The 71280-nt window shown below is 44.6% G+C and overlaps 2 protein-coding genes and 1 pseudogene across 5 annotated transcripts; 2 read left to right on the top strand and 1 right to left on the bottom strand.

Annotated features, from left to right (window-relative positions):
* Positions 1 to 20992: 20992 nt before the first annotated feature.
* On the bottom strand, positions 20993 to 45190 carry DNAJC8 (DnaJ heat shock protein family (Hsp40) member C8). Of its 2 annotated transcripts, XM_080800670.1 has the most exons (10): positions 45084 to 45189; positions 42523 to 42624; positions 34514 to 34642; positions 33516 to 33572; positions 29558 to 29624; positions 28949 to 29043; positions 27343 to 27414; positions 24309 to 24400; positions 22875 to 22950; positions 20993 to 21813 (listed from the first exon to the last, which is right to left on the bottom strand). In XM_080800670.1, the coding sequence occupies exons 3-10, from the start codon at positions 34583 to 34585 to the stop codon at positions 21691 to 21693; spliced, it is 654 nt and encodes a 217-aa protein (XP_080656796.1). In that variant the 5' UTR covers positions 34586 to 34642; positions 42523 to 42624; positions 45084 to 45189; the 3' UTR covers positions 20993 to 21690. The 2 variants fall into 2 exon arrangements, with proteins under 2 accessions (XP_080656796.1, XP_080656795.1); XM_080800669.1 differs by lacking the exon at positions 34514 to 34642 and having other exon boundaries at positions 45084 to 45190.
* LOC308342172 (translation machinery-associated protein 7-like) lies at positions 39431 to 39625 on the top strand (annotated as a pseudogene). The gene has a single exon. The product of its transcript is annotated as a translation machinery-associated protein 7-like (transcript).
* A 51-nt stretch (positions 45191 to 45241) lies between the features above and the next one.
* Positions 45242 to 49872, top strand: ATP5IF1 (ATP synthase inhibitory factor subunit 1). Of its 2 annotated transcripts, none has more exons than XM_080800978.1 (5): positions 45242 to 45311; positions 45873 to 46045; positions 47421 to 47734; positions 47826 to 47908; positions 49606 to 49872. In XM_080800978.1, the coding sequence occupies exons 3-5, from the start codon at positions 47648 to 47650 to the stop codon at positions 49748 to 49750; spliced, it is 315 nt and encodes a 104-aa protein (XP_080657104.1). In that variant the 5' UTR covers positions 45242 to 45311; positions 45873 to 46045; positions 47421 to 47647; the 3' UTR covers positions 49751 to 49872. The 2 variants fall into 2 exon arrangements, with proteins under 2 accessions (XP_080657104.1, XP_080657105.1); XM_080800979.1 differs by having other exon boundaries at positions 45244 to 45311; positions 47481 to 47734.
* The last annotated feature ends 21408 nt before the right edge of the window (positions 49873 to 71280 follow it).

Genomic DNA, 71280 nt, shown 5'->3' with positions numbered 1-71280 from the left:
TCTTTCCTTGTGGCTCCCAAATACCCAGATGGTATCTGTGAGTCCCCTCCCCCTCCCTCCTCCTTGCTTCTGGGAAGTAGGCCAAGGCAGGAAGGAGGGAGTGGACAGGTACTTCCTCCTCTGGGCTTCCTAGTACTGGGCTTAGCCCTCCGTTACATCAGGAATCACACCAAAGGACTACGCCTTCCAGCCCGGGAAACTCCTGCATCCTGCTGCTACCCTCGTGGGTAGCCGGGGCCCGCCCCAAGAGAAAACAGGGTACAAGGCCTAGGCCTTGGGGGTCCCCCAGACCAGGATCTACATGGGGCTCTGTTCTTCCCTCGCTGCTCTTCTCTTCAGCTCTCAGCATCTCCCTCTCCTCATTTGCAAAACGGCATCAGAAAACCTTCCTCACCAGGTAGTCGTAAGAGCAGAATGAAGGAGTTAATGCAAGTAATCATTGCTCAGTAACTGTGGGCTCCTCCCCTCCCCTCAGAAAATGTTTGTTGAATGAATGAATGAGTGAACCAAACAGCTGTGCACCAAACCAGCCACAGCCAGAGGGAGCTGAAGAGAAACCACAGGACTTGGGATGGGAGGATCTGTTCTCTGGTCTCCGCCACGGCCCCCACCACCTTGAGCGAGTGAGTCTCTTCCCAGCTCTGAGCCTTGTGATCTGTATCTGACAAATCCAAGGGGCGGGCAGGAGGGGGGCGTGGGGATGGGGGACAGAATTGCTGCAGAGGGAGTGGGGAGGGCAACTCCAAGCATTCAAGCCTTGTTGTAAAAAGAAAATAAGATGGGTAGGAGTGATAAAGGGTTTGCCAACAGTAAAGCCCTTGGTAAATGGAAACGGACTTTACGAACTATAAAGGGGCCTGCACAGGTGTTTGACATGCTGCCATCCGCCCTCAGGGTTCCCCTCCTACAGAACTAAGGGGGGGGGGCTGCTGAGCAGTGGTCCTCCCCCGCCCCACCTATTCTCTCTCCCTCTCTCTCTCTCTCTCTCTCTCACACACACACACACACACACACACACACAGACTCTGCCTTTGGATCCTCCTTGGCTGAAGACATGAGGGCAGAAAGGTATACCCACCTCGCAGCTGGTTTGGTTGTTGATTCTGCTTCTGGGAACTGCTGGGCTGTACCAGACCCTCTTGCACGTTGGTCATGTTCCAGGCCCATGTGACTACGGCCGGGGCCAACGCCTCAGAACCGCCCACACGGCCACGGACACACACGCACACGCTCACGCAGACACAGCGGCGGCCTCTCTCCCCACCCACACTGCTGCCAAGGAACCCAGTGGGGGCTGGCCAGGGAGGTGGCCGTGCTGGGGCCCCAGCATTGGCCCTTCCGGGGGGCACAACCCAGACACACTCCCTCAGGACCAGTCAGAGTGAGCTCCCACACTGCAGCTCAGCTGGTGCCCCCCTCCCGGGCCAAACTCATACGGGTGGGGGAAGGAGCACTGCCGCTGACAAAGAGAAGCATCCCCTTTCCTCCACGAGGCCTTGTTCACAGGCCTAGGACAGGGAGGAGGGGTCCCTCTATAAAGGTCTCCCTGTAAAAGAACAACAAGACAGGACCCCAGCCTCTCATCACAGCCCCCAGCCTCCGATCCCAATCAGATGAAGGGAACTAAGTCCTGGAGGCTGATTTTGTCCTTAGCGCCATGGACCATAATCCCTTGCCCAAACCTTCCTTGAGCAGAGGGAGAAACTGAGGCCCAAAGAAGAGAAGAGATTTGCCCATGGTGACAACAAGATTGGGGGCAGAACTGGGACCAGATGCTGGGCCTCTGGCTTGCTGTCCATTCTCTTTTAAGTACAGCATAATCCTTTATCATCTGTCTGTTCAATTCATAGTCTGAGATTAGACTGCTCACCAAACACTGTGCTAAGGGTAAGGATAAAAGAACGAACGACACAAATTCCTCGTCCCTAAGGCACCTACAGTGAGGGTTACGGTGTCGACCTCAGTACTAACACATTGGTTCACTTCGTGCAACATCTCACGACTGACAAAGCATTTTCCCACCCGGCCTCTTACTTCATCATCCCCATACACACCCAAAGGTCAGTACTTTGAACCCTCAGCTACCAAAGAGGAAAGAGAGGTTCCTGAGGTCCCAGCCCTACACAAGAGCTAAAATCAAAATCCGGCCAATCCCAAGGAGCCCACGTCAGGCCCAGGGCCATTTCCTCACATCCAGAGCAGACTTCTTTCTTTGGCTGCATTGTCAGTACCTAAAGGTGGAACGTTTTTTTCTTTTGTTTCCCCAGCACCTACACACACACACACGCTCCAAGTACCTGGGACACAGCTGCCTGCTCAGAACTAAATTAGAGCTGCCTGGATGCTTATGGAGAGACTGCTGGCTGCCTCACTCTCCACAGGGGAGCAAGTGTCTGGACAGCGACTGTGGTTCACCTGGCCCACACCTGAACCTCCTGACAGCCAGGGACAAGGAGAGACCACCCTGTGCCCTGTCCCTCCCCTGCTGGGACATGTTGGAGGATACCTGCTGCAGACCAGGCCCTGGGTACCAATAACCTTGTTATTTTCAACACCCCTCAGGAACACCTGGCATCGCATGAGCTCCTCAGGACCCCGCCCTGTACCAGACCCTGAACTTCTTATCCCCATCGACAATGCTGGAGACTGAGCCACGAAGGAGCATGACTGGGCTAGTCAAGCAGATGGCGTTCAGCTCCTGAGTCCTAGATAGCCCCAACCCCACCCATCACCATCTTCAGCACCCCGTGAGGTCTCTGGGGTCACTTTCAGCACGGCCCTGGCCTCAGACAACCAAAATGGGGAGCTGCGTCTCCTGGCATGTTTGGTCACAAGGAATCCTTTCTAAACACGAGACCCAGGACCTGAGGAAGATACCAAAACAGTCCCTTCAGAACAGAGCCATCCCTTTGTCAGGCGCAGGTGAGGGGCGCAAACTTGGTCTCCTGAGGACATTGTCACATGTCTTCTCCTCGCTTAGCCAGCGCTGGGACACCCCCCCCCCCGCCCTTACCTGAGTCAGGGAAGGCTGAGTGGCCGCAGCAGCAGGATCTCGGTGTCCGTCTGTCTGCAGACCCAGCCTCGGCGCTATCTGGAAATTGCAGAAGTGAGGAAACAGAGCATACCACTGCCAAGTCACCCCCTGGGAGGAAATGCCGTGACCCTGGGGCTCCTCCAACGGGTGGCACCAAGAACCTCCAAGCTGGGTGGCCGGGCCCTGACCACTGGTCAGAGGGTTCCCCCAGAGCCAGGGGCCGGCTGGGCAGTGGGCGGGCCAGGCAGCTGGGATGCAAGAGAGAAAGCAGAAATTCAGAGCAGACAGTCTCGAGAGAGAGAGAGAGAGAGAGAGAGCGAGCACGAGAGCAAGGAAAAGAGAAAAGAGATGAGAAATCAAGAGAGGGAGAGAGGGGGACAGCCAGGAAGGCAGTGAGAGATGGGGGAGAAAGGCGCATGGAGAAAGACAGATGTAAACACAGACAGAGAGCACGAGAGGAATGAGGAGACCGGAGGCCAGAAACCAAGGAAATTAAAAGCGAATGCAATGAGGACATGAGTGTGTGCCTGGTGTGTGTGTCTGTGTATGGGCATGAGAGAAAAAAAATGAAAGAAAAGGAGAGAGGACGGGGAGGGAGAAACAGCGAGAAAGCAAAAAGGATGAGAAGAGGGGGCGCCTGGGTGGCTCAGTCAGTTAAGTGTCCGCCTTCAGCTCAGGTCATGGTCCCAAGGTCCTGGGATCGAGCCCCACATCAGGCTCCCTGCTCAGTGAGGAGCCTGCTTCTCCCTCTGCCTCTCCCAACTTGTGCTCTCTCTCTTTCTCTCAAATAAATAAATAAAATTTAAAAAAAAAAAGAAGAAGAAGAAGAAGAGGAAGAAGGAAAAAAAAAAAAAGAAAAGGATGAGAAAGGAGGAGCTCAGAAGAGCTGCCGTGGTCTGCGGGTGACTGGGCTGGACGTCTCTGGTCACCCAGAAGCAAGGAGCCCGGGGAGCCCGAGGGAACAGTAAGTCGTGGACACTGTGGAGGACACCAGGCATCAGAAGACCCCAGACAGGAGCGTGGCATCCTGTGAGGCCCCAGGAGTGAGTGAGGGTGAATAAGAGGGGCGGGCAACGGAGTGGGTGAAGGCAGGTGAGTTTGTGAATGTGAGGGAGCGCGAGTGGGAGAAAGTTGTCGGGAGGCTTGGTGTATGTGCCTCAGTGCTGGAGGGGCCAGAGCCCCCTGCCTCAGTTTCCAGTCCATTGACTGACTGACTCATTCAGCGAGTAAACATTGATTAAGCATCACCAGGCACCAAGCACTGTAGGAAACACTGCCTCCGAAAGCGAGGTGTTCACGTGTCAGCCAGTCCCACTCCTTTCTACGCAGAGAGGGAAGGGGTCTAGCAGGTCCCAGTGTGAGGCAGGTACAAAGCTGAGTCAGGGGTAGAGAGTCCTGACACCCCCCCCACCCCCCGTTCAGGGGCCGGCCTCGGCTCTGCCCTGCATGTCTGGGCTAGCCCCCTCCTGCTGAATGGAGTCCCACTACTGACAAAAATGCATCTCAAAGGGCAAATCACTTTTTTTTTTTTTAAGTTTTAAGACCCCAGTATGGGGCTTGAACTCACAACGCTGAGATCAAGACCTGAGCTGAGAGCAAGAGTTAGGTGTCCACCTGACTAACCGACCCACCCAGGTGCCCCCAAATCACTTTTAACAGGTACCCGAGCCCTGAAGGACTAGAGCCAATATTCTGCCCCCGCCCCAGCTCCACACCCATCACACACACAGGCAGAAAAGCTAAAACCTTTTACACGTCTAACGCTTGCACAGTCACATACACTCAATGCACACTATCGTGCAAACACACCCATTCACAATCACATCTCTCCACCCACACATACACTCACACACTCAAGTGCCCAAAGCTATCACCCCTTACTCACACCCGCCGGTCCCCTCCTTCCTCCTGCCCGTTCACTCACACTTTTCTACGCTCACCCGCCTCGCACACTCTCCTCACATCCCAGCGTGTGGCCCAGGCCTCCTGTGAGGAACTGCGAAGAGGCCCATTTTGGTCATCCCTCCCCAGCTCCCTTAGAGGCATCTTGTCTTGAGTGCCCTGTGCCACGAGAGAACATGGTCATTGCATTCAACCCTCGAACTGAAAAGCCAAGGGCCTAGTTCTGTTCCCCAGCTCGGATCCTTTTTCCCCAAATTGGCTTCACCTTTTCAGGTACCCTCCAGCCACCACACTCCGTGAGAGACGTCAGCCTGGGGGGGGGGGCCTCCACCTTCCACCAGTCCCCATTTGACCACAGACGCCAAGGACACTTGTCTCAAATCCAGGACTACTGGGTTCAGCCTGTTTTCCAATCGGCCTTTACGCATGTTCTTGTAGTAGGGATGTTTCAGTACCTCTTTTGAGATGATCAACAAACAGGGAAGGTAGGCAGAGATTATCAACATTTTACTCCTCCTTTCTGTCGCACCCACATCCACTCTGTTAGCAAATTCGGTCAGTTCTACTCAAAATATACCTAAATCCGAGCCTAATCAAGCCTGGAGGGAAACTAGGTAAGGGTACTTGGGACCTCTGTGTACTTTTTTTTCTTTTAAGTAGTCTCTACATCCAACATGGGGCTCGAACTCACAACCCCAAGATCAAGGAAGATCAGGAACTCCCTCAGTGTAGTTCATAGATTGGTGAGAAGTCTGCAACTTCTCACGAATCTATGACTATTTCAGAATGAAGGACTAAAAAACAACAAAAATTTCACACCCGCACAAGAACACAGTGGAAAGGGACTCAAGAGGAATGCATTTAAGGAATAAGAAAAGTGCTAACCACAATAATCACGAAGCTATTTAACACGTGGAGGGCATTTATTGTGTTTCTGGCCGTTGTACCCTATGTAATTGCTTTACAATTCCTGTTAAGTCGGTGCATTTATTATTATCTCCAATTTAGAGACAAGGAAATTGAGGCATAGAGAAACTGAGTAGCTTGTCCAATGCCACACAGCATATACGTGGCAAACTAGGATTTGAACCTAGATAATCTGGCTTCATAGCCCCACTCTAGTTCTTAACCACTGTGCTGAAGTGGGAATAAATGGGAACAAGAAAAAAGGAGAAAAAAAAAGACGTATGTATCATTTAGGGCCTTGAAAAGAGATGCACGTTCAAATGGGTGATCTGAGGACAAAGGGAGTCCTTAACAGAGGTGAAGGCGGGGCTGGAGAACCACAAGGAATAGTGTAGTACTCCAAGGCTGCCAAGAGTGGGCGCTCTTATCATCTGAAAGGCTCAAGAGAGGGGGCAGTTACCAGAAGGAAGAGTAGCTATTTGGAGAGGGCTGCCTGGCAGGAGGTGTGACCTTGGTTAGGAAGTTGCAGCAATCCCCATTGAGCTGGCAGAGAGGGAACTGGGAGATAAATACCCAGATCTCTCTCTCCTTCCACCCTCTGATGTCTTACTGGCGTGTGCCTTTGGCTGAGTTCAACCAGAAGTAAAGGACATGGGTATATAGTCCATACAGACCAGCCTCCAGGAGCACAGAGTAGGTTGGAGAAGGGTGGTTAGGGGACCTAGAGGGGAAAACAGACGATATCCAGGACAGACATAGTTGAGAAAATCAGGGAGAATTTAATATGGACAGAATTTTAGATGATTCTAAGGAATTATTGTTAATTGTATGAAGTGATAAGAGTGGTGGGCTTATATAAGCAACTATCCATATATATGGAAATATCTAGAGATGACGTTTACAAGGAATTGCTTTAAACTATTACGGCAAAATAAGGAGAAAGAGAAAGAAAAGGGAATGGAAAGGGTGGGGATGGGGGAAAGAGAAAGGAGAAGGAAGGATGGAAAAAAGGAAGGAAGGACAGGAGGGAAATCATGGAGCAAAATAATAAATCTAGGTGTTGGGTGTTGTAGCAGGCTGAATAATGGCTCTCAAAGGTATTGGGTCCCAGTCCTTGGAGCCTGTAGATGTTACTTTATATGGCAAATGTTTTATGGGTGTGATTAAATCAATGCTCCTGAAATGGGGAGATTATCCTAGATAATACAAGTAAGCCTTAATGTGATCACAAGTATGGGAATAAGAAGCCAAGAGGTGCCTGGGTGACTCAGTCAGTTAAGTGTCAGACTCTTGATTTCAGCTGGGGTCATGATCTCGGGGTCGTGGGATTGAGCCCCGCGTCCAGCTGCTACTCAGCAAGGAAACTGCTTGAGGATTCTCTCCATCTTCCCCTCCCCCTGCCCAGGAGCGCCCACTCTCTCTCTCTGTCTTTCTCTCTCTCTCGCTCTCTCTCTCGGATAAATAAATAAATCTTTAAAAAAAGAGAGAGGGAGAAGCCAAGGAAAATTTGATTACAGACAGAAGAGGAGAAGGCAGTGTGGCCCCAGAGGCAGAATGACATGGCCACAAGCCAGGAGTTCCAGCAGCCATCAGACACTGAAAAAGGGAGGAGCAGATTCGGTCCTGGAGCCTCTGCAGGGAGCTGCCTCCTTCCCCACTGATACCAATTTTGGACTTCTGGCCTCCAGAACTGTAAGAAAATATATGTGCATTGTCTCAAGCCACTAAGCTTGTGGTCATTTGTGACAGCAGCTGTTGGAAATGAATACAGGCATATAGGGATTTATTATACTTTTCTGCCTCTTTTTTTGTCTGTTTAAAAACCTTTCTAGGGGTGCCTGGGTGTCTCAGTGGGTTAAGCCTCTGCCTTCAGCATGGTCTCAGGGTCCTGGGATCGAGCCCCAAATCAGGCTCTCTGCTCAGCAGGAAGCCTGCTTCTGCCTCCTCTCTCTGCCTGCCTCTCTGCCTACTTGTGATCTCTCTGTCAAATAAATAAACAAAATCTTTAAAAAAAAAAAAAAAAACCTTTCTAGGGGGCACCTGAGTGGCTTAGTCGGTTAAGTGACTGCCTTCAGCTCAGGTCATGATCCCAGGGTCCTGAGATCGAGTCCCACATCGGGGCTCCCTACTCGGTGGGAAGCCTGCTTCTCCCTCTCCTCTTCCCCTCCGCCCTGCTTGTGGTTCCCCTCTCCTTCTCTCTCTCTCAAATAAATAAATAAAATCTTTAAAAAAAAAGAAAACCTTTCTAATAAAGTTGGTGTTTGAACACACCCAAATCACACCATGACCTTGAAACAGTATTGCCAAGGGAGTAGAATGAGCAAGTTCAACCCCAGTTTACAGGAAATACAGCAGAAGAGTAGATCATAGGGATACACTCGGCAGACTCAACGAAGAGAAAGTGCACAAGACAAACAATCTGGTTTGTTCAACAAATAAATTTTAAGGGAGAAGAAGGATGATGGAAGAACCTATGGATTAAATGAGAATTAAGAAATATAGCAACAAGTTGCTATGTGTGAGCCTTTTTTGGATCTTGATTCAAACAAACCGTAAAAGAGAGAGAGAGAGGTATAGAGAGAGAGAGAGACAAAGCAAGAAAGAGAAGAAGGAAGGAAGGAAGAGAGAGAGAGAGAGAGCAAGCAAGCTTATGAGACAATCAGAAATTTTAACATTTATCAGGTACTCAATTACATTAAGCAATTAGTGTTCCTTGCTCACAGTTATCTTAAAAAGAATTCTCACTTTTTAGAGACACAAAATATTTACAGATAAACTTACATACTTGGGATTTGCTTCAGAATAATACAGGACATACCTCAGTGGAAAAATGGATTGACAATTGTTGAGGCTGGCTGGTGGTCCGTGGGATCCATTATACCAGTAAGTGTTTTCAATCTTTTATAAGGGGAGCTGTTGTCGTCTGTCTTTTAGAGCGGTCCAGCCGTTGTTTAGATTTTAGAGATCAGAACAACAGTGGGGGGCGGGGGGAACTGTCCCAATGTTACATAACGGATAGTGGCATCCTGGGATGTAATTTTTCCACTACAGCATCTTATTAGGGTGTCAGGCGCTGAGTCTCATACAATGTACATGAAAGTGAAAATGATGTAACCTGGAAAACGCTATTGAGTGACAGAGAAGAATAAGAACGATAAAGATGCTGGCATCAACAAGGTACATAAAGAATTGGAATAAATTTGTTTCATGAGATTTGGGAGCATAAAAAAGCAAAATGTACAAAATAATAAATTGCTGCCCCAAATATTTAAGTATGTAACTAAATGGATAAATATTTAAGTATGTAACTAAAGGGATAAATTAAATACTGCAAGTAGGGGCACCTGGGTGACTCAGTGGGTTAAAGCCTCTGCCTTCGGCTCAGGTCATAATCCCAGGGTCCTGGGATTGAGCCCCGCATCGGGCTCTCTGCTTGGCGGGGAGCCTGCTTCCCCCTCTCTCTCTGCCTGCCTCTCTGCCTACTTGTGATCTCTGTCTGTCAAATAAATAAAAAAACCTTTTTAAAAAATAAATAAATAAATAAATAAATAAGTACTGCAAGTAGGCGTTTGACCTTATCAGTGGTTCTATCTTAATGGGGGCTACTTAGTCCTCCAGCTATGAGATATGCCCATATCTGAACACATTTTTGGTTGTCCCCACTGGCAGGGGAGGGAGGGACACTGTCCTGTAGGCATCTAGGGCGTAGAGGCCAGCAATGCAGCTAAACATCCTACAATGCACAGACAATCCCTACAACAAAAATTTATTCAAAATGTTGCATGCTGAGATTGTGAAACTCCGGACTATTTCATCTACATTCCTGAGAGTATAAATATTCAAGTTGGCATAAAAAAAATCCTTTGGGGGTCTTATCGAGAAGATTAGGGGTTTGTTTATTTAAGGAGTTGCCTTATGTTTGGGTTCATAGAATATTTTAATTTTTTAAAATATAATCTCTACGCCCCATGTGGGGCTTGAACTCATGATTCAAAGATCGAAAGTTGCATGCAGGTTTACAGAATATTTTAAAGTTTCCTTCATCAAATAAACTTATTTTTTATTGTAATTAAATAAATAAATTTGTTTTAAATTTTATTTTTTTAAAGAAACTTTTTTTTTAAGATTTTATTTATTTATTTGACAGACAGAGATCACAGAGAAGCAGGCAGAGAGAGAAGGGGAAGCAGGCTCCCTGCTGAGCAAAGAACCCTATATGGGGCTCGATCCCAGGACCCTGGGATCATGACCTGAGCCGAAGGCAGAGGCTTTAACCCACCGAGCCACCCAGGCACCCCTGTTTTAAATTTTAAATGACAGATAAATGGATCTATCTGTGCTCATGGAGCACAGTGTGGGGCTTGAACTCACAACCCTGCGATCAAGACCTGAGCTGAGATCAAGAGTCAGACACGCAACCAACTGAGCCACCCAAATGCCCCCATAAAATCTCATTTTTAAGAAAACACAATTTGTAATAGCAAGAAACCTATCTTGGCAATTTTTTTTTTTTTTTGGCCAAAGGTGTGCAAAATCTTGATGGAGAAAATTATAAAATCATTGAAAACTAAATAAATGAGAAGTAGTTGAATAGATAGATAGAACATATTCATTCATGGCACTGTTAATACCATAAAGATATAAGTTCTCAACTTATTTTTTTAAAGATTTTATTTATTTATTTGACAGAGAGAGACACAGCGAGAGAAGGAACACAAGCCGGGGGAGTGGGAGAGGTAGAAGCAGGCTTCCCGCGGAGCAGGAAGTCCTATGCAGGGCTCGATCCCAGGACTCTGGGATCATGACCTGAGCCGAAGGCAGATGCTTAACTGACTGAGCCACCCAGGCTCCCCAGGTTCTCAATTTAATCTATAAATTCAGTGCTAGTTGAATGAAAATCTCAGTAGGTGTTAATTGACTAGGTAGTGGGGATCCTTTCACAATGTATCCATATATAAAATCACCATGATTTATGCTTTATTTTTTAAAAGATTTTATTTATTTATTCGAGAGAGAGAGAGGTGGGAGGAGCAGAGGGAGAGGAGCAAGCAGACTCCACGGTGAGTGCCGAGTCCAACGTGGGGCTTGATCTCAGTATCCTGAGATCATGACCTCAGCTGAAACCAAGAGTCAGATGCTTAACGGACTGAGCCACCCAGGTGCCCCTCCATGATGTACACTTTAAATATCTTTTTTTATAAATATTTTATTTATTTATTTGACAGACAGAGATCATAAGTAGGCAGAGAGGCAGGCAGAGGGAGAGGAAGGGAAGCAGACTCCCTGCTGAGCAGAAAGCCTGATGTGGGGCTCGATCTCAGGACCCTGGGATCATGACCTGAGCCGAAGGCAGAGGCTTTAACCCACTGAGCCACCCAGGCGCCCCTGTACACTTTAAATATCTTATAATTGTATTTGTCAGTTATGTCTCACTAGAGCTGCAGGAAGAAGAAAAGAAATCGCATATGTAAAGCACTCGGAAAAAAAAAAATCCCAATAGAGTTCTTTCTATTGATTCTAAAATTCCGAATGGAAAAGTAAAGACTCAAGACTAACTACAAAATGTTTGCAGAATAAGAACATATGAGCAGGGGCGCCTGGGTGGCTCAGTGGGTTAAAGCCTCTGCCTTCGGCTCAGGTCATGATCCTAGGGTCCTGGGATCAAGCCCCGCCTTGGGCTCTCTGCTCAGCAAGGAGCCTGCTTCCTCCTCTCTTGCTCTGTCTGCCTCTCTGCCTACTTGTGATCTCTGTCTGTCAAATAAATAAATAAAACCTTAAAAAAAAAAAAAGAACATATGAGCAATAAGGACAAATGATAGGACTTTCCCTATCATGTCAAGTCTTATTATAAAGTTATAGTAGTATGACAGGCTGGTATTAACAGAGGGATAAGCAATAGTCAGAAGAAACAGAATAGAGGTCCCAGAAATAGAGAGGACCATAGGGAGACTTGAGACATACGACAGAGTTACCATTACGGATCAATAAAAGAAAAGTAGATATTGGTGCAAATCATTGGCTATTCACTAGGGGAAAAATAATAATGAAATTAGATCGCCACCTCACACTAACAGGCATAAAGACCTAACTATGAAAAGCAAAATACAAAGAGTTTTGGAAGAAAATAGAGGACAATATCTTTATAAGGGTAGGGGGAATTTTCTAAAATTAAGACACAAAAATTATAAATAATGAAGAAAAGTTGGATAAATCTGACCACATATGGTTTAAAACCCTGTACATGAAAAGATGTGATAAAAAGAGGAAGAGAGAAGTCACAGACCAGGAAAAAAATATTTGTAACACATATACCAAGGAATTTGCAAACATAATATGTTTTTTTAAGATTTTACTTACTTATTTGAGAGAGAAAGTGAGAGAGAGAGAGAGCATAAAGGGGGAAGGTCAGAGGGAGAAGCAGACTCCCCGCTGAATAGGGAGTCCAATGTGGGGCTCGATTCCAGGACCCTGGGACCATGACCTGAGCCAAAGGCATACGCTTAACAACTGAGCCACCCAGGCGCCCCTTCAAGCATAATATAATATAAATTCCTTCAAGCCAATCACTTAGAGACAAGACCAATTCTTCTTCACAGAGGAAAAAGCCTGAATGGCTAAGAAACATAAAAATCTGATCAACATTTTGGAAAATCAGTTTAAATTAAAACAACCAAATACCAGATCAGAAAAAATTAAAGTCTGGCAATTCCAAGTCCTTGGGAGGATGTAAAACAATGGAAATTGTTATCACACTACTAAAAAAGATAATACAAATGGCACCACCACTTTGGAAATTAATTTCATAAGAAAATTGAAAGTGTGCACATCCTTCCTAGGTACACACTGGAAATATTAATATTTATTAATTGTTAATTATAATTATATCCATATAATAGATATTTTATTTATTGTATTATATATATGCTTATAATATTAATTATTAATAGTAATACAAGGAAACATACATTTGTATATTTCTGCAAAGTAATCCTACACATATGTTAAAATGGACAGAGCCACATGTAATAACATGAACTATAAACATAATGCTAAATGAAGAAAGCAAGCTGAAGAGGGATAAACACAGCATGATGTTATTTCTTAAAACCTGATCACTGCTGGTAAACGCAATACATATGCATTGATATATATAAGCAAATCCAGGATATGATTGGCTCTGGGGAGAAGGGAGAGGGCAGGACTGGTGAGGGACACAGGAGGCTTCCATTACACCAGTACGTCCTGTTTAATCGGTGGTGGGTACACAGACATTTGTCATATTTATATATGTAAGTCAAGAGACATGCCACATTGTATATGGAGTTTTACTGGAAAGTTCCAGTAACTAAGAGAGTATAAGCACGAGGACAGACATATATCGCAAAGGGACAGACTAAAGAAAGTGTCAGGCATCAGGGAAGGAGGTTATCACAAAACCAGAGGCCCCTGAGAGCCAAAAACTAACTTGAGCAGGAGGTTCCTTGAGACCCCTCTCTGGGATGCCAGCCCCAACACCTGGCAGCCCAGAACCCTCTCTTCCTCTTCACCACAACCTCAGTTTCCCTCTCTGACTCTCTCTGGCTCATGTGCGCGCGCTCTCTTCTTATTCATCCTCCCTCAAACTTTGGGAGTTTGAATCCCCACTCTGCCACTCAACAGCCAGGCTTCCTGAGCCTGAGACCTGTAAAGCGAGGCCCACAACCTCCCAAGGGTATTAGGTCTGTAGAGGACAGTGCCTCGAAGCTAGTCCCCATTCTCCTCCCTCTTCTCCTGCACCTTCTCCCTCCCCTGATCAGGCTGAGTCCCCACCTGCTCCCTCTCCAGCCTGGGCCCACCTGCCACAGCACACCTGCTCCCCTCCCCCAGCTTGTAAGAGGGTCACCTCATTGGGACCAGAAGGAAGCCTCAGGGATATGACCAGGGCTATGGAACTCTTTACTTGCTTACTTGCTACCTCTTTAAACAATAAAAAGTTAATTAAAAATTAATTAAAGAGGGGGCAGCTGAGTGGCTCAGTGGGTTAAGCTTGATTTCCGCTCTAGTCATGATCTCACGGTCATGAGATTGAGCCCTGCATCAGGCTCTGCACGAAGCATGCTTAGGATTCTCTACCTCTCCCTCTGCCCCTCTCCCTCCCGCTCTAAAAAAACAATAATAAATTAAAGAGAGGTGGACTCTGGGGTCAGATGTACCTATATCTAAATTCCATTGCTGTCTCCTGGCCATGGCGTACTGGGCAAGTTTCTTACTCTCTCTAAGCCTCTATCAAAACATAGCTATAAAATGAGGATAACAGCATCTACTTGTTAAAGGTAATGAGTGCATCATTAAATAAGATAATGCTTGTCCAAGCATGGAGTGGGATCTCTGGCCCACAGTGGTCATGGGAGGAATGCTAGCCAGCTTTTCTCATTCCCAGGCTGAGCTGAGTCCTGGGACCATTAGGAAGCAGCAGTCAGCCTGATGGGACAGTGGCATCTCTCATCATGCTCCACGCTGTGGCCAGGACCCCTAGCACTTCTCCTGGCTCTCTCCCCCCCACCAACAAATCCCCCATCCCCGACACACAAGTAGGACCTGAGGTGGGAAGTGAGAATTGGGGACGGTGTTGTTGACTGGGCCCCAGCCCCTGTCCCTGCTGAGCAGCAGCACCCAAGGTCTTGGGGACCAGTTTAGGGGTGAGGAGAGTTTCTGTGATACGTACCTGTGGTTGCCTCTGTGTGTGTGTGTGTGTGCACGCGCGCGTGTAGGGCGGGTGTTTGTGTGTCTGTGTGGAGTAGGTTTGTTTGCAGAAAGTGAGCCGAGGGTCTTTCCTGTCTGGCTTGCTGTGTCCTCCGAAGGTTTATGTCGTGTCTGCCAGCACCATTGTAAGTGTCGTCTGTCTGTAAAGATTATGTTTCATCCCGTGGGTGACAATACACATCACATGAGGGGACAGCATGTCATCAAGACAGTTTGTATATTGTGTGTAGTGAAAGGTCATGGGTCCTCTCAGTAGATGTCAAGGGTCTGTTGTGTGTTAGGTATTTGTGAAGGGCCATGAACTATGTCCGTGGGTGCTGAGGGGGTGTTCCGTGTGCCGTGTGTGAATGCTGTGTCTGGTGGTGGTTGCATGTTAAGTGTCTGTGAGGAGTAAAAGGATATGTGCTGAGTCTGTGGTGATGAAGGACGGTTGTGTGTCTGTGGGGGTGTGCTGGTGGGAGGAAAGTCAGACATAACCCAGGTCTGTGGACCCCTCCAGGGCCTGACCAGTCTTAAGGATTCTATGGGGCAGCTAGACAAAGCAGCCAACCTGACCCTCGCACCCAGGCCATCAGAATCTTACCTGAGAAACAGCACAAACAGTGGTCTAAGGGATGGCAGCAGGCTGAGGGAGAGATGGGGGCCACTGAGAGCATGTTTCCTGGTCAGCTTCTCGGAAGACTCAGGAACTGGGGTAGAGAATAGGAAAGAAGCAGAAGGCAGGCCCAGACCCAGGGGTGTGACTCACTTTACGCTCCAATCCCCAGTCAACAGCTGAATGAAGAATTAGGGGAGGCCTGCCTGCGGGCTCTCCTGGGCAGGACATAAGGCAAGGAAGCCAGGTCCGTGGGTGGAGGCCCCACCCCGAGTCACTGGGAATACCCATACCTCACCAGAGAGTCTCCCTGCACGTCAGCTCAGCCGGCACCCCTGGGCTGGTCCCTCTGATACGGAGCCTCTCTGGGAGTAAGTGCTGATCTTAGGCTGGCAGAGGAACTGAGGCCCTTGTCTGAGGGGGAGATGGGCACTGACCTAGACAAGGTTCCAACCCTGCCCAGGAGCCCCCCGCCTAAGGTGGGGAGTGGACAGGGCCCTGTCCTTGGGAGCTGTGTTTCAGTGGTTTTTCAACCATGTTTCAGTGGTTTCAGGAGTTTCAGTGGTCACAGCCCCAACTCCAGTGAGCCTCAAGCTGACAGAAAAGACCAAAAGCTGCTCTCAGAAGATACCCGTATCTGAGGGGACACATAGCCAGCCGTGCCCACAGGGAGCCACAGTACAATGGGTGTGACAGAGCCTGCCCACCGATACCCCCAACCAAGGAGGAGACAGCCTTGCCCTAAGGGATGCCCAGTCTGTTAGAAAAGAGGAAATTCTGCCTTACGAATCCACCCCTCTGAGGGGAAGACACAGCCATCACTGCCCTTGTGAGCAGCCAGTCTGAAGGAGAAGACAGATCCTTGTTCTGAGGAGTCCCTCATCTGACCAAGGCCAAAGACCGAAGTTCTGTCAAAAGCCTAGAAGTGCCCCAACCCTGTGGGCCTCTGTGCTGAAAGTCACTCCTTGTCTCCGCCTCATCCACCAAAATATCTGATTGGGCTTAGCAGGAAGCAAAAGTATCCGGGCACAGACAAAAAGCAAACTAGGCCATTGCACTGGGGGACATTCTCAAATACCAACTCTAAGAATCCACTAGCCTGGGGTTTGACCGATGCCTCTGGTCTTCAACTCAAGCCTCTAGTGAGTGTCTCCGAGCCTGTCTGCTGGGTGATGGCCACACGTACTCCCTACTTTATACCTAACATGATGCCTGGCCTGCAACAAGAACTCAGTAAATGAAAATCACTTCATTTACCCAAGTTTCTACCTGTGTCCCAGAACTGGGGGTCAAATCCTCTCTCCACATCAGACTCAGTTGAAGAATGTATTAAAAATGAAGGTTTAAACAAAAACAGCTTCTCAGATGCCACGTTAAGAGATTCTGATCCAGGAGTGCCTGGGTGGCTCAGTGGGTTAAAGCCTCTGTCTTCGGCTCGGGTCATGATCTCAGGGCCCTGGGATTGAGCCTGCTTCCTCTTCTCACTCTCTCTCTGCCTACTTGTGATCTGTCTGTCAAGTAAATAAAAAAACAAAATCTTTAAAAAAAAGAGAGAGAGAGAGAGATTCTGATCCAGCGGTGCTGGTGATGGGGCCCAGGAAACGAATTTTTAACAAGCACCCAATGATTCCAAGGTGGACAGCCCATTCTGCAGAGCAGGCTTGGAGGAACTTCGGAAGAAGCCAGGGACTTCCTTCTGGCACCCAAAGGCACTTTCCAGCTACGCTCACCTACTCCCCACCAAGGCACAGGGAGAGCACCGGGCCATTGGCATCCCTGGCAGAACCCACATTTCCACCCTCCACTCATCCACTTCCTCACGTGGATGGACCATTTTTGGTTTTTGGTTTTTGGTTTTGTTTTTTTACTTCTGTATTTATTTTTTCTTCCAAGTTTTTATTTAAATTCCGGTTAGTCAACAGTGTATGTGAGTTTCAGGTGTAGTGATTCATCACTTACAACATCCAGTGCTCATCACGAGTGACCTCCTGAAAACCCCTCACCCATCCAGCCCACCCACACCCGCCCACCTCCCCCCTCCAGCACCCCCTCAGCGTGTTCTCTATCGTTAAGGGTCTGTATTACGGTTCGTCTCTTTTCTTCCCTGCTGTGTTCCTATGTTGTTTCTTAAATTCCACATGTGCGTGAAATCGTAGGGTATGTGTCTTTCTCCGGACTGGTTGGCCTTGCCTGATGTGCGAGCGCGGGCACAGGGAACCGGGAGCTCCCAGAGATCCAGCTGTCAGTCTCCCCAGCACTGATTTCCTCAGTGGGAATCTTCAGGGAGCCCAGAGACTGTCTTTTCACCAAGTTTCCCAGGTGTGCTCCATTCTCTGCTCTCGCTTGGGATTCCTGGGGCAGCCGTCCTGGAGGAGGGGCAGGGAGGACTGCCCTCTGGGCACAACGCATCCGGTTGCCCTGACCATCTTAACTCTCAGGGCAAGGGGGCTGAAGAGAAGAGGATGCGGAGGTCCCTAGAAGTTTCTAGGCTACAGTCCCTCCAGCGCCAAACGCAGGCCTGTTGCCTCCATTTACAAGCTTTGTTCTTCTTATAATACACAGAAACTCACCAGACTTCGTAGTAGTAGAACGGGAATGGAGAAAGTATTTTTACCCTCACTTTATCAAAGAGGAGGAAGCTAAAGCCCAGAGAGGGGAAATGATGTGTGAGGATTTGCAAAGCTACTGAGTGGAAGAGCAGATACTGACTGAGGTGACTCCAAGCCCTTTTCAGAGCTCCTGCCTCATCACTCAGGGTCAGACAGCCCCCTGCTCCCCGAGTTCACGGGAAGAAGCAGGGACGACCTCCAGCAAGGGGTGCCAGGATGGGTGGGTGCGGCGTGGGGAGGGAGAGGGAGGAAATGGAGAGGGGTGGATCCTGCTTCCCTTCTGCACCTCTCCACCCTCGCTGCAGGCCCGGACTCGTCCGCAGCCTCCCACGCTTACTCCTACCTCCCCCTACCTCCCCCTACTTCCCCCTACCTCCTTCTGGGCCCTAGCGAAGCCAAGGGAGAGAGGCTCGAAGGTGGGGCCTGGCTGAGAGTCACAGCCCCTGGGGTGGGGTAGGGTGGGGAGAGGTGGGGAGGGGTGGGAGGGTTTGGGTGACTGGGAGGGTTTGGGGGGCAACGACTGATGATTTAGGGGGTCACACCTCTTTCTAAAGATACTATTCCCAGGGCGCCTGGGTGGCTCAGTGGGTTAAAGCCTCTGCCTTCAGCTCCGGTCATGATCCCAGAGTCCTGGGATAGAGCCCCATATCGGGCTCTCTGCTTAGTGGGAGGCCTGCTTCCTCCTCTCTCTCTCTCTGCCTGCTTGTGATCTCTGTCAAATAAATACAATAAAATCTTAAAAAAAGAAAAAGATACCATTCCCACTCTACCCCTCAGGAAGCTGAGGCTGAGTTGCACCCCCCATGCCAAGATTCTAACCCTCCCTGTCTGGCTCCTTCCATTTCACCTCCGTGTTCCCACAGGCAGCCGTGGGCCGTGCAGGGGGAGATGTGAGGGGGCAGAGTGGCTCTCTGCTCCATTATTCACAGCAAACCGCAGGAGGGACAGAAGTGGCTCCCCCAGCCTGTCATTCTCTCCGGGCCCTGGCACTCCTCCAGGGAGACTTTTTCGCCTCAATAGCCCCTTAACCTGCTCACAGAGGAAGGGTCTGGGGAAGCTGCCACAGCCACAGCCCTGCGATGGAAACATCTTGGCTCCTGCTGTTTCAATTCACTGCCCGAAGCACGCCGCCCCTCTCCCCTGCCGGTCATCACCAAAGAAACAATCACTCTGAACAGGTTTATGGGAATGGGCAGGGAGCACAGCCCATCTTCAAATGGGTCTGCCGCTACCGTGTGCCAGAAAGGAAATGGGGAGGCTTTAGTGCCTCTGGGAATGTAGGATGTCATGGCTGAAACCCAAATTCCTTCGCAGGAGTTTCTGAGGTCCCCGGCCTCACTTCCGCCCACTTCTACACTTCTAAGCACAGCATCGGACCCCACTGGCTCTCTTCGCACCGTTCCCTCCACCTGAAACAGCATTTCTCAAGTCCCGGCCCACCTGCGCCGGACACTTGGCGTCCCTGGCAGTCCATCTCCCTTTCCTCCTTCCTCACCAACAAAACTTCACTGGGAACAGTAGGCGCCCGCTCCCGAGGGGCAACTCCTGGTCTGCAGCCTGCCCATTCTCCCTCGCCGTTCTCCGAAATTTACAGCGGGAGGTAGCCATGTGATTCGTCTAGAGAATGACATGTTTGGGGGGAAATTTTGCTTCCTGGATGACTTCTTTCTGCTCGCAGTTGGGATGAGGTGTGGCACTGCCAAAACCTTCTGAGATTAGGCACCGATAAAATGACAGGCCTGCTGAGAGAATGGAGGGGAAGCACAGAAGAGACTGGTTCCTTGGTAGCACTGTGGGGCCTGCTACCGAGACAGGAAACTGCCTGCCATCAGACTTCGTGAGCAAAACACTCCCCTACTTGTTTATGCTAATTATTCCAAGCAGCTGGAAACATTCCTAACGGATGCATCAGACGTGTCACTTCCCCTGTCACTTCCCGGGGCGCCTGGGTGGCTCAGTTGGTTGCATCTGCCTTCGGCTCAGGTCATGATCCAGGGTCCTGGGATGGAGTCCCACATCGGGCTCCCTGCTCAGTGGAAAGTCTGCTTCTCTTCCCCCTGCTCATTCTAATAAATAAAATCTTAAAAAAAAGAAATGTCACCTCCTCCAGGAAACATGCCTTGGCTGGTAGGAACAGGACCAAGGGCCCCCTCCTCGGAACAGTGGACACATGTGCCTCTCATGATTTCTGCACTTGCCCCCTCACCCATGGGCCCCAGCAGTCTGAGGCAGGCAGCAGGGCCCCTTGGAGTTCACATTTTATTTCTACGCCAGCCTATCTGTCGAATGCAAGGACACCCACCACTGATTGCTGGCACAAGCTTCCTGGGGGCAAAGCCCAGGCCCAGCCCTCCGAAGCTTGCGAAACAGTTGACGCAGGACAACCACAGAACCCCTGAGGAAGGGAGGGGTGTGTCCACACACATCCGGGAGTGAGGCTGGCAGCATTTGGCCTGGCTGCAAGAGACACTGCTGCTCCCTGCACACGACAGTCTGCATTCCCTCCGGACCTGTGTCACTCGGCAGGGTGACAGAGTATGGGCCCCTCTCTACCTCTGTCCGCTTCCAGCTAGAGCCACACCCCCACTCTGTGCTCAGGTTCATCTGTGGTGTCAACTGCTTAGCTGCACTCGGAAGGACAGCAAGACACCCCAGTTTCTGTCCCCTCCCACAGAGAAGCAAGTCAAAGTGTCAAGTGCAAGTCAAGTGCAGTGTCTCGATACGAGACGGTGTGCCTCCGTGATTACTGTACCTCTTTGCTTATCTACAAAACATGGTGTCACATGTAGTTAAGTCACCCAGCTTCTCCTGTCTTCACAGTTTAGGTGTCGTCCTTCTATCTTCCACCTCGTGTCCCACCTGGGAGCGGATTCTGTCTCACAGCCAGCAAGACGTTTGAGAATGCACTACAAGCTGGGCACTTTCATATATTACCTCACTTAATTCTTGACATAATCAGCAAACTCATTTGCTCAGCAAACACCTTCTGAGCACCATGAGGGCAAACTTGTATATGCCATCGCTGACCCTCCCTGAAAGCTGCCACACTGACCTATATTCCCATTTCGTAGATGAAGAAACTAAGGCACAGCCATTAAGTGGCAGGGAGCAGTGAGGAGCAGCTCTGTGGAACTCCAGAGCATTTCAGAGTCGGGCCAAGGGCCCCACCCTTGGAGTAGTACCTAAGGAAGAGTACATCGATGGTTAGGGTATAAAAATTTATTCCACGTACAGAATATGACCGCTAATGAATGCAGACAGGCTAGGACACAACTGGGTGGGAGATGGCTAGCTCTTTGGAAAGTGAACAGGTTTGGGTGGCTCGGAGCCTCATGCCACGCAGAATGGTCAGTCAGAAGGGAAAGCACATGCCGAACACCGCGGGAGGTCAGGGCACTGAGTGGCTGCTCTGGGTGCCCGCTGCCTTCCCGGTCTGATCTGGGGCTTCAAAGGATGCCACGCCCGGAAGCAAGCAACTGAAGCGAAGGGGATTCCTAAGGTGGCCCAGGCTTGTCTCTGAAGTCACGGCAACACCATTTTAAGCAATATGTTTAATTGGATAATTTCCACAAACTATACACGAAGTTTCTAACCATCACAATTCAGTGAAGTACAAAACATTAAGTTACAGGCTGTGGGAAGAGAAGGTAACACTCACAGCGGCACCTTCCAATCCTGGTTGATCTAGGGGTAGGGGTTAGGGGAAGGTTTCGTTTTTAACTGAGCCCCTCATTTCAATGTACAAAAGAATTACTCTGATTGATATTAAATTGTATTGAAAACAAAATGGACAAAAAGCAACTACTACTCTATGTTGGGGTGGCAATGGGAGGAAAGAATGAGTCCTTCAAAGCAGGAGGGGAGACGCTGGGGGAAGGTTCCGTGGCGGTGAGCCCAGCTGGTCACTCACGCTGCTCCATTTTTACTTTCGGTGGTCTCAGGAAGGTCCGATTTTTCTTCTCTTTCTTCCCCTTTGTATTTGCTTGGAAGTTTCGCCAGCTGTCCACACGACCATCTCGACTTTCCTGAGCACAAAAGAGGTTTGGGATGAGGGAACTAGTGAACGAGAAGATGGGCCTGGACCTGCTCTGCCATCCCCAGAGCCCAGCCCAGCTCAGCCCGCTGGAATAAACCAAGAGTAGAACAGAGCAGAGCTTTCCTCCCACTTCCACAGGCCCACAAAAAGTGGCATCCCACCCCTAGCAAGTAGGACCAGCTGTGAGCTGGAAGAAGAGGACGACATCATCACAACATCTGCTGGGGACCTCAGGGCTGGAGAGTCAGCAGCTGCTACTTCCAGGGCCCATGAACCAGCTGCCTGCCGCAGGCAGCGCTGCTACCATTTCACAAATGACAAATGACAACCCCGAGCGAGGCTCAGAGGTCGGATCACTTTCTCAAGGTCATACGCATAGCCAGCAGTACCGCCACTCTTCCCACTGCACCTGCCTTTGGCCCCACAAACCTCGGACAGAGGCTCAAAGCCAGCACAGTGACCAGCCAGTTACGCTGAGAGGGCCACTAGGGTCTCTCCCGGCTTATCAGGAGACCTACTCATTCTCTCTCCCTGCATACAAGCAGGGGGACAGAAACAGTCATCCACTCTGGTTAACCAGTCCCTAGCCTGAGACCTGAATGTTACAGAAGAAAAGACACCAAACATGGCTGAATTCAGGAAACGGGCTGCAAACCTGAAAAATGTAACCAGGGTGTTAAAGAGGAGTCAAGTTCAAAAGCCAGGCTATCAGGGTCACAAGAACCTCTAGTTTCTGCTAACAGACCTCTTAAGTAGAGCACCACTCCGTGACTACTGCCTAATCTAAACATGCAAAGCATTTCTCTCGAGCCCACTTGGCAGCTGTGCGTTCTATAATCTCTAAGAAGCTGTTCAGGGACCCTTCCTGCCCTTGCCAAAGCTAGAGACCGCACAGGCAGCTGAGCTGGGACTCGTTCTCCAAAGCTCCTGCTCCTCTTTCTCTGTTCATCTGCCCCAGTCAGTCCTGGCAGTGCCCCAGGAACCAAGTCTCTATGCTGGGAAGTTTTCTTAAGTCTGGAATGAGAATCCCTACCCACCCTGGAAACTTACCTCAAAGTTTTTCTGCCACTCCCTTTCTCGTTTGGCTTTTTCTTGAGCTTCAATCTCTTCTTCCCTTTGTCGCTTCCTAGGAAGAACCAGACCAGAGTATTTATGTGATACTTAGAGATTCTCTTAACCATACAGGTTAAGCAATCTCCCCACAGAAGCAAGTATATAAAGTAAATCAATTCCCTAGGGTTCTATAAAAATGACTGTCTGGAGAAGACTCAGAGCCTTTTCATGAATGTCTCATTCTAAATCACACAGATGGGAGCAGGGGCACATGGGCAGGGCTACAGGGCAGGATATAAATACCCTAGTTACACGGACAGATGTGTGAGGTTGTCAAGGTCAACCAACACCAATCGTAGGTTATGGGCTCTGTCTCTAGGTTCGGGGCTCAGTCTGGGAGAAAGCCGTCTCAAGAACCTAGGCCGGCCTACTTCAGTAGAATGACCATAACAACAGCAGAGGGTCTTACTCAAGAGGATCTCTGGACAAGACCCAAACCCAAAACAAGGACACTTCACACAACCTCAACTAGCAAAACATGGTTACTGTTAAACACTCATCAACAATACAAAATACATAAATCAAATTAACCTCAAGATTTCTGATAAGCAAGGGAAATCATACTTGGGGACAATAAATATACTGTAAGTGATTTCACTACACAGTAAATACTACAGACTCGCCAAAGCTGCAGCCACTAGTCACACAAAAGGTTCTGGCCTCAATAACTGCCTACAGGCGCACCTGGGTGGCTCAGTCATTAATCATCTGCCTTTGGCTCAGGGCATGATCCCAGGATCTGGGATTGAGCCCCACGTTGGGCTCCCTGCTCAGTAGGGAGCCTGCTTCTCCCTCTCCCACTTCCCCTGCTTGTGTTCCCTCTCTCACTGTCTCTCTCTCTATGTCAAATAAATAAATAAAATCTTCAAAAAAAAATCAATAAATAGGGGCGCCTGAGTGGCTCAGTGGGTTAAAGCCTCTGCCTTCGGCTCAGGTCATGATCCCAGGGTCCTGGGATCGAGCCCCGCATGGGGCTCTCTGCTCAGCAGGGAGCCTGCTTCCTCCTCTCACTCTCTCTGCCTGCTTCTCTGCCTACTTGTGATCTCTGTCTGTCAAATGAATAAATAAAATCTTAAAAAAAAAAAAATCAATAACTAACTCTATAACTCCAGGAAATCAGGAAGAAAACACACACCACTCTTGATTACAAACTACCTAAGGACAGGTCTATTCAATATTTCCCAAAAGTCAGAGACAATTTCTTACCCTAGGGATTCCAAAGTTTGGCTGTTTCAGATAACTATTTTATACAGTTTCTTAAATGATGTAGTATATAATTCCTTGATTAGAAAAATCCTTCATTAGTAAAATCCCAAAGACCAATTTTGGCTAATCTAGGTATTTAGATGGATTAAATAGTCTGATGTATACCTTTCATGCATCTCTTTGGCTTCTCTCTCTTTCCTTTTAATTTCCAGCTCGGCAAAGAGTTTCATGGTCTGTTTATATACTGCTTGTTTGAACTACAAGAAAATTAAGAACAAAAGAAAATAAAAGTCAGTATTTTACCAGTAACTTGAATCAAGCACTTTTAGATGGAGCCCAAGACAAAAAGCATGTTAGAACCGGCAAGGAAGGAAGATTTCAGAGAGAATTACTAAAGGATGCTCTCTCCTGGGAGATAAATAACATAACCACGTAGGAGATCTTTCCACTTTCACCATGAGGATGATACGCAAGAAACTTGCTCTGGTGAAAAACACCAAAGAGAAAAAAACTTCTACCTGCTTATCACAACCATGTAGGAGGACCCTTTCTTCCAAAGAACCTTGGGAAAAAAACTCTCATTCTTTCTTTTTACAAATATCTTATAAATTACTCTGTGCCAGGCTCCCAGCCAGGTACTAAAAGTTGCTACCAAGCAGACCCATTTCAGGAGTCAGTTACTGACTACAGCGGAATTGTCAGAGCTATTAGTTATGTGTCCCCCACCTGCCATCATCTGTTCTCCTTCCACGTAAAATCCCTTATCTTTAGGTACCTGGTCACCCAACATAGAAGCCTGTATTTCCTAGGCTTCCTTACAGCTAGGTGTGGCCATGTAACTTAGGTTTTAGACAGTGGGACATAAAGAGAAGTGATACAGCAACTTTCTAGAATGTTCTTAGAGGGAGTACATGTATCCCTCCTTGTCCCCTTCCTCTATTCTGCTGTTTGGCACATGGGTGAGGTGATGACACATCCTGGACTGTGAGGAGGGGGCGGCATCCTTCTTGGCAGAGCCACAGAGAGGAGAATGAGTCCTTGGATGACACATGGTCCAGTGCTGCCATACCGCGGCCATCTTCCCAAAGACTATATTACACAGGACAGAAAACAAATCACTGTCTTGTTCAAACCACCATCATTTTGGGTCTCAGTTGCATGCAGTCGAACTTATACTCTAACTAATGCACAGATGGGGAAAAAAATAACACAACATAAGACAGAAAACAGAACTATCTTTAAAACTTTTTCCCCCCAAAATACAAAGAAAAATAGAAACTAATCCACCATGCAGATTTCATAGAGCCTAAATCCCAAAAGCAGAGACACTGGAGCAAAGAGTAATATACGGAGAGAAAGGGAAGTAAAGGAGCCCCAGAATTTGTCACTTCTTTTTAATACTGTTATCTGCCAGCCACTGCTCAATAAAAGCAACACTGACAAACCCCAGTAAGCTAAGGGCAAACATCAAAGGAGTGAAGGCATCTGTAATGAGTATTTCAATATCTTTAAAGGCTCCAAAATCTCTTGGACGGATGGTTACTGATGATTGAATTCTTTATATTCTTCTGCTTTTTCCAAATGTTCTATCATTAGCATGTGTTCCTTTATAATCGGGGGAGGAAAAAAAAAGACAACTTAAAAAAGTTAGGGTTCATAAAAACTCAGGAGAACCAAGGAGTATTTATAAGAGGGTCTTCAAAAAAGACCAGAGATCATTAAAGGAAAGGGAAGAGAAAATAAGACGGAGGAGAAAAAACTGAAATACTGGGACAGAATAAATTCAAAACAGGTGGCTAGTGCAAAAGGTGACCTCATAGTTCACAAGCAGTGTTACCACACAGAAGACGGGGCCAGTCACTGTCAGCAAAATCACTGAAGCAAGGAGTTGTAGGCAAGCTTCCCTAGAAAGACAGCTTCTCTCGTATAAATCTTTAAAAACAAGGTAAGTAGGGGTGCCTGGGTGGCTCAGCAGGTTAAGCCTCTGCCTCCGGCTCAGGTCACCTTCTCAGGGTCTTGGGATCAGGCCCCGCATCGGGCTCTCTGTTTGGCGGAGAACCCGCTTCCCCCCCGACCCCCCCGTCTGCCTCTCTGCCTATTTGTGATCTCTGTCCATCAAGTAAATAAATAAAATCTTAAAAAAAAAAAAAAAAAACCCCAATGGATGAAGCAATGTTCTCCGTTTCTCTGTAAATTAACACCTGGAGAACAGTGAGTACTCATGGCTGGTGGAAAGCCGTTTACTAGCTGGTTAGAGTCACCTGTGGTTGCTCCCAAAGTGCTCTGTGCCAGGTGCAACAACTACTATGAGATTTAAATATCACAGAAATTGATGAATATGGTTATACAAATAAATGATTCTGGTTTCCTTTTCAAACTAAGTGGAATGCTTTAGAAAGATTCAATAAACTTAAGTCCCTAAAAATACTGGCATTGGGGATGCCTGGGTGGCTCAGTCGGTTAAGTGTCTGCCTTCAGCTCAGGTCATGATCTCAGGGTCCTGGGATCGAGTCCCACATCGGGCTCCTTGTTCAGCAGGGAGCCTGCTTCTCCCTCTGCCTGCTGTTCTCCTGCTTGGGCACGTACTCTCTAATAAATAAATAAAATCTTTAAAAAGAAAAAATAATCATAAAAAATACATTAAAATGCTGCTGTGAAATTAGGTACAGGTTGAGACATCCGATAAAGACTGGAAAACAAATCATCTGGGTGGGCTTGCACTTCCGAAGGCCTTAGCTTGCTGCAGCCTCCTTACCCGGCAAAGCAATGAAGCTATTGTTCCTCTTTATGCAAAAACAAAACAAAACAACCAATGAATCATATACAGCTAGGATTTTGCTCTTGGGTTTTGCTTCACAAATACCTAAGTTTTGTTTCGCAAATACCTAAGTTTCAACGTACTGCAAAAAAACATTAGAAGTACAAACTATGGATGATGCTGTGTGTGTGTGTTTTATAAAATAAAGTCAATGGCAAATGCCAATCAGCAGACACACATTGAAAGAAAAGGCCATGGCCCTATGACAAAAAAAAGGGCGAGACTTAAAAATAGGTGCAGGGACATACATTTAAATATTTTAAGTTAAAACAAAATGTTTCCAGCACGTACGCGTCACTCCTTAGGCTTCCCTCTCTTGAACCCAGCAATCGGTGGGCTCAAGCTCAGGGGACAGCGTGGCTTTTTCCAAATCTCACTCACCAGCTCAGGGTCGTCTTCCTCCACATTTGTAGGTTTTCCTTCCTTCTTTAATTGCTTTTTTCTCTCTTTCACCTAAAAAGAATGTTTTTCATCAAAAAATTGAGACTATCCATTGAGCTGCACACAAATGGCACATGCATCTTCTGCAGGTACAGGCATGACCAAAGATTTACGTGGAAATAAAATGAGCCTCTGCCCCTCCCCCTCCACAACAACAATGCAATCAAAGGAGAACTACGAACCAGGGGTCCTTCCTCTAAACCTCATCTAAAAGCCAATCCACCAGGAAGGATGGAAGGGGACCAGCAGTGAACTTGTCCCCAACTCATCAGATCCTAGGCCAGAGCCAAAGAGCCTTGGATACATTGAACAGATTACCCAACTCTCTTTTGCGGCTGGTAGTTAAGTGTTTATAGCAAAGAAAATGTATTTGTCAAGTTTTAGAACAAGCTACCAAATTTGTGGCATTAAGTTTAATTGTTCTCTGGTATTTCAACAACTGCATTATTGATAATTTTCACTGTGAAACCCCCTTAGACCAATCATATTAACTGACTTTTTTTTATCGCGTTGGCCACCACTGAGATCTAGAAAACAAATTACATATACTCCTTCACACAAGAATGTCATTACTCTAATAATCATCCACTACTGCTCCAGCGAAAAGCCAGCGCCTTCCAAGCTCAGAACAACCCTACTGCCACCTTGTGGCCAAAAAGCCTGAGGACGGCTCCTTTATAGGCAAAATACAGAGAAAAAAGTAACTACCACAAGAATTTAAGGAGAATTTGTCAGGTCCTTTTCTGATTTCTACCAAAATCTGGCCTATAGGTACCACTTCCAACGTATGACCAACAAGGCCTAGTTATGGCCATCTTTCTCTTTTTACTCATTTTCTTCATCTAAATTGGACTCATTATTATTATTACTGGTTACACAGTTCTGTTTCAGATTCCAAAGCGCTTCAAAGAAAAGGTCACATTCATATTCACTCCCAACTGAAACAGCTCTTACAAATGGCCTCACAATTCTTGCCCAGCAAGTAAAACATTAAAACAAAGACCTTTCTTACCTCACGCAAGCCATCTTAACACTTCCCACCACTAGGGAGATTTAGGCAATGCAAAAAAATAAAATCAACTATAACTGAACTTATTTCAGTTGAATCCTTCCCAAACCCTATTATTAATACGGATACGCACCTCCTACTATTTTTTAAAAAATTTACTCACGACCCCTTGCCAATCTTTCTCAAGCCCACGTTCCAACCCCTTCACAGAGACAAGAGTAAAAATCATCATGGCTGCTCCACTCTTCCCCTCTCAGAACTGGATAATGTGACAACACTGTGATGAGAGGGCAAGAGAGGACCTCTCTATGCAGCCCGGGGCTGGTAAGGAAAGAGGGAAGGGCAGCCTCCTAGCCACTCCACACCCTGAGCTCTAGGGCACGCCCTAGTCAAGAGCACCACAGCAAACTTTCGGAGACCAGATAAGAGATCACAAGTTACACCAGTAGGTATTGCTACGTTAACATTTACCCTCCTGCAAGGTGCCCAAGGCTTGCTAATACTTCCTGTAAACACGGCAGCACTATAAATACTTACAGTGTGTTCCACGTATTCTTTTCCTGCCTGAATTACATCCAGGGCCCTCTTCTTTTGTTCCTGATCCAGTAGCAACTTGTAAGCTTTGTCCACAGCTAATGCAAAACATTGAAATTAACTGTTTCTGCAAACACCCTCTGAAAGTCTGAACTATACTCAGGCAGTGTAAATGGACTTGTGTCATCTAAAAGCATCCCCTACTTTGTTACATTATTTATTGTCGTTAAACTAATTTAAAAAACATACAACTATAGCAATGACTTTCCTTGAGAGCCTTGGAAAAAATTAAATATACCCTCAAGACTAAATACACCACATCTAGATTTAATTCGGTGATAAAATACTGCCAGTTATTTTTTTTATGTTCAAAAAAGAAAAATGATCCTACGCAGTAACAGTCTTGGCACGTAAAAGTTTTAACAAAGCAAAGTTAAGATCTATTTCTTAAACAGCAACATTCTGCTTTGGAACAATTGTTCTACTGAAAACCACAGCTTCTTCATGACCAGAAGACAAAACTGTAACATTCCTTTCTTGATCCAGGACAAGGAACAGTTAGTCCCTAGCATTGATAAAATAGTTCCTGGAAGCAGGTAAATTTACAAATACCTTCAAAAGCCTTTTGTGCTCTGTCAGCATCGTCTTGGTTTTTGTCAGGGTGCACCAATATGGATAACTAAAATAAGAGGAAAGGTAGGTTTGTCAACGAGAGGAACATTTAGTAACTCTTCACCTGCACTGTGCCTCTTTCCAAACCAAAAGCTCTAAGGTGTTACGGAAAAAAGCCCTGTCAGCTGGAAGCTTTTTCAACAAATTAATAAATATCATAAAATGTGCAGAAATACCGGTTCTTAAAATTCACCAGAAGGTCAATGCACGGCTGAGAGACATGTAGGGTTTTAATCGCAAACTTAAGAACAAATAAAAGTCTCATATTAGGAGGATGCCATGATGTTGCAGAAGAGAAACTGAGAAGCACCCGGTTCCCATTACGTCCCTTATACCGAGCTCTGAAGAGGCTAAAGCACATGTGAGACATGATCTCTTTCCTAAAAGAACTTGTAATCTTAAGTGATGGTTCTCTTGGGGTGAGGGGTGAGTACAGGGGGATGAGCTAAACAGGAGATGGGGACTAAGGAGTGCACTGCAATGAGTATCAGGTGATGCGTGAAAGCGCTGAATCACTATATTGTACCAGAAACTAATATATGCTGTATATTAACTGGAAATAAAATAAAATCTTTGGGGAAAAAAGAAGTAGTGGTTCTTAGTTCTGGCTGCACTCCAACCCTGTAAAGCCTTTTTTCCTTAAGATTTTATTTATTTATTTATTTATTTGAGAGAAAGCGCGAGCGCGCACGAGCAGGGAGAGGAGCAGGAGGAGAGGGATACACAGGCTCCCTGCTGAGCGTAGAGCCCAACTGGGCCTGATCCCATGACCCTGAGATCATGACCCGAGCAGAAATCAAGAGTCGGATGCCCAACTGACTGAGCCACCCAGGAGCCCCCAACTCTGTAAAGCTTTTTAAAAACATAGGTCTACTTTCTACCCTCAGAACCTCTGATCAGTCTCTGGCAACTGTACTTTCTAGACCTCTACTGGAGTGTTAATTTTGCTAGGTATGACAAGTAAGAAATGCAAGGAAATGTCCTTTTTTTTTCTTGGGGGGACACATGATGACATATTTGGGGTAAAGTAGCATGCTGTCTGTAACTTACAACAATTCAGCCAAAAACATAGAGTTAATGAGGTGAACCGTTACACACAGATGATGAGTACATGGGTGTTCACTGTTCTACTCTTCCTTTTTAATTTTTTTATAATAAAGTTAAAATAAAAAGCAAAAATCTCTGAGATTTTTTCAGATAGCTGGGATTAAGAATCACTGACCTACTATCATTAACAGACCAAAATCAACTAGTTGGAACAGTGGGACTGTGTTGGGGAAATGATACAAGTGGGAATCAAATGCTAAATCCAGCATTACTGGAGAGCCAGAATCCTGAGCTCTAATTCCAATGTCAGTCACCTTCCGGCTCTAAGACCTTGAGCAGTTCTCTTAGCCTATCTCTGTGCCAGTTTCCTCCTCTGTAAACAGGACAATACCAGGTACCTCTGTCTTACTGGGTTCTTAAGGATGAAATAAAACAAGTAAGAAACTTAACATACTGTCTAACACGCACTGACAACAGTTAGCATATAACTATCATCATTATGTGCATTTTACAAATGTGGTAACAGGCACAGAAAGGTTGAAAGTAACTTGTTCAAACTGCTTATAAGGGGTATAGCCAAGACTGGAACTCAAGTCAAACAGGTGTAGGGCCCACACTTTTTTTTCTTTCTTTGAGAGAAAGAGAGCATGAGTGCACACGTGCATGCGTGAGCAGGGTGAGGGAAAGAGGGAGAGAAGCAGACCACCCGCTAAGCACAGAGCCTGATGTGGGACTCCAACTCACAACCCTGAGATCATGACCTGAACCAAAACCAAGAGTCAGATGCTTAATTGACTGAGCCACCCAGGTGCCCCTAAAGCTCACACTCTTAACTATTACATCATATTAATGACTAAAGAATTCTTATTGAGTTCTTTGTACAGCTACATAATAGTTGTTCTATGGATCTGAATGCTTGTTTATTAAATTGGGAAAGAGTGCTAATGCATTACAATAGGAAGTCTGAAATTTTAGAGAAAAAGAAAAGCTGAATATAGGTGCAGAATAGAACTCTATAAAAAGTTAGGAAATTATGGGGCGCCTGGGTGGCTCAGTGGGTTAAAGCCTCTGCCTTCAGCTCAGGTCGTGATCCCAGAATCCTGGGATCAAGCCCCACATCGGGCTCTCTGCTCAGCAGGGAGCCTGCTTTCCCCTCTCTCTCTGCCTGCCTCTCTGCCTATTTCTGATCTCTGTCTGTCAAATAAATAAATAAAATCTTAAAAAAAAAATCTTGGCTTAATAGATCAGAAGATGATTATGAGTCAGCAAAGTGGGGGCAATTACAGTATCAAAAAAGGAGGCACAACACTAGATGTTAACAAGGATGTCCTGCGGGAACTGAGAATTATATTTAGCACTGGTCAGGTCCTCTTAAAATATGAAGAACATAAGAGATATAAAAAAGTTGGGTGAAGTTTAAAAAAAAAAAAGGACATGAAATATACAGAAAATCCAGTTAGTAAAGACAGGTTACAAGGAGTATGATTATTTAACTCCTAGAAGAAAAGGCTGGAGATTACTCAGCTATCAAAATTAGAAGCATTTTTTAAAAGGCTACTATAAAATTTTGTAAGCTCAAGTTATGAAACATCAGACTGGGAAGAAAGCACTCTGTATGAGACCAGGTATCTCTTGGGTACTTATTTAAGTTTGCAAAAGATAAAATAACTGAGGAAGGAGATCTTAAACAATTTAAAAACTGTTATGATGGGACGCCTGGGTGGCTCAGTTGGTTAAGCGGCTGCCTTCGGCTCAGGTCATGATCCCAGCGTCCTGGGATCGAGTCCCACATCGGGCTCCTTGCTCCGCGGGGAGCCTGCTTCTCCCTCTCCCTCTGCCTCTGCCTACCACTCTGTCTGCCTGTGCTCGCTTGCTCTAACAAATAAATAAATTAAAAAAAAAAAAAAAAACTGTTATGAAGGGCATCTGGGTGGCTCAGCATCTGACTCTCAGTTTCACCTCAGGTCTCAGGGTCTTGAGATAGAGCCCTGAGTCAGGGTTTGTGCTCAGAGGGGAGTCTGCTTGAGATTCCTTCCTCTCCCTCTCCCATCCCCCTCTGCTCCTCCCTCCCTCGGCCTGCTTGCGTGTGTTCTCTCTCTAAAAATAAGTAAATAAAATCTTAAAAAAAAAAAAAAAAAAACCTGTTACAAATCATTTAACATATTCTCCCTGGGAAGGCAGAGAATTAAGTTCTACTGTTCTATATTGTATTTCTCCTGATTAAGGGGCTGGAAAGATTCTATTTGGATATAAAATTCATTCTATTCAGAAGTCAAATTTGTTCTGTTCTGCGCCCTCACTCCCAATCGTATGCCTTGATTTGAGAGTGGGTACACTCCTGTTGTAACTTTCTCAAGTCTGCTGAATGCAGCTGTTGTACAGCCTACCAACAAATCTACCACTGCAGGCAGTGTGAATGTTAGAGGCAAGCCGTAGTCTTTAAGTTATTTATGAATTTTGTCACTGTGAGGTGTGGTTTTTTTTTTTTTTTTTAAGAGTTACATAGCCTTAAGGTTAAATATAGAAAAGTTAAGGGATACCTGGGTGGCTCAGTCAGTTAAGCATCCGACTCTGTTTCGGCTCAGGGCATGAACTCAGGGTTGTGAGATCAAGCTCCGTGTCGGGCTCCCCACTCAGTGGGGAGTCTGCTTGAGAGTTTCTCTCCCTCTCCCTTTGCCCTTCCACGTCACCCCCTGCCACCCGTACACATGCATGCTCTCTCTCTATAATAAATAAATCTTTTAAAAAAAGTAAATTTTGGCCCATAAGTCATAACAGAAGTCCTAGAGAATCATGCGCTTACTGTACTCCCAAATCAAGCTCCATCTATTACAGGGAAACAGTACTGTACCTGTCGAAACCTCTTTTTTATTTCTTCATCTGTCACTTCAGGATCGATCTGAAGAACCTGAAAGAATCAAAATCAACACTGTAAAAGAGATTAAAAGAATTTATGAATGTAACAGGTATCCAGTAATTATATATATTATAATCACCATCTAGAACAGTACTCAGCATTCTAGAACGGTGCCTGGCACACAGTTCTAAAAAATGCTCAAGAAATATAAAGGAGGGGTGCCCGAATGGCTCAGTCAGTAGAACGTGCAACTCTTGTTCTTGGGGTCATGAGTTCGAGCCCCATATTGGGTGTAGAGATTATTTTTAAAAAATAAAATATTTTTAAAAAGAAAAAAGAAATATAAATGAGCAAATCAGTAACAGAATCAGTAACCATCAGTAACCACTTTAGGGTTCTCAATACAGTAGCTACTTTTATTCCATCAGCAGAATTTACCTTATACCCAGAGACATGTTTCCAGACCATGTTGCATTTTCCCTTCATTCATTAGGAAATTATCCCCCTACACACCCCTACTTATCTTCGCAAATGTGGGAAAAGCATAAACATGCAACAGGGAAAAAAATCTGGCTGGCTCCCTGATTTTCAATCCAGAAGGGTCTACTGGGCTCCATTTTATATCTGTAAATCACATGGCGCCAATGGCTCTCAGCCCAGAGTGAACATCAGAATTGCCCGTGAAGACCTGTGAGTGATGCCCGGGCCCTACTCTAGAAAAGTCTAATTCCAACTCATTAGAACTGAGGTACAGCCAAATGGAATCATCTGTATTTTTCAAGCAACCTTGATTTTTAAAAATAAATTTAATCATTCCTCTCCAAGCCTAGGTAAGTTGGTGTAGACAGTCCTCATCCAAGATCCTCACCCCACCACCACAAATACATACATTCATTCAAACATCTATATAGTAGCTACTATCTGCTGAACACACTGCTATGTACTAGAAATGCAAAGATAAATAAACAGGGAAAACATATTTTTTTAATTACCATATAATAAGTGCTTTGGGGGAAGGGAATGTTATATACAATTAAAGCAGATGATTTCACAGTGTAGTCCATGGATTCAACAGAGCACCTAGTATTTATTTACTTGGTATTCAAGGCCAGAGGAAGGTCCTAAAAGGGCAGAGGGTGAGAAGAGTTTGTTAGAAATTCAGAAGAGAAGGCCCCACTTCAGTACAACAAGATCCCCAAATGATCTGAATCTTTTCAAGTCTGAGAAGCACTAGCAAGAAATGATGGCATTTAGAAAAGAGTACATTTGAAGTTAGCAGAACTAGGGATCAGTTAGTAGCAGGGGGTGGGGGGGCAGGGGGGGCGGCAGGGGGGAGGTAGGGAGCAGCAGCAAAGAGGAAAAAAATGAAAATAAACCTTGAAAGGAAAAATACATACTAGAAATTAAACTGCAAAGTAATCACCAAGCTCAGTCAGATGCTTGCAGTGTTTTTTAAAAACGTGGTAACAAGTAACATCAAGATTACTGCAAGCTTTCAAAACATTCCAACAGCCCACCTATAGTAATAAAGTTATTGGTAGGCAGTGAAGCTGAACACCGCTGCATTTGCCAGACTTTGGAAGGTTATGACAGAAGCGTACCCACTCTGCAATGCTAGGCAGACATTCATTCAGGGTGAGGGAAAAGAAGAACTTTAAAGCAAAGAATTTTCAAGATTCCCTGTGTCCCCTCACGACTTCCCAAGGGAGAAAGGAATTGGAGAAAAGTCACTCAAGAGGAAGTATGCAGCCATAAAAGATTTACAAACAAAGGGAAATAGCTGTACCTACACAAATATTCAGAAGAGAATTTTACCTTACCTTGGTTCTGGGGAAAAGAAATGTACTGGAGCAAACCAAAACCCAACAGACCCCAGGTGTCCAAAATGAATGAGAAAGAAAACTTCCCACTTTGACACACCAAAAAAGCCTCCAATAAAGTTACAGCCCAGAGCTAACCATACCAAAAGGCAATTCATAAACCTTGACTGGTTCCCAAGTTAAACAAATAAAATAGCTATAACTGGGATTTGAGGGACAAACGGGGCTGCTTGAGTGTGGACTCCATTAGAATGATCATGTTAATGAATTAATGTTTTTCTTAAGTGTCGTGATGGTGTTGTGGTTACACAAAGATTTGTTCTTGTTCTGAGATGTGTGGTAAATTATTTAGGCATGAAGTCTCACAAGTCTACAGCTTACTTTCAGATGATTTGGCAAAAATGAAGAAGATATGTATATATACACACACAAACACACACACACCAGTCTGAAGTTATTTTTCCAAGAGTTGTATCACAAGTGCACATGTGATCACAGGCAACAAATATTCTCTGGGTGCCTTCAAAGCTAATCCAACTCCTTTCCTATCTTTAAGAGTTGGAGGTGCCATATGTGGAAATACAAAGAAAACAGTGGGCCTATCCCTGTGGCCCAAACCTCTCTGAAGCCAGCTTCCCACTTGGTACAAATTTTTGGAGCACCAAGAGCTGCTAGATACTGTGCTCACTACTAATCTCACAGAATTTAACATCCATCAGGGGAAGAACAGACAAGTAAAAAGTAATTCTTCCAAACATGATAAATGCGCAAAAAAAAAAAAAACCAAAACAAACAAATAAACAAGATAAATGCCATATTACCGATATGGTTCTTAGGAAGCCCACAGATCTGTTCAGATTCTTGGAAGGTTTTCTGACCTCCTACTGTGTCTCAGGCTTTAGGGATACTACAATGAAGAATCTACAGTCTTAGACCTCAGAGGGTTAACTAATCATCTCACATTAACAAAAATGCCTGACATTTATACAAGTTTCTGAATTGAAACTGTAACAGCCTCCCTTGGGATCTTCCGCTTGAAACAGAAATCCAGTCTCTGTCCCATCTGACCTCCATGACCTGTTAATAACACGCAAGTACCAGAGTTCTTCGAGAGAAATACCTTTCCTTCCTAGGTACTTAATAAGACAGAAAGAAAATAAAAGTTGGTGATGCTCCCTGCTGGCACCTTTAAGTTAAATCAAAATAAGGAACACGAAAAGGATAGGACTGAGCAGGGACACAGGTTCATCTAAGCTTTGAGAAGAAAGTGGGGAAGGGCCCTCAACCCAAGAATCACTGCAGAGCACAGAAAAAAAGATGCTTGCGTAATGGCTGAAGGTTAGACATGTGTCCAAATAGGGAGCTGTAGAGATGGCAGGAAGGAAAAAAATGCTCCCTGTATAAGGACTTCTGAGAAGAGCCCTCAGACTCCCAGTCTACCTTCCTCCCTTTCCTGCCTGCTGCTCAGTAAGACAGTGTCTAGGAAGACCATTCACAATTCAGCTGACAACTGAGATGATAGCCATGACTGCATTACTCTCCTTACTAGATGACCAGGCGGCTCACCTCTCTAGAAAAATCGGGTTCATTTAGATGGCTCAATAGTTGCTGCATGAGAAGCAAAAGTCATTCAATTCCTGGGTCACCAGGAACACCTAAAATTCTGACTTAGAGTCAAAAAGCAACTTTATAAGGAGACTATGACAATGACGTCCACCCTATAGAGGCCAGCACATGTGTAGAAAATAGAAAAGACAAATATTCTAATGGGTAGTCATGGAGTCCTGCTCATTCAAACACAATGTCCTATCTTCCCCAGTCTGTCAACCTTAGCATATCTTTGTGTAAAGATGTATATATTCAAATACATACATACATACACACACCACACACACACACACACACACACTCATGCAGTTAACCCTTGAACAACACAGGTTTGAACTGTGTAGGTCAACTTACATACAGACTTTCTTTTCAATAAGTACAGTATACTACTATAAATATATTTTCCCTTATGATTTTAATATTTTCTTTTGTCTAGCTTACTTTATTATAGGAATACAGTATTTAATATGTATAACATACAAAATATGTGTTAACTGATGTTATATGTTATCAGTAAGGCTTCCAGTCAAGAGTAGTTATCAGCACTTAAATTTTGGGGGAGTCCAAAATTATACATGGATTTTTGACTGCGCAAGGGTTTACATGCCTAATCCCTGCATTGTTCAAGGGTCAACTGTATACATTATGCATACATATATATATTTATTTATAATTTATTTATTTGACAGAGAGAGAGATTACAAGTAGGCAGAGAGGCAGGCAGAGAGAGAAAGCATGTCCCTGCTGAGCAGAGAGCCTGATACGGGGCTCAATCCCAGGACCCTGGGATCATGACCTGAGCTGAAGGCAGAGGCTTTAACCCACTGAGCCACCCAGGCGCCCCAGAAGATCAATTAAATTTAAAAAAATATATATATATATATATATTTATATTTATGATAGGGAGAGCCGAAGTTCTCACTACGAAAAGGAACCACAAGCATAGAAAGGAAAAAAAATAAGAATAAACTCTGTAGTGTTAGATTGAAATTGGATGCAAATACATGTATATACACATGTATGCAAATGCACCAGCGTGTGGGCACACACATGTACACACACTCATCCAATCCTTGGCCCTATCTGCCAAGACGGTCTAGGGGCAGTGACATTCCCAACAGCAATGAGTACACTTAGCACCCACATCTTGACTTCTAAATACATCCTTCACTAAAAGGAACCAGAGCTCCTCACTGAAACGATTAATTTTAGGCTGAGTGAGGAAAAGTACAAGAGTGCCTAGTAATCAAAGAATGATGAAGACATTTTGAAAGATAGGATCTGGCTTGAAAGGTACCCTACTCACCAAATTTGGGACAACCTGAGCAATAAAATAAATAATACCAACTATAACACACTGAATAAAATAGGAAACCCTCAATCTATACTAATAAATGAATAAATTGAAACCTTGATAAGGAGAGGGTATTTACAGAGTCTCAAAGTACCTCCCCATAAAACAGTTATTACAAAGAAGGATAAAAGTAACTTCATGAATAAACATAGCTGTTACCTCTTGAAGTGGTACAGTTAACATCATTAGTCATGGGATAAGGCTAATGGAAATATCATGTACTTTGTAAGTTGCAAAGAGAAGAATACAGTATCACTTCTGTGATATTCCTGCCAACATAGCATAAACTGAATCCAGTTGAAGAAACATCAAACAAAACTCAAATTGAGAGATATGCTCTAAATAACTGGCCTATAATCTTCAGAAACGGTAAGGTCACCAAAGTTAAGGAATTGCTAAGGAACTATTCCAGGCTGAAGACTAAAGGGACATGACAACTAAATTTAACAGGTGATTCTGGGCTGGATCCTTTTGCTACACAGGACATTACTGAGACAACAGTAACATTCAAACATTCAGTTTGAATGGGGTCTGAGAACTACATGGTAACAATGTTATCGGTGTTTGTTTCCTGATTTTTATGGTTATATTGTGCTTCGGGAGGAGAGTGTCATCTATAGGAAAAATACATCGAAGTACTGCAGGGCAAAAGGGCAGCAATATGGACAAGTTAGTACCAGATAGTCTAAGAAAGTCTTCACGGTACACTCCTAACCTTTCCACAAATCTGAGATTGTTTTAAAATGTAAAAACTCTTGGGACGCCTGCGTGGCTCAGTGGGTTAAAGTCTCTGCCTTCAGCTCAGGTCATGATCCCAGGGTCCTGGGATCGAGCCCCACATCGGGCTCTCTGCTCAGCAGGGAGCCTGTTTCCTCCTATCTCTCTCTGCCTGCCTCTCTGCCTACTTGTGATCTCTGATTTAAATCTTTAAAAAAAAAAAAAAAGTTTTTAATACTCAGTGTTTCTATAAGCTGTGAGAATATTCATGCCAAAATTTAGTGATAAACTATTAGAAACCAGTTTAATATCCTACAATAAAGGAATTACTTAAATAATAATGATAAAGACTTTCAAAAATGTATCTACTGCTTCCAGTGACAAGGTCTGGGGAAGGAGCGGCAGGCACCATGTCCAGCCGTGAAGGTGGTGAGAGAAAGCTCCCAAAGCAGCCCAAGAAATAGGATAAGAAGATGGACGAGGAAGATAAAGCATTCAAGCAGAAACAGAAAGAGGAGCAAAAGAAACTTGAGGAGCTAAAATCAAAGGCCACAGGTAAAGGCCCCCCGGCTACACGTGGAATTAAAAAATCTGGCAAAAAGTAAGCTGTTCCTTGTGCCGGAGGCAACAATGATCCTTATTTCCATTCCTGTTTAAACATCTGGATTCCTTGTCATAGCATCTGTTGCTACCTATAGCTGCAATGAAGTTTTGTCTTAGATCCTGTTGTACATTTAAGAATAAACTTTTATTTAAAAAAAATCAATCATAAAAAAGAAATGTATACAAATATGTATTTTATATAATACAGCATTTGAAATATTAAGAATGAAGTGCATCATCCTCCTTGTTTTAAAATAAAACTTTTTTTTTTTAAGTAGGCTCCATGCCCAGCATCATGGTACTTGAACTCATGACCCTGAGATCAAGACTTGAGCTGGTATCAAGAGTCAGCTGCCCAATCAACTGAGCTACCCAGGTGCCCCTAAAATAAAACATTTAAAATAGCTGATGTATAAACAATTAAGAGTGATTATTTCTCCTAGGTGGGATTACACATGATTATTCTTGCTTTTTTAAAAGTTTTTTTTTTAAGATTGTATTTATTTGGGACGCCTGGGTGGCTCAGTTGGTTAAGCCGCTGCCTTCGGCTCAGGTCATGATCCCCAGGTCCTGGGATAGAGTCCCGCATCGGGTTCCTTGCTCAGCAGGGAGCCTGCTTCTCTCGCTGCCTCTGCCTGCCTCTCTGCCTGCTTGTGTGTACTCTCTCTGTGGTAAATAAATAAAATCTTTAAAAAAAACAAAAAAAAGATTGTATTTATTTGTTTGACAGACAGAGTTCACAAGTAGGCAGAAAGGCAGGCAGAGAGAGAGGGGTAAGCAAGCTCCCCGCTGAACAGAGAGCCCGATGCGGGGCTCAATCCCAGAACCCTGAGATCATGAACTGAGCCGAAGGCAGAGGCTTAATCCACTGAGCCACCCAGGTGCCCCTTCTTACTTTCTTTATATTTCAAATCTTTTTTTTTTTTTTAAAGATTTTATTTTTTTATTTGACAGACGGAGATCACAAGTAGGTAGAGAAGCAGGCAGAGAGAGAGGAGGAAGCAGACTCCCTGCTGAGCAGAGCCCAATGTGGGGCTCGATCCCAGGACCCCGGGATCATGACCTGAGCCGAAGGCAGAGGCTTTAACCCACTGAGCCACCCAGGCGCCCCTATATTTCAAATCTTTCTAAGACATATGGTTTACTGGGGCACCTGGGTGGCTCAGTGAGTTAAGCACTTGCCTTTAGCTCTGGGATCATGACCTGAGCAGAATGGAGGCCCGTATCACTCTTCTTCTCTCTACCTGCCGCTCCCATGCTTATATTCTTTCTCTCTGTCAAATAAATGAATAAAATCTTGGGATACCAGGGTGGCTCAGTCGGTTAAGCATCTGTCTTTGGCTCAGGTCATGGTCCCTGGGTCCTGGGATCAAGTCCCACATCGGGCTCCTTGCTCAGCGGAGGGCCTACTTCTCCCTCTCCCTCTTCCCCTGCTTGTGCCCTCTCTCTGACAAACAAATAAATAAAATCTTTAAATAAACAAATCTCTCCAGCCATTAAGCTGACTGTGCTCTTTCTCCATAGGGGTCCAGTATGCCACAGCTGCAAACAGTAGCCTCCTTGGCTATGCAGCCTGTTGACTGTATGGGTTGCCCCAAGGGACCTTGGAGACAGTCCTTTCCAGTGGACATGGAGGTCTGACCTCATGCTATCTCCAATCTAGGCTGTAAGGAGGTATGCAGGGTACCTTTGGGAAGCCCCAGGGCACAGAAGCCAGGGTCCACATTAGCCAAGTCATAATGTCCATCCATAGCAAGCTGCAGAACAAGGAGCAGAGATTCAGGCTCCACGCAGGGCCAAGTTCAAGTTCCCTGGCCTCCAGAAGATCCACATCTCCGAGAAGTGGGGTTTTACTAAGTTTAATGTGGATAAATTTGAAGACATGATCGCTGAAAAGCAGCTTATCCCAGATGGCTGTGGGGTCAAATACATCCCTAATCATGGTCCCTTGGACAAATGGAGGGCTCTGCACTCATGAGAACCCTGGCACTGCCCCCTTCCTATTCATGTCCACCAATAAATCCTACTTCCTGTCAAAAACAAACAAATAAATAAAATCTTAAAAAAAAAAAAAAAGAAATATGGTTTACTTTCATAATTAGGAAAAGTTTTAAAATAAAACTAGGGCCACCTTGGTGGCTCAAGACGTTAAGTGCCTGCCTTTGGCTCAGGTCATGACCCCAGGGTCCTGGGCTTGAGCCCTATATCTGGCTCCCTTCTCCCGGGGAGACTGCTTCTCCCTCTCCCCTCGGCTCATGCTCTCTCTTGCTATCTCTCTCTCTAATAAATAAAAATCTTTTAAAAATAAATAAAATGGGGCGCCTGGTGGCTCAGTGGGTTAAAGCCTCTGCCTTCGGCTCAGGTCATGATCCCACGGTCCTGGGATCGAGCCCCATGTCGGCCTCTCTGCTCAGCAGGGAGTCTGCTTCCTCCTCTCTCTCTCTGCCTGCCTCTCTGCCTACTTGTGATCTCTGTATGTCAAATAAATAAATAAAATCTTTTAAAAAATAAATAAATAAAATAAGAAAACTAAGGAAACCCAAGAAGTATATTTGCTTGTCTATAACCTTATGATCATTTTCTGGTCATTGAGTTTTTGATACTTGTTACTGCAGTAAAACAGAAAGGCTGTAATAAGCAAACTAAATCAAGATCCTAAATTTGTCAAGGCTAACTATCCCTTCACATCTGAAAATGAAGACCTATATATCTGGGTTGGTAGAAGATGGAGAATATGTAACAAGGTAAAGACCATCTCATTTTCCTTAACATTATGCCTCTCAACCTCAAATCTCAGTTCCAACTATAAGACAAATTAAGTGTGTGTTCTGCGGTAAGTCGGTCTGCAGCTATGCAAAGCTCCCCCATCACACAGCCGCAGCAACATCAGACAGCTCACCTCAAATGGGTTCAAATTGAAGTAGGAAGAACCAGGACGGGTCAATCTTTCAATCTGATTTTTGGATGTTAGAACTGAATCTCTCTTCTCTATTTGTTTCACCTAAAATGAAGGGAGATAAAAACTTTATTAGTAAAGTTCAATAATAAACTGAATTGTCATCTTAAGAAGCTACTGACATGTTCAGCAAACATTTGTCTACATGTGGAAGACAGTTTGCCAAATGTTTTGGGAATAATTACAATAGCTATCATTTGCTGAATTCTAATAATGTAAAAACTTTATACATAGTTATTCCTCCCAACCATCCTATGCAGTAAATATTACTATTATCCCCATTTTACAGATAAGAAAACTGAGACTTAGAGAAGTTAACTGACTTGTTCCCAACTACTCAACTTGCAAACAAGAATTTTAACTACAACAGTTTGAGGAACCAAGAATATTCAAACATAAATATATCACAGCCACCACTTTCAAAAAGCTCCCACTGTAATGATGGAAGATGTACCTGTGCTGTTCATTTAATTTACAACTTCTTATTTAAGAAAAATACAATCACACTGAAATATATACTGAAAACAGCATTAAAAAAGTATATGGGAGAGGTGAGTAACTGCCTACCAAACTCAAACAGAGTTAGGAAAATCCCTGGCCCAGGTGTTCAATCGGTTGGGGATCGAACTCTTCATTTCCACTCGGATCATGATCTCAGGGTCCTGGAATCGAGCCCTGTGTCCCATTCTGCACTCAATGCAGAGTTTGCTTGGGATTCTTTCTCTTCCCCTCTCTCTGCCCCTCCCCACCCAAATAAATAAATAAATAAAATCTTAAAAGAAAGAAAGGAAAAGAGAAAAGGAAAAGAAAAAGAAAAACCCCTGACCCAAAGACAATGCTAAGGAGAACAAGTACCAAGCATTGCCAGGAAAACATCCTTGGCGCCACTGTCAAAGCTGTAATACTAGTTAAAATGTATCACTGGTATGTTATATTCCACCTTTATTCCCATGGCCAAAAGGAGTTTGGAAATAATTTCAGTAACATAAAAAGCCATTCCTTCTCAGTATCTTCCCTCTTCACATTCTTTAAAATAGCATGCCACTCCCTACTCCCTATACTCTATCTCCTTTCTCAGACTTATTTTTCCTCATAGCACTTATCACTACCTGACACTACATTGTACATGTTTGTTTATGCTTATCCTTCTCTATAGAATGCAAGCTCTAAGAAAACGGGATTTTTCTCTGTTGTCCACTAACATACCTCTAGCACCTAAACAGTACACTAGTACATGTCAGGTACCCAATAACATTGATTGATGACTGAAGGGTCCTCCTTCAGGTACTTTCTCTCATTCAATTCAAACAAACCAGGACTACTTTTCTTTTCTCTTTTCTTTCTCTCTTTAACTAAGAGATGGTAAGTGAAACAATTTCCTGTGTAACCGCAGAGCAGTCATTAGAGGTCAATAAATTTTGGTACCAGTTTATCAACATTTTCAAGTTAACTGGGCATCTCAAAAGGACAAACTATAAAAGCTGTGCTAACTCCATTTTTAAATTTAATACTTTGGAGAAACTACTATGTAACAAACACTGTTAAAAATAAAAGATAAAAGATGAATGTGACATAGTGCTGAACTGAGTAGCTCACAGCCTAGAGGGTCGCAATTCCATTCCTCAAACCCATGCCAATTCACAGAGGTCCATCTTCAGCTTTAACTCTTAGACCCCTTCTGAAACACTAACTCGTTTAACCTTCATAAAACTCGTTTTAATATTCTCTTTGCTTTACAGAAGTGGAAACGGAGAATCTGAAAAATCAATGCCCTGAAAAAAATTCAACCACAGTCCAATTAACTGCCTTTCAAAAATCCAATCCAAGGTCCTCTGACTCCAAATGGTATGCTTTTCTTTCACTTATTCAACAAATATTTACCAAGCAATCACTATGTCCTAGGCCCTGGAAATGCAACAGTAATCGAGGCTCAGACCAAACTGACTCCAGTCCTAACATGATACCAAGCTGTTATTTGCTTTAGGACCCAGAAAAAATTATTTCACCTCCCCAAACCTCAGCATCTATAAAACAGAGATAATGCCTACCTGGCATGATGCATAATGCCTGGCGTTCGCGAATAGCAGAAATAACCACTAATACAACTCATTACAGAGCACTAAGAGGGAAGAGTGCTTCCGTTTAGAACAAAAATGAAGCCCAAGACAGTTAAGTCGCTCCCAAGAACGCCAGCCTCTGCCAACCCCTGCCAGGCTCCGACTCCGCGGACTTGGGGACCTCTGCACGCGCCCTGGCACTTCGTTGGCCACACTCGTCGCCTACCCGCAGACGTCGGACCCTGGCCCCTTTTCCGATGCCCAAGGGATTCCCCAAGCAGCTATCAGGCAGAGACTAACACACACCCCCAGCCCCCCGCCTCCCCGAAGGCCAGACAGGAGGAGCCGCCCAACGGTCCAGGCCAGGAAGACCACCGCCTTTGCCCGCTGGGAAAGTAGGACCGGACAGAGTCACCCCGGTGCCACTACTCCTCACTCGGTGTTCACCTCACTGTAGAAGGTCATAAATGCTTCCTCAGTGCTCCCTCCGCCAGCCGAAGCCCCGCTCTCTCCTGGAGCCGCCATTTCCCCGGCCCAGCAACCACGTGATTCCCCTGCGCAAGCGCAGCCTCCTGTGATTCTCACAGACCCGCCTCTCTAGCCCCGCCCCTTCCTTGTGACTCTTAAAGGGTTCGCAGCCCAGCCAGACATCTCCAACTACTTTTTTTAATCGAGGTGAGATATACATAACATATAATTAAAATGAATAATTCAGTATCTCTTATTACACTCACAGTATTGTGCAGCCACCAAACTCTATGTAGTTCCAAACAGTTTCATCACCCCAAAAGTTTACCTGGCACGTATTAAGTAGTTCCTCCCCATTCCTCCTTATACTCAATCCCTTACAGCAATCTGTGTTCTGCCTCTATGGCTTTACCTATTCTGGATATCTCATAAATGCAATCATACAATATGTGATCTTTTGTGTCTGCCTTCTTTCACTGAGCATAGTGTTTTCAAAGTTCATCCAAAATATAGTATGTGTCATTTTTTCATTACTTTTTATGTCTGAATGTTATTCTGCTACATAAATATACCACAGTTTGTTTTCATTCATCAATTGATAAACATTTGGATTGTTTCCACCTTTTAGCTATTGTGAACGGTGCCGCTATGAACGTGTGTACATGTATTTGAGTGACAGTTTTCAGTTTAGGGCGGGGTGTACATACCTAGAAGTGAAATTGCTGAGTCTTTTTTTTTTTTTTAAGATTTTGTTTATTTATTTATCAGAGAGCGAGCGAGTGCACAGGCAGACAGAGGGGCAGAGGGAGAAGCAGGCTCCCCGCCGAGCAAGGAGGCCGATGTGGGATTCGATCCCAGGACGCTGGGATCATGACCTGAGCCGAAGGCAGCCGCTTAACCAACTGAGCCACCCAGGCGTCCCGAAATTGCTGAGTCTTATGGTAATTCTGTTTTAACTTTTTAAGCCACTGCCAAACTATTTTCCACGGTAGCTGAACCATTTTACATTCCCACCAACAATATATGGGGGGTTACAGTTTTTCCTCATCCTCACCAACACTGGTTATTTTCCCTTTTTTTTTTTTTTTAATTACAGCCAATCCTAGTGCCTAGGCCTACACAATCCTTTTTTTTTTTTTAAGATTTTATTTATTTATTTCACAGACAAAGATGACAAGTAGGCAACATGGGATCATGACCTGAGCCAAAGGCAGAGGCTTTAAACCACTGAGCCACCCAGGCACCTCATACACAATCCTTTGCACAAACTCAGTAAGACCTTGCATTGAGTGACTAGCCTAGGAGATAATCAAGAAACAGCAGTTCCTGAAAATTAGATCAGTTTCTGAAACTAGAAGGGCACTTAAATATCACCTAGAAACACAGGAAATTATAACCACTGGGTAGTGAGCTTAAAAGTGATTATTATTTCTATCCTTCTGCTTTTGTATTTTTCCAAGTTTTCTGCCACGAACATTTGAAAATGTGCCCTGCAGGCATTTCCTATCATTTAAGTCATACAAACTAGCGCTGGTATTTTTCCAACCAAAAGATGATCAATAAAAACAGTTCTACAATTTCATAGAAAGCAAAGAAAATATTTTTATAATCACAAATAAGATAATCTGGCCCAACACTCTCATCTAAAGGAAGAAAAACTGGGCCCAGAGAGAAAAAAATGACTTAGGAAAAGGCTATAATCCACTATGGTCTTGTTCACATTTGTTAGATGGTGAAAGGAAGGTCATGGCAAAAACTTCCCCCAGACTCCTACTTAAGCTCTTTTCCACTTCATTACATCACATTGCCAAAAGTCCAGTGATCAAGCCTGTTCAATTACATATTAATACATTTTACAAATATTAATTCAGTGCCTACTTGACCAAAGCCCTGATAACTTCAAACGGTGAAAAGCACAAAGAGAGAGGGAGAAAGAACAAAACGTAGCTGTAATAGAATGACTAAGGAGGTCGGGGGAAGTTTCTGAGGTGACTTTAAACTGCGACTTGAGTGAAATGTCAATGCAACAACAGAACACTGGCACCTCTTAAGACACTACATACACATACACTTATAAAAAAATTTTCCCCAGAACGCTAAGTTGGAGCATCCTGGACATACCCCCTCCCCAACCCCTACATTAGATATCTTATCGATGCTAGTAGTCCAGGAAAGGGAAGGCTTCCTTTGGATGTTTAATAACAACTTCAGGATTGGAATCGTGGGATAGGGTGTATGCCACGCCTCACTCTGATGGGTCCCAAAGCCCGGATTTGGACTTCTGACAGCGTCCCTAACTCCATTATTATTCTCCAGGCCGCTGGCCCCAAAGACCTTGCTAGGGATTGGCTAAGAATAGGCCCGCCTCTCGCTCAGGACTCGCTGCGAGCTGCAGGAGCCCCGCCTCCTCCACTTCCTAATTCGCTACTCCTGGGATCATCCCGCCTCTCCATCGAAACCATTGGCTGCCTGACTCCCAGAGTCATTAGCGCCTGCGGAGAGGCTCGACCGCGGGTGACTGGAGAGGTCCTGCACCAACAACAATGGCTGTCGCGTCTTCGGCGGCCTGGATGCGGCTGCGCGTGTGGGGCTTTAGGGCCATGCAAGCCCGAGGCTTCAGCTCCGAACGGGTACGCCGGCGGTTGTGTCCGCAGCCCCAGCCCTGAGCGCGGGTTCCATCTTCCCTTCGCACCTTACCGACGTTCCCATCTCTCTCCGCAGTCAGACTCCAGCGCTGGCTCGATCCGGGAGGCAGGTGGGGCCTTCGGAAAGAGAGAGCAAGCTGAAGAGGAACGATACTTCCGGTGAGGTCCACGGAGCCCCGAGTCCAGTCCAGATCTCTCGGGGCCCTCCGATCCCTCTTAAACTTACAATCGTCCGGGCACCTGGGTGGCTTAGTCGGTTGAGCAGCCCACTCTTGGTTTCCGCTGCAGTCGTGATCTCGGGTTGTGGGATCGAGCCAGGGGTCGGGCGCCGTGCTGGGAGGGGAGTTTGCTTGGGGTTCTCTCTCTTCCTCTGCCCCTCCCCCACCGCTCTCTCGCTCGCTCGCTCTCTCTCTTTCTCGAATAGATAAATCTTTAAAAAGCAAAAAAAAAAAAAAAAAAAAAAAAAAAAAAAAAAAAAAAATTCTAATGGCCCTACCCTTCCCAACCTGGTCTTTTGGGCGCCCGTCCCCCAATAGAACTAGCGGGCCCTGAACCCATTACCTCCAACACTTGAGGTCATGATTGTCGCCACCTATAGGGCGATCCCGGCGCGCTGCCGAACAGTTCGGGGGCCCCAAACCCAAGCCATTTCCACCCGCGGGTCTCCAGAACTCTTCCTGAATCACTTATCATGCTCACCCACGGAGTTCTCCCCGGTCTTGTAAAATGGCTTCCAGATTTTTCCAAGATGTCTAGGTCCCACTGCCCAATACTTGAAAACACCCTGAGCCTGATTCCCTCAGCCTTCAACCACCCATAACCCCTCTACTCTCTATTTAATCCTCCCCATGGAGTCCCTAGCTCTCCAGACCTTCAGCCATTTCTAGACCCCAAGTCTTCAATTCCGCCAGAGTGCTTCCAACCAAGGCAGCAGCTCCTAGTTGGAACCCTCCTCCCCTATTTCTTGGAGACTTTAGCCCTGCCCTGCCCTGCCCTGCCCAACCCAGCCCAGCCCGGCTGCTGGACTGGATAAATTTCTCCTGCGTAAGAGTACAGAGCAGTTTGGACCAAGGGACTCTTTCCTAGCCCTAAATTATCATTTGTTGACTTCTGTCCACAGTGGGGAGCAGTGTGGACCTAATCTCACTTCTGCCTCTTCTGCTTTGGTCTAGCTTTTAACTTCTGCCCTTTATTGCTCACTCAAGAATTATCAGCATGGCACCTACCATACTGGAGAACGAAAGCACAGCCCTTAGATACCATCTTAGTCAGCATCAACATTTTACATTTAAGGAAAACTGAGGCCCGTATGTGCCCAAACCAACATTTGAATGTCCCTTCTTGAGACCTAAATTGGACTTCCAAGTACTTTTCCCCCTTCATTTTGGCCTTTACAGTGAGCCATGCATTTCCCTAGGCAAAGAAAGCCCTAGATAAATTGAGATAGGACATATTTATTTGTCCATCCTTCCCTCCTTTTGCTCTGCCCCCCCCACCCCCACCCCTAAAAAAAGGGATTCTGATCTCTGGGTGGTTCCTATCCTAAGGTATATGAGACTTAATGTCACACCACTTTGGAGTTTTCTAAAGAGAAATCTGAAAGGAATAACTCATAAAAAATGAAATTTCAGGCACTGGCACCAGGAAAATGGAATCATATATCATCCTTAAGGTGGATATATCTCAAGATGGAGTATTCTTTCACTAATGGGGCTTGAGCAGGTAGAAGAGGATGCCCAACCAGATTCCAGTGGGATTGGGACTCCTGTTCTTTGCCTTAGGTATCGTAGGTTATGCTTAGAGGTCTCTGCGGGTTAATGATTGGGATTTAATGCAGAGTCACTGCATCCTTGTAGAGCACGCACTAAAGAACAACTGGCAGCCTTGAAGAAACACCATGAAGAGGAGATCACCCATCATGTAAAGGAAATTGAGCGTCTGCAGAAAGAAATTGAGCGGCACAAGAAGAAGATCAAACATCTCAAAGACGACGATGATTAAATGTGTGCAGTTCCCATAGAATAGCTATATATCATCGCCCACTTCTGTGGAAACATAGTTCTGGTTTTATTAATATCTATCTGTGTGCTGCCAACAGATTATAATAAATCATCATCAATCAATTGTGTCTAATGCCTTCTTCCACCCTCTGGAAGGTACTACTGGACTTCTAAAATGAATCACATAGGGGTGCCTGGGTAGCTCAGTTGGTTTAGCTTCCAGCTCTTGATTTGGGCTCAGGTCATGATCTCAAGGTCGTGGGATTGAGCCCCGCTTCAGGATCCCTGCTCAGGGTAGAGTCTGCTTGAGATTCTCTCTCTCTCTCTGCCTTCCCACTTATGCGTACTCTCTTGCTTTCTCTTTTTCTCTCTCAAATAAATAAATCTTTAAAAAAAATTAATCAGGGGCGCCTGGGTATCTCAGAGGGTTAGGCCTCTGCCTGCAGCTCGGGTCATGGTCTCAGGGTCCTGGGATGAAGCCCCGCATTGGGCTCTCTGCTCCATCTTTATTGTGAGACCCCATTACAAAAAGGCCTTCAGGATCATCGACAAAAGTTCAGACAAGTCATTAACCTTACTCCTGCAGACAAGATACTAGATGTCTGTTCCCAAAACACATGTCCAGTGTGGATGCGGCTAGTGGAAAGTTTATAGACACTCCTGACATGTGAATGCTGAGATTCAAGTGGCCAGCAATAAGATTACCTCAAAAGATGGAGTGCAAAAAATAATCACAAGTCACATGCCTTCTTTTTTTAACTTTACAACAGTACAAAGTTTGAAAAGTTAAAATTTTATTTTTTATTTTTTATTTATTTTTTTAAGTGAAAATTTTTAATTAAACAAGTAACATCTTCCATTTTGCATTTTTGTGAGCCTCCCCCTACCCAGCCCTACTAAAAGGCTTACAAAATCCCTTAAGTTTGTAGATGATAGTGTTCTCATGACTTCTAATCCACCACAGATCTGTTAGAAGGGATGTTCCTGAGTATGCCATCTGCTCTTGAGATCTATTTTAAATTAAAATCACTCTAATAATGATCAAATAAAGCAAGCAAAAAGTGGAAGATGAAGAGTAAGCTTGAATTCTTAGGAAGATAAAATGAATAATTTTTGGAGCAGCTTAATTTAAGACTACCTGAATTTCATGAAAGTGGTAACTCATGGTCTTTTTGTTGTGACATAACCTGTGGTTAATTTTTTCTATCCTGCTATAATAAAAGCAAGATACAAATATTATTTAAAAATACAGTTTGAAAATATCTCTTCGGGGCGCCTGGGTGGCTCAGTGGGTTGAAGCCTCTGCCTTCTGCTCAGGTCATGATCCCGGGGTCCTGGGATCGAGCCCCAAGTCGGGCTCTCTGCTTGGCGGGGATCCTGCTTCCTCCTCTCTCTCTGCCTGCTTCTCTGCCTACTTGTGATCTCTGTCTGTCAAATAAATAAATAAAATCTTTACCAAAAAAAAAATCTCTTAAATATATTTGTTTAAATATATCTTTCTAAGGGACGCCTGGGTGGCTCAGTCGGTTAAGGGGCTGCCTTCGGCTCAGGTCATGATCCCAAGATCCCGGGATCTAGTCCCGCATTGGGCTCCTTGCTTGGCAGGGAGCCTGCTTCTCCCTCTGCCTGCTCTGCCTGCCTCTCCCCCTGCTTGTACTCTCTCTTGATCTGACAATTAAATAAATAAGATCTAAAAATAAAAAAATAAATAAATATATCTTTCTTAAAATCCGAAGATAATTTATGTGATTTTTTTAAAGATTTTATTTATTTATTTGACAGAGATCACAAGTAGGTAGAGCAGCAGGCAGAGAGAGAGACAGGGGGAAGCAGGCTCCCCACTGAGCAAAGAGCCTAATGTAGGGCTCCAACCCAAGACCCTGAGGCTATGACCTGAGCCAAAGGCAGAGACTTAACCAGCTGAGCCACTCAGGCGCCTCAATTTATATGATTTAAACCAGTAACCACAGACACATAGCACAGGTCATAAGATTCCCCAGAAGGACCCCAGGTGTTTCTTGGAATTTGGAAAATACTAGAGTAGAGGTTCTTTTTTTTTTTTTTTTAAGACTTTATTTATTTGTTTGTCAGAGAGAGAGAGAGCACAAGCAGGGGGAATGACAGACAGAGGGAGAAGCAGGCTCCCTGCTGAGCAAAGAGCCCCAGGCGAGACTTAATCCCAGGACCCCAGGATCATGACCTGAGCAAAGGCAGATGCTTAACCAACTGAGCCACCCAGGAATCCCTACAGCAGGGGTCCTTAAACTGCCCACAAGTCAGCAGCATCAGCATTGCCTGGGAACTTGTTGGAAAGGCAAATTCTCAGGCTCCATCACAGATGGCTAAAACTGAGGATTGAACCCAGAAATCTGTTTAACAAGCTTCCCCAAGTGATTCTAATGTCCACTGAAGTTTGAGGACCACCGTACACGTAGTTTCTCATGACATTTGCTGGCATTCTTGGGCATAGAACACTTTTATAAAAGCAGATTATTATAATAATACATCTATCTAATATAGTTCTTCATATGAATACTATTTCAGAATTAAAAGATACGTTAAGATGATTATTCTACATGGGGCGCCTAGGTGGCTCAGTGGGTTAAAGCCTCTGCCTTCAGCTCGGGTCATGATCCCAGGGTCCTGGGATCGAGCCCCTCATTGGGCTTTCTGCTTTGCAGAGAGCCTGCTTCCTCCTCTCTCTCTGCCTGCCTCTCCGCCTACTTGTGATCTCTGTCTGTCAAATAAATAAATACAATCTTTAAAAAATAATAATAATAATTCTTCTACAAATCATATTAACATTGAGAACATAGCATTCCCTGGGATAAATCCTTTTCGTTTACAAGTAACAGATAACCAGCACAGTGTGACTTACAGAGGAGAAAAAGAGATTTTTTTTTAAAGAACAGTGGCTATTGTCTCAGAATCTCAAGAAAACTTAAACAAACAAAACTCAGGAAAGGCAGGGACCAGAGAAGCTCTGACAACTGCAAGAGCAGGTTGTTGAAGCAGCTTCAATAACTATCTGTGTCAAAATTATTGGAGTGATTTTTTTTTAAGATTTCTATGGAATTTTACACAATGAAGTTACGGAAGTTATTTAACAATTGCACAAAAATATATATTTATGAATATGTCATAATTACTTGCTCATTAAACCTCATGAGATTTCTGGCAAACAGATCCATACCATTCATTTTTTAAATTTAAATTCAATTAGCCAACATATAGTACATACTTAGTTTCAGATATAGTGTTCAGTAATTTATCAGTAATTTATACACTGGGTGTATAACACCCAGTGCTCATCACATCACATGCCCTCCTTAATGCCCATCACCCAATTTCATAAGCAAAGTAACCGAAGCAGGGAATTGTGAAGTTTCTCAAGGTGAAACAACCAGGTTTCTACTGAGCAAGAACTTTCCTTCGAAGCTCCTGCTCCCACAGGGGCACCTGGGTGGCTCAGTCAGTTAAGCATCTGTCTTGATCAGTCATGATCCCAGGATCCTGGGATTGAGCTCTGCATCAGGCTCCCTGCTTAATGGGGAGTCTGCATCTCCCTCTACCCCTCCCCCTTGCTTGTGCACACCCATGCTCTCTCTCTCTCTCTCAAATAAATAAAAAAATCTTTAAAAAGAAAGAAAGAAAAAAGAAAAGCTCCTGCTCCTACAGACTTAGGTTGCAATCCCAGTGTAGTGGTTCAGCTGCCCATTATTAGTTCCCCCCTGAAAAGGTGGGACAGGTTGGGGGCACACCTGAACATCTGAGAATGAGTGGTAATGGTGAAGATCCCAGGAAGTAAATGTAGAAGTGCCACTGGTTGGTGTTGGCATTGGCATTAGCATTTTGGTTGCACCAGGAACCCTATCAGTATGTGGGTGCTTGCCTAGATGATGCAAACACACGTTTGCAATGGAGTCTAGTTTGAAATTTTCACATCAGAAAGTCCAAAGTTGTAATTCCCAACCCAGGCAGCACATCAAAATACCTGAGAGTTTTAAATTTAAGCCAAAGCCTCAGGACCAATATCTCTGAGACCAAGGTGTGAGCTTGGGTATTTTCAAAATGCTCCCCCCTGCTTTTCCAATATGTGACCAGAGCTGTGAACCACTGGTTTAAAGGATTCCTGCAGATCTGTTGATATGGTTGGGCAGGTTGTTCACTGCATAAGGACACCTAACTAAAGGGGCCAGGGAAGATTAAAATTCAGCCCACACCCTGCTCATCAAGCAGTGCGCTCTAGTTTAAGGGTGGCATTTACTCTGGGTCACCTTTTGTTTAATTCCTATAAAGAGGACCCTGGGTCATTCCACTATTCTTGAATATGCATTGCTGTATAATCTACATATTCCACTTTCAGATTTTTAAAATGTATTCATTAAAAATATTATTTAGCATCTACTACATTATGGCCACTTGGTATGCACTGAGAATACAACTACAAAACAATCACAGCTCCTATCTTTTTTTTTTTTTTTTTTTAAAGCTGTGCACCCAACATGGCGCTTGAACTCATGGCCCAGAGACCAAGAGCTGCATGTTCTCCCCACTGGGCCAGACAGGCATCCCACAGCTCCTGTCTTTGTGGAACCCATAGCCTATTAGAAAAAACAAGTGGTTAAATAATGTGGGAAGTCTTCTGATGGGAGTGAATGAAGAGTTCTGGAAGAAGGACCCTGGATAGGCATTCCACCCAGACCTGGGACTCAAAGGAACCTCGTGATAGAAGAGATATAACAGGCCAGGTAAAAAGAATGGGGTGACATTCAAGGCTGAGGGAAAGCATTTGAAGAAGTCTGGCATTGAGAGATACCACAAGTTATTGGGAATTGACAATAGTTCAGCCTGTTCGTGTGGAGGATGCGGGGAGTGATGGGGAGGAATGAGCGGTAGGGTGCTAGTTTCTACCAATCTTCCGAGGGCTGGGTTGGCCACTTATAAGCTTCCTTGCTATGTCCTACTCCTCAGTCCTTCCTTTCTCCTTCCCTCTTTCCATCCTCTCTCCCTCCCTCTCTTCCTCCTTTCCCTTTTCTTTTTAGGTAGACTCCTTTATTAGAGCAGAAAACACTTAAACTACTTGTATCCCACGTTGACAAATCTTAACTTCAAGCACTAGAAATGAACCAAAAGTTTTCAAGCAGGCCAAGGAACAAGGAAGCATGGGGACACACATGTCACTGCTTCACTTGGTGCCACCTGGCACAACCTCACAATTGGCAGACCCCACAGATTCCCTCTTGCTCATCACTCTTATTTAATTGAGGTAAAATTCACATAAAATTAATCATTAACCATATAAAGTATAAAATTCAGTGGCATTTAGTATACTCACAATGTTGTGCAAACATCACCTCTGGTCTCTTGAAATATTTTCATTACCTCAAAAATTCCATATCCATTAAACAGTCACTCTTCATTCCCCCCATCCACCTAACTACTAGTCTGCTTTCTGACTCTAACAACTTGCCTATTCTGAATATTTCATATAAATGTAATCACAGATGTGACCTTCTGAATCTGGCTTCTTTCACTTAACATAATGTTTGCAGGGTTCATCCATGTAGCATATTTTTAGTGCTCCATTCATTTTTTATGGCAGAGTAATATTCCATGGTATGGAGTACTTGCTTATCCATTCATTAGTTGATGGCCCTTTGGCTCGTTTCCTTTTTTTTTTTTTTTTTTTTGGCTATTATGAATAGTGCTGCTAAAACATTCACATAGGAGTACTCGTTTGGACACCTGCTTTCAGTTCTTCTGGATACATACCTAGGAGTGGAATTGCTGAGTCATATGACAATTCCATGTTCAACTTACGGGGGAACTGCCAAACTTTTTTCCCCACAGCAGCTGCAGCACTTTTATGTTCCCATCGGCAATGTACAAGAGTTCCCATTTCCCTGCAGCCTCACCTAAATATGTTATTTTTGACTTTTTGACTCTACCTGTCTAGTGGTTGTAAAATAGTATGACATGAGGGTTTTGATTTGCATTTCCTTGATGACTAATGATACTGAGCATCTTTTGTGTGCTTCTTGGCCATTTGTATACCTTCTTTAAGAGACATCTATTCCAGGGGCACCTGGGTGGTTCAGTCAGTTAAGCATCCAACTCTTGGTTTAGCTCAAGTCATGATCTCAGGGTCATGAGATTGAGCCCTGATGACTCAGAGCATATACAGCTTTTGGAAGAACCTTGCCACCACCCTGCAAGGTATAGCCATGCAGCTAGCACTGAGTCTTCAAAAGGCCATTCCACTGTCCTATAAAGCCAGCTGCTCCAGGATGGTAGGGAACATGGTAAAATCAGTAACTCCAAAAGCATGGGCCCATCGCTACACTTCATTTGCTGCCAAGTGAGCTCCTTGACCAGAAGCAATGCTGTGTGGAACATTATAATGATATATAACACATCCTGTAACCCCATGGATGATGGTTTTAGCAAAAGCATTGCATGCAAGGAAGACAACTTTGTAATCCAGGGTGTCTATTCCAGTGAGAACCAAACACTGCTCCTTCCATGATGGAATGTAACCAACCTACTACCATTGGGTGATCACCCTAGGGAATGGTGTCATATCAGAAAGTCAGCGTTGGTCATTACTGCTGGCAGATTTGGCACAAAACAGTAGCTATAGCCCAGTTGGCTTTGGTGAGTGGAAGTCCGTATTGCTGAGACCAGGCATATGAACCATCCTTGTTACCATGGCCACTTAGTGGGTGACAGGGGTGGCTGGAGAAAAACGTTGTCTGGCATCCACATAATAGGTCATCCTGTCCACTTGATTATTAACATTTCCTTTGCTGTAGTTACTCTTTGGTGAGCATTCATATATGACACAAATATCTCCACATTTTTTTGCCCATGTAGAGAGGTCTATCTACATACCTCTTCCCCAAATTCTCTTGTCATCAATTTTCCAATCATATTCCTTCCAAGTCCCTTATATCCAGCCAAACCATTGGCCATAGCCCATGAACCAGTATATAATTGCATGTCTGGCCTTATTTCTTCTTCCAAAAAAAGTGAGCAACCAGGGGCAAAACTTAAAATTCAGCCCACTGGGAGTATTTTCCTTCATTGCTGACCTTCACAATGTCCCAAAACGGGGCTATAGTCCCACAGCTGTCCACCTTCAGGTGGTGCCTGCATATTGCACAGAACCATTTACAAACCAGGCCTGAGTCTTTTCTTTCTATGTAAACTGATTATAGGAAATTCCACACGAAGCCACAGATACAGGCGGGGAAAGAGAAAGTCATGTAACCAGAATGGGACTACAGGTATTTGGGATACTTCATGTAACTGACTTGTGCCTTCAGGGTCTGCTCAGGCTCAATCATATATCTGTGCCACTTCCATTTGATGATAAAGCTGTGCATGCCCAGCTTTATAGCTTTGGTGAGTCAGAAAATAGCCAGTTCATGATGGGCACTGCCGGTATCATGGTAATTTGGTTGGTCCATGACTAAGCATTCCATTTCTGCTAAGGCCCAAGAGCAGGCCAAGAGCTATTTCACAAAAAGAGAGTAGTTGTCAGCAGAGGATAGCAGAGTTTTGCTCCAAAACCCTAACGGCCTATGCTGCAATTCATCTATATGGGCCTGCCAAAGATTCTAAACAGCCTCCCCATATGCCACTGACACTTTAGGCACCCTTGAGTCTGCTGGATGACCCAAGTATGACCCAAATGGAGGAGCCTGGTCTTCTCTCTTGCTCTGACCCCGACTCATAACGAGCAGCTCGTCAGGTTTTTCAGCACAAAGGTGGACTAATACGCTCAAATGAAGAGCACTGTCTCCAAACCCCAAAAAGTCCTACTAAGGGTTATGCCTGTTGTAGGAGAGACAGATGAAACAACTTACCCTTCATTTTAGAAGGACTACCACAGCATGCCCCACGTCACTGGATCCCCAGAAATTTCTCAAAGGTAGAAGGCCCTTGAATTTCTGTCAGATTTATTTCCCATCCTCTCACACACAAATGTCTTACCAATAAGTCTAGATTAGTTGCTACTTCTTGCTCACTAGGTCTCATTAGCATGATGTCATCAATGCAATGGACCAGTGTGATAGCTCATGGAAGGGAAAGGTGACTGTAATGGACTGGATGTTCATACCCCTCAAAATTCATATGTTGAAATTACAACCCCTTGTGTGATGGTATTACAAGGTGGGGACTTTGGAAAGTGATTAGAATAGGACTAGTGCCCTCATAAACGTGACCCCAGAGAACTCTCTCACTCTCTTTCTGCCAGGTGAGGATACTATGAAAAGTCCAATGGTCAGCAACCTGGAAAAGGGATCTCACCAGAACCTAATCATGCTGTCTGTCTGCTCTTGGACTTCGAGCCACCAGAACTGTGAGAAAAAAATTTCTGCTGTTTATAAGCTACCCAGTCGATGGCATTTTGTTATAGCCACCCAAATGGGCTAAGACAGTGATCAATTTTCCTTGAACCAAATATTGACATAGCGTTGGAGAACTGGTATATTCCTGACGGAGAGCAGTGAGGGTCTATTGCTGGCCTCAACAGCTGTATATAGTAGTCAGGATTCTCCAGAGAAACAGAACCAATAGCATGTACAGAATTGGCTTGGCCATTATGGAGGCTGAGAAACCCCATGATCTGCCATTTGCAAACTGGAGACCCAGAAAAGCCAGTAATGTAGTATTAGCCTGAGGTCAAAGGCCTGAGAATCAAGAAAACCAATAGTGTAAGTTTTAGTTTAAGTACAGAAGACCTATGTCCCAACTAAGTAGTCAGGGAAAAGAGAAAATTCTCCCTTCCTCTGCCTTTTTGTTTTATTTGGGACCTCTGTGGATTAGATGGTGCTCATTCACATGGGGAAGGGCAATCAATCTGCTTGACTCAGTGAGTAAATGCTAATCTCATCTGGAAACACTCTAACACCCTCATAGATTCAGCTAGAAATTGGTTAGCCAAATATCCAGGTACCCTGTGGTCCAATCCAATCAATACATAAAAATTAGCCACCACACCAGCTGAAAGCAAATTGTTTCTGGAGGTCCTTCTCGACAGGTATGGAAAGAAAAGCATTTTCCAGCTCAATAGCTACATACTAGATACCAGGGAATGTGTTAATTTGCATCCCCACGCTCATCCTTTTCTCCACCTACATTGTCCAGTGACATTAGGGGTAACCAATCAATCTCATTGTATTTCTTAGTCTGACAGGAATGGTCAAAAGTGTCATATCTACAGTCACTCAGATCTTTTACTTCTTATAAGTAGTTGATTAAAAGTATCTAGTTGGGGTGCCTGGGTGGCTCAGTTGGGTAAAGCCTCTGCCTTCGGCTCAGGTCATGATTCCAGGGTCCAGGGATTGAGCCCTGCATCGGGCTCTCTGCTCAGCGGGGGGCCTGCTTCCTCCTCTCTCTCTGTCTGCTTCTCTGCCTACTTGTGATCTCTGTCAAATAAATAAATAAAATCTTAAAAGTATCTAGTGGCAATATTTTGCATATGTCTATTGCCAGATCATACCATGGACTATCAGTGCAATCTTTACTACTAGAAATAGAGTCATTCGTGTCTTTAAGTCTAATAAGAATGAGGAGCCAATTCCAGAACCCCTAGAATCAATTCAGAAACTCATATTTAAATTTCTGTTCTAGGACCACTCTTAGTACCAAAATCCATATTATTCAGGGCTCTCCAGAGAAACAGAACCAACAGGGTCTCTCTTTATATATATACATGGAAAGAAGTTTATTACAAGGAATTGCCACACACAATTATGAAGACTGACAAATCCCAGTGTCTGCATCAGCAAGTTAGAGACCCAGGATGGTATATTTCTCGACCAAGACCAAAGGCAGGCAAAACTGCTGTTCTGGCTCAGTGCAGCTAGGCAGGAGGAAACTCCCTCTTATCTGCGTGAAGGTCAACCTTTTTGTTTTATTCAGGCCCTCAGTTGGTCGGGGGCACCTCCGTATTAGAGAGGCTGATCTGCTTTGCTTGTCTTCTATTCAAATGTTAATCTTATCTAGAAACACCTTCACAGACACAGAAGGAATAAGGTTTAACCAAATGTTATGCACCCGGACAAGCTGACACATAAGACTAGTGATCACACCTCCCTTGCTGAGCTATAATTACCTGCGTGGCCTCTAGTGGTCTGTTTGTTTAGTGGCTTTTCCAATCTATCCTTCCAGGGAATGCATTCTTTGTCATGTGTGGTCCCTGATGTTGCTATTCTGTTATCTCAGCAATCAGCCAGTACCTGATAAGATTTCTTTACTTTTTTAAAAGGTTTTATTTACTTGAGAAAAAGAGATAGAGAGTGAGAGAGAGAGGAGGAGCTGGGGGCAAGAAGAGAGAGAAGCAGACTCCCCACTGAGCAGGGAGCCTGACTCAGGACTCGATCCCAGGACCCTGGGATCATGACCTGAGCTGAAGGTTGACACTTAACCAATTGAGCCACCCAGGTACCCCTGACAAAAATTTCTTTCAACACTGAAATTTAGTAGCCTCTTTCTTTGTTAAGCTGTCTCCTGGTTGCCATACATATTTGATCAGATTTCAGCATTCCAAAAAAGTTTATTCTGACCATTTTTGCCAGTTTAGTGGCTGTTTTAGTGGACAGAACAATTCCTCTAGCTCCCAGCTCTAACATTTTTGATCACTGGGGGTGCTTTTTAAAAATGGAAAAATTCTTTTTTTTTAAAAGATTTTATTCATTTATTTGACAGAGATCACAGGTAGGCAGAGAGGCAGGCAAAGAGAGAGAGAGAGAGGAGGAAGCAGGCTGCCCGCCAAGCAGAGAGCCCGATGAGGGGCTCAATCCCAAGACCCTGGGACCATGACCTGAGCCGAAGGCAGAGGCCTTAACCCACTGAGCCACCCAGGAGCCCCCAAAATGGAAAAATTCTAACTTCTACCTCAGGTCTCATGAATTAGAATATTGAAGCAAGGTCCAGCAATCTGCATTTTTAAAAGATTTTATTTAGGGAGCGCACACATGAGAGTAGAGGGAGGGGCAGAAGTAGAGAGAGAGAGAGAGAATCTCAAGCAGACCCTGCACTGAACGTGAAGCCTGACATGGAGCTCAATCCCACAACCAGGAAATCATGACCTGAGCTGAAATCAAGAGTTGGTCACTTAACTGACCGAGCCACCCCGGCACCCACAGTAATCTGCATTTTAACACAGCTGTTGATCAGAACTGTGACTTAGATCCAGGAAGAGTCTACTTTGCAAATTTCCAACTCTTGGGAATAACCCAGGCTCAGCTCGAGTCAGACAATCCCACTTAGTCTAAAGGGCCGGGGCCAGGAGAGCATGGCTATAGTCCCCTCTTGTATATGGGGGTAGTTTCCATAAGTTGGATTGTAAGCTGGGGAAACATCTTAAGAGTTGTCTACCGTGATCATTAACTCAAAGACCCTTTTGAAATCCATTCTGAATGTTTCTTATCAACTTAATCCCTATGCTTTTATGCCTAGTGTATCTTCCTCCATCCTTCCAAACAGATTGAGGTCAGAAGATTCTGGCATTGCCGTCAGTTTCCTGACAATGCTGGAAGTGTTCCTCCAGTTGGTGCCTCTTAAGTTTCTCATTCCATTCTCAGTATCTCTAGTCCTAAAAACAAAGTTTACATAGCTTGTGGGAGAAAGATGTAATGAATTGAAAATCACCTGGTCTGTGAAATAGTAGGATTCTTCTAGGCATGTATAATTCACTTATTTATTCATTAACATATTAAAACAAACAGTTGTTGAATGCCTCTTTTAATCCAGGCACTGTGCTAGGTTCTAGAATACAACAGAAAACCAAACAAAGTCCTGCCTTCCTGGAGTTTCCATAATGTGAGAAAGGCAAAAATTAAACGAGTTTGTAGAAGAAAGTTCTACACAAACAAGTTTGTGGAAGAAAAATAAATCAGGGTAAGGGAATATAAAATGTGGCCAAGATTGAACTATTTTATGTAGTATAATCAGATCAGGTTGTCACTTTATACAGTGTCCTAATAAGATACAGGACTAAAGAATATAATAAGAGGGGTGCCTAGCTGGCTCAGTTGGAAGATCATGTGACTCTTGATCTTGTGATCATGAGTTAGCCCCTTGTTGGACATAGAGATTACTTTAAAAATGATTAATAGGATGCGGAGAAAGGGGAACCCTCCTACACTGTTGGTGGGAATACAGGCTGATGCATATACAAGAAGGGACTATAGCCATGCTCTCCTGGCCCCAGCCCTTTAGACTAAGCGGGATTGTCTGACTCGAGCTGAGCCTGAGTCATTCCCAAGAGTTGGAAATTTGCAAAGTAGACTCTTCCTGGATCTAAGTCACAGTTCTGACTCTGGAAAACAGTATGGAGGTTCCTCAAAAAGTTGAAAATAGAGCTACCCTATGACCCAGCAATTTCACTCCTGTGTATTTACACTAAAGATACAAATGTAGTGATCTGAAGGGGCACACACACCTGAATGGTTATGCAGCAATGTCCACAATAGCCAAACTATGGAAAGAGCCTAGATGTCCATCAACAGATGAATGGATAAAGAAGATGTTGTGTATATATACAATGGAACATTATGCAGCCATCAAAAGACCCCTGAAATCTCGGGGCACCTGGGTGACTCAGTCATTAAGTGTCTGCCTTTAGCTCAGCTCATGATCCCAGGGTCCTGGGATTGAGCCCCACATTGGGCTCCTTGCTCAGTGGGGAGCATGCTTCTCCCTCTCCCACTCTCCCTGTTTGTGTCCCCTCTCTCACTGTGTCTCTCTGTCAAATAAATAAACAAAATCTTAAAAAAAAAAAATCCACGAAATCTTGCCATTTGCAATGACGTGGTTGGAACTAGAGGGTATTATGCTAAGCAAAATAAGTCAATCAGAGAAAGGCAATTATCATATGATCTCACTGATATGAGAAATTTGAGAAATAAGACAGAGGATCATAGGGGAAGGGAGGGGGGAAATGGAACAAGACGAAACCAGAGAGGGAGACAAAGCATAAGAGACTCTTAATCTCAGGAAACAAACTGAGGGTTCCTGGAGGGAAGGAGGGGTGGGAGGGATGGGGTGGTTTGGTTATGGACATTGGGGAGGGTATGTGCCATGGTGAGTGCTGTGAATTGTGTAAGACTGATGAATCATAGACCCATGAAACAAATAATACATTATATGTTAATACAAATAAATAAATTTAAAAATAAATAAATAATAAAATTTATGAAAAAAGAACATAATAGCATAAGCTATGAAGATACGGAGCATTTCAAGCTGAAGTCTAATAACACAGGCAAAGGCTTTGAGACATGAGTGGTTTACCATGGTCAAAGCAAAGTAGTCAGTATAGCTGGAACAGAGTGAGGGAGTGAGACACTGGTGATACTGCACATCTGGTTGCAAAATTTCCACCTCTGAACATTCCATTCCATTTGTTGTTGTTGTTGTTGTTGTTGTTGTTGTTGTTGTTGTTTTACATTCCATTTGGTTTTGTGCCAACTGGCTTGCTTTGGCCTAGTCTTATAAAAAACAAACACCTCAAGTTAATGAGTGAAGAACCAGATGAGGTAGTTAAAAGAGATAGTGAGATGAGAAACCCTGGTTCTAATTCCCACTCTGCCACGACCTTATCCTTTAACCTTGAACAAGGTGTGTTTGGGCAAAAGTGAACAAGAATAGAAGCAAGTAACAGTGAAAGGGAAGGCACAAAACCATCACAGGCCTTGAATGCCATGTTAAGGAATCTTGACCCTATCCTAAGGTCTCAAAGTCAGGTTCCTGCAGAGACCAGGCTAGTAACGTAAATGAGTCAGGTGGTCTGTGTGTTACTGTTATGGGAACTGAGAGCTTCAGGAGACCAGCCCAGGTACTTAGTCCTACTGATGGCACCAGGAATAGAGGCCCATGGTTAACATATCTTACTTGTTTCCTAAGATAATTCCCAATTGGGGGATTTTACAAAAATCTCCTAACTTTTAAAGCTTAAAGACTTATTCAATTTTTTGTTGAGCCCAAAGGACTGAGCAATGTATTTCAGCAGACCAAATATGACCCATTATATGTCCAAACACAACCTGAACAATGAGGGCCATGAAGAGTTTTGTCCAGTAGTGACTTGGACAGACTATTTTAGGATTCTTTGCTTATCTGAGCAATTTATACTTATTTCCATCTTCCTCACCTGTTCAATCCTGAGAGTGTTCAGCTCTGTACTCCTGCCTGAATCACAGCACTAGCTCCATCATAGACATTGCTATGGACTGGAATCCCCTCAAAATTTGTGTGTTTGTAATGTAATGTAATGATATTTGGAATTGGGTCCTTTGGAAAGTAATTAGGTTTAGAAGAAGATGTGAGGGTGGGGTCCTCATGATGAGACAAGCACCTGCCCTTATAAGGAAAGACTCCAGAGAGCTTACTTGCTAGCTCTTGGCCATGGAAGGACACAGCAAGAAGGTGGCCATCTGAGAGCCAGGAAGAGAGCTCTTACCAGAACTCAACCATGCTGGCACGTTAATCCAGACTTCTGCCTCCAGAATGGTGACAAAATAAATATCTATTGTTTAGACTACCTTGTCTATGGAATTTTGTTATGGCAGCCCAAGCTGACTAAGACAAGCATCAATAATGTTAAAAATAAACTTCTTGAAGTTTTTACAATTAGCATTAAAAGTCATAAGTATATTTGCTCATAGCCTTCAACTCATGAATTTGTTTCTAGAAATTTAACGCAAGGAATGAATCAGGGATAAAACGTAACATTTTTTATGCTAAGAGCTTTATCTCATCTTGATATATTATAGTGAAAAATTGGGACAAAAATCCTAATCTTCCAGCAGCAGAGATCAAGGAATGAATTATATCACACATAAGCATTCTGCAACCACTAAAAATTATGTTTTGGAAAAAAAAATTATGTTTGGGGGCACTTGGGTGGCTCAGTCGGTTGGGTGTCCAACTCTTGGTTTCATCTCAGGTCATGATCTCACTTGTGGGTTTGAGCCCCACGTAGGCTCCAAGCTCCAAGTGCAGAGTCGGCTTCAATTTCTTTCTTCCTCCCCCTCTGTCCCTCCCACTTGTGTGGATGCTCTTTCTCTCTCTCTCAAATAAATTGTAAAGTTTTGCAGGCGAGGTAAACACAACACCAGGCGAGGTAGGTGCAAGGCAAGATTTATTAAAGGCACTCTCCGGGGAAGTTTCAGGGCTCAGAAGGGGAGCCAGGAAAGTCGCGCTGGGAGGAGGTGGGCACCCTCGGGCGAGGTTCCTCGACTCACAGAAAGAGAGAGAGAGAGATGGATAGTGAGTCGGGGAAGTCGCACTGGGAGGGAGTTTGGTGGGGGTCTTTTATCCATCTGGCCAAGGCAGGGCATGGGCTCACATCCATATTTGGTGATCAGAAGGTATGGGGTGAGGGCGGTCCGTGATGGGCAGTTCCCAATTTGGAAGCTCTGGGGTGGAGAGTTTCAGTCTCCTGACGGTGACACAGAGACCGCAGTGAGGGTGGTGGGAAAGTCCGCCATCTTGGAGAGGGTTGGCGGGAAGATCCGCCATTTTGGAGCCCCAGTTTCCCAGCCAGCCCATCATAAATAAATAAAATCTTTTTTAAAATTATGTTTGGAGTGCCAGACTGGCTCAGTTGGTAGAGCATGCAGCTCTTGATCTTGGGCTTATGAGTTCAAACTTCAACTGCAGATAGGGCTTACTTAAAAAAAAAAAAATTCATTAAAGGGGCACCTGGATAGCTCAGTTATTTGAGCAACAGACCATTGGTTTTGGCCCAGGTCACAATCTAAGGGTTGTGGGATTAAGACCCATATCAGGCTCCATGAGATTCTCTCTCTCCTTTTCCCTCTGCTCCTCCCCTTCCCACCCTGCTAACGCTCTTGCTCTCTCTCTCTCTCTCTCTCAAATAAAGTCACTAAAAATTATGTTTAGGGAGGAGTACCTGGGTGGCTCAGTCAGTTGAGCATCTGCTTTCCACTCAGGTGTTGATTCCAGGGTCCTGGGATGGAGCCCAGCGTCAGGCTCCCTGCTCAGTGGGGAGCCTGCTTCTCCCTCTGCCCCTGCTTCTCCCCCTGCTCCTGCTTCTCCCCCACTTCTGCTCGCTCTCTGTCAAGTAAATAAATAAACTCTTTTTTAAAAAAAATTATTTTAAGGCATATTAAATATTATGAAAATATCGTGAAATGTAGTAAGTGGAAAAAGCAACCCATGTTACTATAAGTAATTTATATACTACAAATATAAGCATAAACAAAAGGCAGAATATACATATAATAGTAATATATAATATGTAATAAGCATATGCAAAGAATAAAACCCAATATGTTATCATTGGTTCTGTCTTGGTAGTGGGATTAGCTTGCTTGTTTGCTTGCTTGCTTGCTTTTTTTTTTTCAGGATGTTTTCTCCCTCTCTCTTTAAAGGAATTTTGGGGAGGGGGAGCACCTAGGTGGCTCATTTGGTTACGGCCCAATTCTTGATTTCAGCTCAGGTCTTGTTCTCATGGTTGTGAGATCCATCACTGCGTTGGGGGAGGGGGTGCCCTTCAGGTTGGTCTGGGAGCCTGCTGGGAGTCTGCTTAAGATTCTCTCTCCCTCTCCCTCTGTCCCTCCTGCTCCCCCTCACTAATCAATCAATTAATCAAGAAACTTTTTTAAGCTACAGACATGATACATCTTGTCATAAAAACATTTAAAAAGTGTATAAAGAATCATTTCTCTATTCCCCCTGCACCCCAGAGGTAACTGTATACTGTGTTGCAACTGTGTATCTTTCCACACAGTTGTTGCCTCTGTGACTCATATAGATGTCTATGAGATTACTCTATACATATATCATTGTGCAGCTTGTTTTTTGCTTTAACATTAAATCCTGCACACCTTTTCATTTCACATAGCTACCTCCTTCTGTTTCTTTGCAAGTTGTTCCATTGTGTGGGCGAAAGTATCTTACTTTAATCAGTACCCTTGAAGGACATTTTGATCGCTTCCAGTTTTATGCTTTTACCACAATAGAACCACCAACAGGAGTAATACCAGTTTTAAGTCAGAAAGCCTAAAAAACATTGAAAAATCAAAAAGGGAAAGAATTGTTATTCTTTTATTTCTTTTTTACCTTTATACTTCTCTGTATTTTCTAAAATTTTTGCAATAACATATGTCACTTAAAATTTGAAGGGGAAACACGAAAACTAAAACCGAACGTTCATTAAAAAGAAGAAAAGGAAAGAGAAAACAAGAAAGAAACGGAAAGCGAACAGAGTTGGCCCTGCCCCCTTCCAGGAAGCCAGGGCTGGTTGGAGGGAGGGGCGGGCAGGCACGGCCTGCACCAATCACAGCTCAGTTGATAGGCAGAGTCAGGAGATTTGAAGATACTCCCCGCCCCTCAAACAGCCTCCGGGCTTAGTTTCCTCAACCAGCCAGGAAACCCGCCTGCGCCTAGCCAGCGCGCCGCTACGGTCTGCTATTGGCTGTGATGTAACCCCGCCCATCTGCCTGCTCATTAGCTGCCGCTGTTTACGTAAGAGGAGCCTGTTGCCGAGCGAAAAGAACTGCAGAGCGAAAATGTGGGACTGTAACCCTACTGCGCCTTTGGGTCAAAATACTAACCACCGTTAGTCTATTTCTTGCCAAATGCCAGTCTCTGTGCTCCAGAGTTTTAAATTTTAATGGTTAGGTCACCTTTCTTGAGCACCCACTATCTGCCAGTCTCTGAGTCAGATATTTTCAAGTAAGAACAGTAATACATAAGTAATGATAATTACGGTTTATTGAGCACTTGATCTGCGTCAAGCGTTGTTAAGGAATTTGTATGCATTAGCTCTCATCCTCACAACCACCTCTGTGGAGGTAAATTTGATTGCCCCATTTTATACAGCAGGAAACTGAGTTTCAGAGGAGTGAAGTGACTTGTCTAGGTTCATACAGCCAGAAAGGGTTAGAACTGGAAACTTCAATCCCTATATGGAATAAGTTGGATTCCAAGTCCAACTTATTTTCTGGGGGGAGTAGGTACAGAAGTCTTTCAGTAGGAAGAGATGGGACAGGATGGTGACAGGGGCCAGAGACATTATCCCAAGGACAGACCTCAGGGCGACTGTCTGAAAATGGGAAGTGCAGGACTTCTAGGAGTGGAGGAGAGAGGGAAAGAGGGAGAGAAGAGTAAAATCAGTTTTGTTTTGTTTTGTTTCTGGAAATGTGAGGCTCCCAGGGTAACCTACAATGGTGCAAGTGGCCCTGCAGTGGGGGCTTGACAAAGGTTCTGGCCTCTGCCCTGTGATCAACTTTCTGGGGGCCCTCAAGCTTCCTGCCTGTGAGATGAAAGAGTAAGCCAAAACAATGGGAAGTACATTCAGGCTGGGAGGACTTTAGGGAGTCTGGCCCCTGCTGGCATCGGAGGAATCCTCAGCAACCACACGATTTTTATTTAGCTGTTGCTTGGACTCTTTTCAGGACCTTTAGGCGGTGGCATGGGACCTGACAATCCTATAAACTCAAAATGGTTTGGGGGTGACCCTCAATCCATCCTTTTGCCCACTCCGTTCTGAACTGTAGCAGAGTGTTGCCAGCAGGGGGCGCCGAGGGCTCATTCAACCGACGAAAGCAAACTGAAATTCTTCGTCAATTATCCCAAAGCACCCAGCTGGTCAGTTTTTGTATTTTATCTATTAAGAGGGGTGAGGTTTTTGAAACCTGATAGTTTCTGTCCACAGTACACAATTGATGAAACTGAATTACACTCATTGCCCAACACGAGTCCTCTCTACAGTGGCTCTGAAGGGTTGGAGCTCATCTCAGTTCCTTTGTTTTACAGATGAGGAAACAAATTCTAAAAGCTAAAAAAAAAAAAAAAAGCCCCAAAATCACTTGGGTTGCCTAGCTCAAAACTAGCACCCTAGGTGCCTGACTCCTGGGTAGTGGTCTTTGGAGACAATTGGCTATGTTTCCTAGAGTCTGTGGCTGTCCTACCCACTAATGCACAACTCCAAGGGACAATTTCAGTTTTGGTTGTAAGGCTTCACAGCTCAGGACCTGTCACCCAGAAGAATCTTCCTAAGCACCTAGCACAATGCCTGCGTACAGAGTAATTAAATGTGTGAATGAGCCCTGGAGGGTGGGTCTGATTTATCAAACCAGTCGGAGTTAGGTTTCTTTCCTGAAATCTCCCCAAAGGCAGGAATTGTATTCTGTGGTGGGGGTGGGGGAGGAGCGGTGAAAACAATAAAAAGAGCTCCCAAAATTACAGATGGGGTGATAAATCACAGCCCCAGGTATGGTCAGGGCACAAGCTTATTATAGCAGAGTGATTCCAGAATTCGGAATTAGAAAATTAATTCAGGAAGAATGAACACAGAACAGATGAGAATCCCATTAGGGTTAAAATCTGTGAGAGGGTCTGAAGCTGAAGAAACCTCAAAAACATTTCAAATCCAATCTAGATGTATCTTCAGGGCTGCAATGTGATTGAAGAATAAAAAAAGCTTTGGCCAATCAGTGGCCTCAACATAGCTGATGCAAGAGTCGAGTGAGTATGGCAACAGGAGGTGGAGATCTTAACTGAACCAAAAATACAAGGTGTGGGGGAGGGAAGGAGTAAGCCCAGCCTGTGTCACCAGGCCATGCCCTGCTGGGCAAGAGACTTCCCTGCTGGATTTCCAGAGCCCAGGACAGAGGTGGGTATACACTAGCTTGCCCATAAATATTTACTGAATAAAAGAGAGAGGATAAGAAGCGGGAGCCCTGACCAGCAGATTTGTTCTGAGTGGAGCTGGATCAGTGATTCATTTTTTTCACTGGATTCTTTTGCTCGAAATTCAATTGCTCTAGCCACTTTCAGATGGTGACTTGGCTTTTCATGGAGGCTGTCCTGTAAAGAGGGGTGTGCTGGCCCACCAATTACAGGCCGCTTGACAATTATATTTGTCACTCTCAATATATTGTAATTCCGCTTTTTGTATTCTTCCCTTGTGCCAGCTTGCTTCTTACAATTCAGGTCCTTCTCTTGTCCTTGGTGTGTGTAGTTTTTGCTTTGGAGTCATTTCTGTCTGCGTTTGAAATCCTTACTTGGCACATTATTAACCTATCCTGGCCAACAAACCTGTTGAGCCTCAGTTTCCTCATCTGTCAAATGGGCATAAAGCACACCTCACCAGGTTGTGGTCAGAGTTACATGAAATAATAGATGTATCCTGGACTGTTGCTGGAGCCCAGTAAATGGTAGTATCTGTGCCTCTTCTGAGCTTTCCTTCCTTGGAGATTGGGTCACAAAAGCGCATCAAATTAAGAATATCAGTATCCTTTGTGTTTCCTTTTCACAAAATCACTAACTTGGTATGTGAAGTCATGGGAATGATTTAGTGGCTTCCTTGAAGATTCTAAGGGATTATTCTATAGAGTCACTCATTTATAAATTCAAAAATATTTGCTGAGGACCCACTGCCTGCTAATGGGGGATACAAAGGCAGTTAGACACTGCCTCAAAGGAGCTCTGGCACAGCCTGGTGCAGTCAAAAGAAGATATGGTACAACCTTGACACGAAGCTCTACCTTTCTGAGCTCAAATTTCCACACTTTGCAAAAGTGATCAGTAACATATTCCATTGTCAGTTAGAAGGAAGGGGTAAGACACACCGAGATGATAACAAGGCTGCATCAGATTTGGAGATCAGTGGTATAAAGAGGTAGAAACAATGTGTTAAGGAGTGGAGGAGTGGAAGAGATTATTTTCAGCTGAGCTGAAAAAGCAACCTTTCTGTAGGAAGTGACATTTTGAAGGCTTCATTCAGGCCACAAACATGCATGAAAGCATTGAATTCTGGGTAGGATTTCAGTGGGCAGAGATTTGCAGAAAGAACTACTGGAAGAAAGGTTTGAAGGCCAAACAAGAAACATGGATGTGGCAGGTGATAAGACTGGAAGGGTAGATTGAGGCAGATCTTGGCAGATATAAATGTCAATCTAGAGGTTTGACCTTTATTTTGTAGCTGATGAAATGCCAGTAAAACTTTTTGATCTCAATATTGACATTACAGGGGCACCTGAGTGGCTCAGGCAGTTGAGTGTCTGACTCTTGATTTTGGCTCAGGTCATGATCCCAGGGTCCTGAGATTGAGCCCTGAGTCAGACTCCGCACTCAGCACAGAATCTGCGGGAGATTCTCTCTCCCACTCCCTCTGCTACTCCTCTCTCTCTCAAATCAATAAATAAATCTTTAAACATTGACATTACAGAGTAGATTTTAAACATGAAATCTGGGGGCACTTGAGTGGCTCAGTTAGTTGGGTATCTGACTCTTGATTTCAGCTCAGGTCATGATCTCAGGGTTGTGGGATGGAGCCCCACATCAGGCCCCACGCCCGGCTCAGAGTCTCCTTGAGATTCTCTCTGTCCCTCTGCCTCTGCCCCTCCCCTGCTCATGCTCTCTCTCTCTCTCTCAAAATAAATAAAATCTTCAAATAAAAAATGAAATCTAAGTCTGACATATGCTAATTTAGAGGGGAATTCAATTCAAGGAAAGATTCAGTCACCAAGGGCATATTACTAG

Source organism: Martes martes (assembly GCF_963455335.1).
Source record: "Martes martes genome assembly, chromosome: 4".
Classification (NCBI taxonomy): Eukaryota; Metazoa; Chordata; class Mammalia; order Carnivora; family Mustelidae; genus Martes; species Martes martes.
This window is presented reverse-complemented; position numbering and strand designations above follow the sequence as displayed.

Coding starts and splice junctions, on each gene's coding strand:
- DNAJC8 (XM_080800669.1), bottom strand. CDS start 45,161: ATGGCGGCTCCAGGAGAGAGCGGGGCTTCGGCTGGCGGAGGGAGCACT. Junction 27,415..28,948: donor AAGAATACGTGGAACACACT/GTAAGTATTTAT, acceptor CATTCTTTTTAG/GTGAAAGAGAGAAAAAAGCA. Junction 21,814..22,874: donor AGTGGCAGAAAAACTTTGAG/GTAAGTTTCCAG, acceptor TTTTGTGCTCAG/GAAAGTCGAGATGGTCGTGT.
- ATP5IF1 (XM_080800978.1), top strand. CDS start 47,648: ATGGCTGTCGCGTCTTCGGCGGCCTGGATGCGGCTGCGCGTGTGGGGC. Junction 47,735..47,825: donor GAGGCTTCAGCTCCGAACGG/GTACGCCGGCGG, acceptor CTCTCTCCGCAG/TCAGACTCCAGCGCTGGCTC. Junction 47,909..49,605: donor GAAGAGGAACGATACTTCCG/GTGAGGTCCACG, acceptor GCATCCTTGTAG/AGCACGCACTAAAGAACAAC.